Here is a 71,890-nt window from a genome sequence, read left to right on the forward strand (position 1 = left end):
TTTTCAGGAAGAAAAATGTAAAAGATAATGTGAATAAAGCAGCTGTTTTTCATCAGTTATTTATGTAGCCAAAGCAATCTGAGTGCCAATGACGCTGTGGGGCAGGATTTTCTGCTTCCTGTTAGTGCTTTTCTCCCCTGCCCTGTGAAGTCTGGAGGTTGGAAGGGGAGGTGGTTCTTAGGTGGACTTCTAGCTGCAGTGGAAAGCAGCATCTGGAGCCAGTCCATTCCAGAGAGCAACGAAGAAAACGAAACATCTGTCTTGGTATTATAGCAGGCTCCTCTGTAAGCCCTAAAGTTTAATCTAGTGGTCAAAAGATGAAATAGCCTTTTCTTTATTGTCTGATAACTCAATAGCATTTACATTTGGGATGCCTCACTGCTTTTTAAATGTGGTTTTTTTCTTGGAAGATGAAAGTTCAAGGCTGGTGATTCAGAATGGAGTGAATGATGTGGGCAAAGAAGTTCAAAGATCATTTTGTTGTCAATCAAACAGACCGACCCCATTTGTATGAATGATCCATCTATTGATAATGTTGCCTCTAAGGACAGAAGTATGTTTTGAAGCTACTGTGGGAGGCATTAAAGCAACCACCTTGATACTTTGTTTTCTATTTAACCTTAAAGGTATAACACATTTGGACAGCCAACACTCCTGGGCAGAGACTTTTTTATTTCTCTTTGTATGTGCAACTGCGATAGAGTGTTTACTATTTCTCTATTAATAGACAAAAACACGCTAACATTTTCTTTGCTGTGTCTTTCAGAACTGGGCCATCTTCCACATTTCTAATCTTGCTAACCTACTCAAAATTGAAAGTACGGAAACAAGAGAGAATACACATGAAAAACTATGCTGCTTGCTTATTTTAACATATACGGGAGGACTTTTTTTACTAGAGGTTGGTAGAAAGTCAGAAATAATTAGGGTTGGGAGCAAGCCAGTCATTTCAGAAAGAGTTACACTTTCCTTAGACCTCCTCTTCCCTGGACAGTTCAAACAGTTGCAGTTCTGCTTTTCCATAAAAGAAGCTAGAGGAGGATCTATGGAGTAATAGAAAAGAGGATCTGGTAGGAAATTAATTGGCATCCCTTTCTTGAGACACATCACTTAATTGTAGCCAGCGGTATTGAATAGAAAGAAGTGCTAGCAAGCAAAGTTTAGGTTACAATAGTTTGTTTGACATGTATATGTTGAACTTCGGGTTTGGTGGCAAAGAAGCTCCACTCAGAAATACTGTAGTGACTCTCTTATAAAGGGAGTCAGAGATATGCTGTATCTGCTAAACCAGGCAATAGTGATCTTTTGCTTAAAAGGAAATAACGTGAAATTCCAACAAGAGTAACCGGGTTAATATGACAGCAGAAGTTGATATAAAATCAGAGCAGTTAGTAAGGAATATACTTACCAGTGTGGTTAGGTGATAGTTTAGAAAAATAGCATGTGAAACATGAGAAGAAAAAAGTAAAGGATATGTTTATTGGGGTGCATACAACATGATGTTTCTTGCTATTGCTGCTGCCAGGGTAACAATCTACTGCGATGCTAACAATGGAGAATGTTACCATTTCCCCTTAATTTCTGTTCGCACAAATGTATTAGTTTTTTGGTACTCAATTGTGTATGGCAGTTCAGAATCGGGCCTGGAGGAAATAGCAGGCGGTGTTCCTTGATCCCTGTGTAAGCCCAGCCGATTTGATTGATAATCAACAGAATGAGTATTCGGAGGCTGTTGGCCCCCCGCTAAAATGTGCTTACAGCATTACATATTCTCAAGCAACATCGCAGAGAACAGATCTCATTTGAAGACACAACTGGAATTCTAAGGGCTGAGCATTAAGGAGATCTGATCTGCGTATCTCTGTTTCTACAGGTTTACGGTGAAAACTTGAAACTGCAATACATGTTGAGCTGTTTTCACAAAAGACTGTCATGAAAATATATTCTGGAGCAGTATTCACAGGGTATGTCATTATTAGATTAGGTTTCAAGGAAAAATAAAGGTATGAGAACAGTGCATCACAGAGTTAATTTTTTAACAGGACAAAATTTTCCTTATAGTCCATACAAAATCAAATATTTTCATCCCAGGAGGTTGCTTTTATAATACAGAGTTTTAGGACACGGTACACCTTTTGTTGATGTGCTATTAGATACATGTTATACTTAAGAAACTGTCAGTCACCTTCTTTAGAAGGAAAGCATGCATTTATGTAAGTCCATTTATATTTCCGTCTATACAAAATTTCCATTTATATAATAGAAGCATATTTCATTGGATTATTCAAATGCTGCTTTTCTTTGCAAAGAATAAAACTCTTTCCTTTTTATTATCTGCCTTGCAAAATAATATTAGTTGCATAGTGTCTTATGAAGAGCAGCAGTTGTATATTTAGCTGGTTTTCAGTAATTATTTGTGAATATGTTAGCTAGTAATGAAATTAATATATCACAGGCTTGGCTTGCTTTAAACAGCTGCTTGGCCTCAGAGACCAAAAGACAGAAAATTAACCAAGGGGAAATGAGCAAAGTAATGTAACATGAGGGAACTAGAACAATTGCTGCCAGTAACTGGGGGTACACAGAAAAGGTTTCTGTTCCCCAAGATTTTGGACAGCTGGTCTGTGAATTTATTCTGAACAAAAATTAGGTTTGTAGCTATACATCATCAAATGCTTCAGAGTATAAAGGGCTCAGTCAACTAGCCAGGCAGGAATCTTCTTTTCTTGTGAGTAGTGTGAAAGGCTGTGTGCACTGTTAATAGGAAGAGGTCAGCACTCAGCAGCTTAAGGAACTGATCTGTGATACTGTCTGTATCCTTGGGGAAGTCGATTGAAGGTGTATTGTGTCTCCTCCCAGTTAAAGGCGAACTGGGGTTTATCCTCTTCCATTAGGGGAATCATAAAAACATACCCTTGTCATCTGTCACAGTTTAAGCCCAAAGCACCACAAGACTGCTCGCAGTGGGATGAGGAGAAAAAATATAAAGAAAAGCTCATGGGTTGACACAAGGACAGGGAGGGATCACTCACCACTTATGGTCATGGGCAAAAAACAGACTCGACTTGGGGGGGAAAAAAAAAATCAATTTAATTTGTTAACATTCAAATCAGAGCAGGATAATGAGAAGTAAAAAAAAAAATATCTTAAAACACCTTCCCCCCACCCCTCCCTCCTTGCTGGCTCAACTCCACTCCTGGGTTTTCTCTACCTCCTCCTCCCCAGCGGTGCAGGGGGATGGGAATGGGGGTTGTGCTCCGTTCATCACACATTGTCTCTGCTGCTCCTTTCTTCTCAGCAGGAGTGTTGTTCCAAAAGTGGGGTCGTTTACCTGGTGTGTGAAACGCCAATATACACACAGAGCAGAGATATTTTATTCCAGTTCATGTTTGCACAAAGATGGGGGCTAGGTGGTAAACCACAAAGCTACCACACCTCATACCTAAATGGGCAAGCAATTTATACAGTTTAGTTTTACATATTTAGTTTCCAAAGTTCTTCCCCAAAACTGTTACTGGTAGTTGCTTATCTACCACAGTTTCTATTGAACTAAAGTTTTCCCCGGCTTTGAACTAAAGGTACAGTGTTCTTTTATTCTGCAGCGCATGCTCAAGGTGAGTGGGGGGAGTAAGTCTTTTGGTCTTGAATTGAGTCGGTGGTTGTGATTTCCCCCTGCCACCTTTACCTTTCCCCCAGTTACTGAAGATCTTTCCTGACTTCATGGCTGTTAGCAATTTTTCAACTTTCAGCGCCTCCTGGGGTAGGATGTTCCCTTCTTATCAATCTTTTAGTTCTTTTTCAGGGGCACAGTTGTTAGCAAGGCATGCCTTGTTTATACAAGGGGTATCTTGTTTCACGAGACCTTTGTGGCCTTTTTAAGGTGGCTTAAGTACATCAGGAGGACTCCTCACACTCTTCCCCTGCTCCAGCTTGGGGTCCCTCCCACAGGAGACAGTCCTCCACGACCTTCTCCAACATGAGTCCTTCCAAGAGGCTGCAGTTCCTCAAAAACTGCTCCAGCATGGGTCCTTTCCGTGGGCTGCAGTCCTTCAGGAACAGAGTGCTTCAGCACGGGCTTTCCCACAGAGTCACAGCCATCTTCGGGGGCATCTGACGGCTCCAGCATGGGGTCCTCCACGGGCTGCAGGTGGGCAACTGCTCCACTTTTCACCTCCATGGGCTGGGGGGGACAGCCTGACATCTCACCACGGGCTGCAGGGGCATCAACCTCCTCTGGTGCACCTCCTCCCCCTCCTTCTTCGCTGACCTTGGTGTCTGCATGGGTCTTTCTCTCACATTCCAATCCCCTTTCTGCTGTAGGTTTCCCCTCTTAAATATGTTATCGCAGAGGCGCTACCACCATCACTGATGGGCTCTGCCTGGGCCAGAGGCAGGTCTGACTTGTAGCCGGGGAAGCTTCCAGAAGCTTCTCACAGGAGCCACCCCTGCAGCCCCTCCCCTGCTACCAAAACTCCATCACACAAATCCAATACAACATCTAAAGCAGCCATCCATGGGTGGGCAGCTGCCTGCATTGACGTTACTACTGAGGTTATGCTCAGGACAGCAGCAGTAGTAGAGTATTACTGTTTAATCTCCTACAATTGATTGTTACATCCCACCTCCTGACTGGTTTACTGACTAGCCAAACTGGGGAGTTATATGGGGAATGTGTGTGACTTGTGATCTGTCTTTTTTCAAGGTCATTAATTACTTCTGAAATACCCCATTTGGCAGCGGATATTGAGAAACATGGGTTACTCTAGATTGCGGTACTGCAGGAGCAACCCGCAAGGTTTTCACATGGGTAGCGTCTGTCCCTCTGCCTCCGAAACTCCACACCCTGCCATTGGGCAGATAGCATTGCTTGCCCACCAGCACATCAAATCCTAATACGTTTCCCTTATAAGGGCTCAAAGCTGCTTCCACAGCCGTCATTCTCTTTTCCCCAGGTAGCTAAAGTTGAGTTCGAGCTGCCTCCATCACTCCTATTGTGTTTACAGTCTTTCTTGATGGTTTGATTCCTAAGCCTTCAGCTTGCTGCTTATTTAGAACACTAATTTGGGCCTCTGTAACAATTAAGAATTCTAAACTTACCTGTCTTGGACCCACAGGGATATGTGTATAAGGTTCCTTATCAGCAGACCATTGATTGGCAAGAATTCAGCACGCGGAGTGGGCGGCCTGAACCCCGAACTGCAACTTCTAGTTAACTCTTCCAGTTCCCCTTGCAATGCCGCAAAACGGTTAAGCTTCCCTTCCTGGGGTGGGGGCTGCAGTTGCCGGCATTTCCCTCTGGTCCCTAGTTTTCCCCTCCAGCAATTCCACCAGCCTCCAGATGCAGTCGTGGGCGCGTTCCAAGGGCTTTGTTGCTTTCGCTCAGCGGCCCCCTGAATCCTGTCTCTGAGGGACTGGACATCTATTTTTAAAGCATCCAGTAGCCCGCTAACAAGGGGTCTAAGGTGGCAGGGGTCCACTGGTGCAGCCATCGATATCCCTTGCTGCCCCCTTTCATACATTGCCTGGACACACATGGCTTTTTGCACTCCCTCCGCTAACTCCGACAATCCGTCTCTCCTTGGGGTCCGCACACCCAGCCCGATAGGCTACTCAGGACATTATCGACTAGTCACCTGCTGGTCCATCACTCAGAAATGCTCCTGCTCCCCAGAAACCCCTCGCTTCATCATCACTTAACAGTATCTGATCTCCCTCTGTTAAAGAAACTCTCCACAAATACTCAGTTTTCAGTTCAGCCAGGTGGGCCCACAAAACTGCTGGGCGTGCTGCAAGGGATTGGATTTCTTACTGGGGCGGAGAACAGATTAGGCTTGTCTTCAGAAGCCATAAGGCAAGTAGTTAGGCAGCGTGAGATCTGTGGAATAATACAACATGCTCACAAAGCGCGAGTGATGAAACAGCGCAGGTGATGGGAGAAATGCATGTTTGGAGAAGCCTGGCCAGCAGGTTACGTAGCCTCCTGTGGTTCCAGCAAGACCGGCAGGCACTGCAGTCTCACAGTGGTACAGCTATCACCATGGTGACTAGAAGTTTTCTGCTGGGAAAACAAATAGGAGTAGCATCCTAGGAGAAAAAAAAAAGTGTACCTGTCACCATGGAGTGCCACTTGAGCTAGAGTCAGATAATGAAAGTCTTTTTGAAAAAAAAAAAAAACAACATCCAAGAATGGGCTGCAGGTCACAGAGTAGACTGGGTACTTCATACTCCCTATCACCTCTGGCCAGCTGGAAAGATAGAATGGTACAATGGCTTACTTAAAGCCATGCCCAAGTGCCCTGGAGAAAGAATGTGTCCCAGAGGGATTTGGTCAACTTGATTACGCTTTGGAGAAAACAAGGGAAAGGGAGCTAAACAGAGTGTGGCTGTAAAACAAAGCAAAACCAAGAAAAGCAGAAGGTTCATGCCATCTCTGGTAAAAATCTGTTTCTGCATTTTTTTCAGACTACAATTTGTTGTCTTATGCATCCATATGAGTGAGACAATTTGCCATTGGTTCTAAGCCAGTTATGCCATTGCAAATTTACCGTTTGCCCATTGCTCGAGGGTTTTGCTGCACAGCTACACTATTAAGTGCTGTGTGACATGGGGATGGTGGAGTAAGCAAGTAAGGAAAGCTGATTTGTCCCTCAGGTGTGGGGAGCATCTCACCTCATCTCAGGTAGATCTGCATGGTGCTGTCACTGTTGTGCTGTTTCTAAAGATAAGGAAAGTTTTTTCTTCTAGAGTTTTCCAGATATCCCCTTCTGTCAATGTTATAGGAAGCAAAATAAGTTAATAGCTCCCAGCAGCAAGAACATGATTCCAGCTTGCCTCTCTTGAGAATTTCCACAAGAGACTGTTTTGATTACAAAGGTTGGAACTGAAATTAGCAGCAAACGGGGTAGTTTTGCTGAGATGGTTTCATATGCAGTCATGCAGGGCATTTTCTATGGCACTTTCTATGGGCTCCTCAGACTCCTTCTTTAAGTAAGATACTGGACAATGATACCCCCTGCAGATGAGATGTGCCCTGATTTGTTGTCACAGTGCTAAGGCAGTTGTCCTCTGATAAAGTAGCTCTAAAAATATTTCTTAAGGAGGTCAGTCACTTAAGCATCACAGAAAAAGCTTGCTTGGGAGTGGCCCTCCTGCAGAAGCACTGAGTAATTGACATCTTGATTGGTGATTTAATGGGTTTTGCTTGGAGCACTCAAGAACTGCTCTCTGTTGAGACAGTCTTCCTGAGTGTTTTCCTAGGATTAGGAATATTATAATAATCTGTCTTTGGGTTTTCTTTCTGACTGTGTTATCTGGGTTCCCCCACCCACCTTCTTTTTAACGGTCAAAATATATGTCCGTGTTTTCCCTGTAGAACAGAGCTGTTCTTCCTCCTTGTCAGGTCATTCACTGGATGTGCCTCAGTTTGCCTGGAGCGATGGGATTTCCCAAGCAACAGACTGTTGCAGAGCTTAGAGGTGCCAGCAGCCACCAAGGATGTAGTAGACACGGTAACACTGCAGGAAGGGCAAATATCCCCTCCCTCCTTTCTTACTTAGGAAGAAATGATGCCTGTACTGGAGAAAACAAAATGTATCCAAGAAGAAGAGGAGGTAGGGACTGCAGGCAGATGGAGGTGGTCCAGGAAGGTTACACACACTGTCTGGAAACGTTGCCTGCTGCCAACTCATCCTGGCTGTCAGAAGGAGGAGTAAAAAGCAGTTACCTGTACCAGGCAGGGCTCACTGAAGCTGCTCTTTGCAATATGGAGCATCTGTGTAACTGACATTGCTTGGGGATGTGTTGCTTGCTCTGCAGATGGAGTCCCAAGCTGAAACAGCCTCCTCTCCGGCTCTGGGCACATTTGCATTTTGCACATTTGCAGAAGCAACCTGCAGTCTTGGGTGCGCAGCCTGCCCTTTCCTTTAAACACCCAGGAGCAGCAGGTCCCTGAGGCTTGAGGAGGAGAGAAAATGAGTGGCAAGGTAGAGGGGGAACAGAAATTAAAACAGATCCTTTCTGCATAGCAGAGTTTGTTTTTCCTACCACTAGGCCAAGGTGTAAGAAAAAAGACCCTGCATCCCTTGCTCAGCTTCCCTTGTTCAGCTGACCGCCAGATGTCCGCACTGAACAGAAAACTGAACGGTAGCAGTTGGGAAAAGGAAAGGAGACCAAAGTGGCAGGGAGGGGAAGTGCAAAGGGACCTGGAAGGGCTTATTGCCAGGCCTGGACACCCTTGAGGCAGGGATGATCCTCGGGCCTCTTTTGGCAAGCTTTCATGTCACAGTCCAGGAATATATTCCCACCACCGGGGATGTTGAACTGAGATTGATCTCTGTGGAGAAAAAGGAGGAAAAAGGGAGGTTCCTCCAGTTCCAGTTGGTATAGTGTAAAAGGAACTAGGCCTTAAGCCTTATTGTTTTAAGACTATTCATATTAGACAAGTAACTAATTATTAGAAATTGGTTTAAATATGATTAATAGAATGCAGGTGCTTATAAAACAATATCTATGAGCTGCTTAATTGTTCTATGAGACTCCCTCTTCACGGCTGGCTTAAAATCCAGTCAAGCTGAATCAACAGAGGAAGGATGATACATCTTAGACCTAAGACATGGGAGTAAGTGATTAACTTTAGAACAAGATAAATTAATGAAATAACCTGAGTAGTTTCTTTAGAAATTCATAGGTACCTTTGAAGTGTAAGAAGATAAGTGATGAGGGTGACCAGAGACCTTCTGCCTATGACCACCAATCTCAGAAGAACCGAGACATGAGAATGGAGAATGGATGAGATAAGATGACGAATGATAATGATATGAGAACAGAAAATCGGCTGGAAAATTACAGAGACTTTGGATTGGGACAATGGGTGGCAAAAGGGTATATAAGGTTTGGAAACTTTTGGAAGTGTGCCATTCACTGCAGTGGTGGCCCAACTCTGAGTTGTGAATAAAGCAAACCTAGAGAAACCCACATTTGAAAATTCTTTAATATGTAGGATGTGGTGGTGGTACGCTTTTGGTATCAGTGTTAGGGAGCACGGCTATGGTTATTTAACCTGGCTGCTCAAAGGTGGGTGCCTGTCTTGTCTGGTTAGGATGGCAGAGTGCAGAGGGGAGTAGTGCCCTGGAGGTGCTCGGGCTCTTTGGTGGAATAGGAAGCCACTAAGGACCTGGACTGACACAGCCCTGTCAAGTCCACACAGCAAATGTGGCCAGTGCAGTTCCAGCAGTGTGGTGCCCCAGCTGGGGTGTAGCTGGTGCCGGTGTCTTGGCACTGTGCTCGCCGGTCTTCTAGTTTTGGAGTTAACCTCCACCTCAGAGCTTTTGTGCGTGCGCGTGCACACACACACACCTTTAACAAATCTTCTAAATAAACTGCCTGAAGAGAGAGATAAAAAGTAATTTAATTATTACAATCTTAAATAATCTTCCATCTATAGTGTTGTAAGAAAAGCTGTCAAGTCTGATGAATTAAAGAAGCAGACAACTCCTTCACACTTTGTCACTTAGAAATTTCCAGTTAAAATGTGGTTTTTTTCTGTTTATGCTGTTTCTGCTTAGGTGACCTCCTGTAGGATACAGAAAGCTGGCTGTGTATCCCCATAGGTCAAACAAGACACTTTTAGCTTATATTCCTCTCACTTTTTACTGTTCTTTTTTTCTTTTAGGCTAACAGAGGGCTGTCACACCACAGAGGAAGGAAAACCATGCACGGTCATAAGCAAGAGTCAGTTTTCCTAGATCGAAGGAAATGAGCTGGACAGCAGTGAAGAAAACTGACGTGATGAGTATGCAATCATATAAAGAAGCCATAGAAGGAACTATACATGTAATTAAAGACAGAAAAATGTGTGCCTGCACAACACGCTTAGATTTGTGATCTTACCATCTGAGGAAACTGTGCAATCTCCCTAAATTCTGCTGGCCTTTTCTTCAGATGTAGTACAGTAATATTTCTTATGAGCCAGAATTTCTGGCTTCTCTATACTTCTGTCTCACTCACAGACACTTCAAATGCTCCTTTGTCATGTGCAAGACCTACCTCCAATTCTTGCTCCCTTTTCTTTTGGTCCCTATAATTAAATTTTATCTTTCCATGCTGTCTTATTAGGCTTGGGATTTTCTTCTTTTCTTTAAGGTGCAATCCTGCAGTGCCCTGGTCACATTAACCACATAAGGGCACCAAGCTACATGTGTGACATTGTACACCGAGTTCAGAGCACCATGTGCTCAAATACCTTGCTGGATCAAGTTAGGGCAGATCCATTTACAGAGCTCAGCTGCCTCCCACCTTTTTTTCATTTTAGTTTATCCTTCAGCTTCCTCTATGAATCTCAGGGATGCTCTTCTCACAACATGGAAATAAAACTAGCATTCTTGAGGCACTGTGTATTTTTAACTGTTGCTTATAAATGCTTCAGGGCAGGCAATGTATGGTGTATTGTCTCTGCTCTGTACTGAGCCACCTGATTACATACAGTTTGTCTCCATTTATTTTCTTAGAAACATGAACACAAAAGAGACTGTGCCACTCAAGGGAGCGTGGAAAAGCTGAAGGAAGAATTTGAACAGCAAAGAGTGTACTGTAGAATATTTTCTGAGATAGAGAAGTGATAGTCATGGTGTACTTACTGAAGAGAAGAAAGAAGTCGTTGTTCCCAAGGTCTTTATAAGGTATTAATGTGAAAGTAATGTGGAGCAAACAGCTTCTATGGTAGTGTGTATGGTAGTGTGGTTCCTGGCTCTGTTCCTATTTGGAGCCTCAGTGAGCCAGTTCTTTTGCTTAAAATAATGTACAGCCTGAAGTATCTCTCTGATTCAGACCCTAGGAAACCTCATAACCATGGTCACAGGATTCAGAAATCAAGTAGCCAGTTGTCTCTACATCCACCTCTGTGTGACTTTGCTGTATGATGTCAATCTCATTTTGCTTAGAGGGTATAGTAGAATCAAGATATGTTCTCTGCCACAGCAAGTGGTCATGAGTAGTGATGTCCCATGTTAGAAAACTAATAGCTAGTTGCCTTGAACATGTTCTTGTAGCATTTTTATTAGATTGCTGTTGTTAAGGTCAGACAGTGGATTTAGACAGACTACAGTTGTGTTGTTATAAAGTTGTATCTTCCAGGTTGCTATAGGAGAAATGGCACAGGCCCACGTTAAAGAGTTTCTGGTGTAGTGGTTTGATTAAAATTTACAATATGTCTATAACTGAAAAACATTAGCAAGATACAACCTCCCTGGGAAGCTTTGACTTAGACTGGGTGCTGGGTCAGATCTTGACCTCGTAGAAGTCATCAAGACAATATTTATTCCATAATGCTAATCATCCATTTATCATTTTGTTTTTACTTCCAGTGCCAAATACAATACAGTTTTGAAGTATCATAAAACTGGTATTACAATATTTTCAATATTGAAATTTCAATTTTGAAAGGCTGGCCAGGGATAGAAATTAGTAATTTTGGCCTCTTGAAGGACATTCAGGACGTAGAAAATGCCATCTGTCCATAACACCACAGGAGAACTTTTAGTTCAGGGTCCCTGTTGATGATAGATGTTTTATAGGAACCTGAAACTTTCCCAGTGAGCTAAAGAGCACAGGGCAGTAGCACCAACCCTCCTGATCTCAGCTAGATGATCAGCTTGCCTATGCAGCTACGAGAACTTGGAGCCTTTCTTCAACTTGCCTTAACACTACACAGGCAGTTGAGGTCCATGGCTCTTTTGTGGGTTTTGTTACTTTTAAACTTAGCCATTTGTCTCAAATGCATGACTTGACAGAGTATCCCAGGTGAGAACTTGATGTGATGTAAAAATGAGATCCAGGTCAAAACTAGGAAAGGTATGCATGCAAAAAGTAACAACAAAAGCAGGACGCTTTGGAATGTGATAGTTGAACTAGAAAAAAGGCGTGCCTTTTTATGTGTGCTAAATCTTGATTGCATCCTAATACCAGAGTAGAATAGCTACTGTATCTCTTTCCATTAAAAGCCTTTTGAGTTTGCCTGAGTCTTGCTGCCATGAATATACACAACTTGTATTCAGTTTTGCTTTTGAGATCTTCTCATCTGTGGTGAGGGAGGACAGCAAGTGGGAACTGATCTAGATCTAGACTCAGTGTGTAGAAGGCCGGCTCAAAGGGCTCTACACATATTTTATATATATATATATATATACACACACGCACACATATAAGTGGTTCAGATCAAAGCGGCTGGCACTATTCCTGACAACTAAGCACTATTTTCAGCCTGAATGATTGCATATGGCCCAGGCAGAAGCTCTTTAACATACCAGCACAGCCCCTTTAGGTGCCCTCTATTGCTTTGTTCAGGCTGCCTCCATTCACAGTCCATACCTGAGGAGAGAGCAGCTGACTTTGGGCTGATGCTCAATGTCCCACAAAGATGGGCAAGGAGCATTTCAGGAGTTTGGTGCTGGCTCTCAATGCAATGAAAAAAGCAGAAGAGCCAGCAAAGGTGACAAAATGATCTGTGTCAGGTGGAGCTCTGTTGCAGTTCACTTCTTTCCTGGATCTTGCACTGCCCCAGCTTACACTAGTCATCCTACATTGGTCAAACTGAGTGAGAGTGGTGGAACCTGAGGATTTGGGGCAAGAATTTTCCCATGCAGAAATCCTGCCAGACTGCTGCCAGATGTACCTTTGCTGTGCTTTCATTTCCAAGGGCTAGAGTATTCTTGGCTAGAGGAAGTTATGGCCAAGTAAAAGCTGGCCTGGTGAGTGAACTGACACTGAATAAGGTGGTGTTCAAATGCTTATTTATTATTTGGGGAAAAGATGGCAAATACATATCCATTATTTTGTGTAATTGAATGACTGGTTTCTGTTTGGGAATTAAGCAGCAATGCCATTTCCTGTGTACAGTCCCTCTTTTGTATGCCATAAACTTTATTATCATATCCATAGAAGGAGACTGCTCAAGATGCACTAGCATCATTCAGTCTGTTGATTAATTATAAAGAGAGGCAGTAAAATGTGGTAAACTTTGCCTGGTGATCTTTTTAGGGGCATGAGAAGCTGCCATTGCTACAAGGCAAGAGAGGAGGACTTTTCTGGCAAAGAGTGATGGAAAGAAAAGCAGGATCTCTCTCGGTACTTGCTGTGCGCTGAACAACTGCTGCCACGAGCCTGGCCTCAAGCCAGGACTGCAGCACCATCTTTTGCTGAGGAGAGGGGTGAGACATGGCGTGTGCGGTACTGGGACTGTGAGGGGGGCCTGGCAGTCAAGCTGTGGGGGCTACACCTGGACTGTCGCTAATCTGCTGGATGGCCATGGCCAAAGGACTCTAATTTTCCGCCCTTCCCTTTGTCCCCACCAGCGCTGGTGTGTCCTGACTGCATAGACTTCAGGGTCCTTGGGGAAAAGGTGTCTCTCTTGAATTTTTGTACACAGATAAACCTTGGGGCATATTTACAAAGGTCTGAGCAGAAGTGAGGCTGTAAATACTCTAGGGCTTGTGGGAGACTATTATAAGACAGATTAATAATTGGTGTAAATTGCCTTTTCAGGACTCCAACCCTGCCTATGTCTTCCAGCTTAGAGTGATCCCTGTAACAGAATCAATGTAATTTTTTTGCCCCACTTGGCTGAATTTGAGTGAAGGATGTTTGCTTAACATGGCTGAAGTGGAGAAAGCACCCATGCATTAGGTTGTCTCCCTCCCACTTGCTTTCTTGCCGCTCTTGATGCATCTCCCTCTTTCAGCCCATGGATTTTGGTGAAGTAGCTGCAGTATGGCCAGCCCCTCTGGGCACAGCACACACCCTCGGGAGCCTGGCAGCTTGAGGGCTCCCAGGTGTGTGTGGGACAGTGTCTGGGAGTGTAAATCACTGGTGCTGAGTGGTGTCTGCTTGTAGGAACCTTGCTCAAAGTCAGCACTGGGGCTTCTAAATAAAAACTTAGAATTTTTATTACTACGAATCCTGTCATTGCTCATTTGAGCTATTTGCTGTTTTCAAAAGCATAGAGATGAATAAGAGAGGTTAAAGTATATCCTGAAGCTGCTGATAATTAATGTGGCTGCAGTCCCTATTCATGTCAGGTACCAGACCTTTTATTATTTCAAAGGTGGGGGACATGATTTTTGTTTGCCTTTATTTTTAGCTGAGAGAGAACAGCTGTGCTGCCTGTGATTCTGATCTCAGGTCTCTGACAAGTAGTTCTGTTTCAAAAGCAAACTTTGACAGAGGAGGAAAATGGACTTTTGAGTGTGGTATGACCTCAGGAAAGCTTACGCTTCATTTGACTGTTTCACTTGACAAAGTTTTTATGCCTAAGGAAACAAGACAGACCATTAAAGCCAGACAGCCCCTGTCTGGTTGATGAAATGATGCAGTACATATAAGTTTAACCCTTACAATCATACTTTTTTTTTTCTTCCTTGATAGCAGTAGGGCTTAAGATGATTTATGTGCTTTAGATTTCAAACAATGTTTTGTTTTTGTTTTTTTAATTATGGATCTGCTCCAAAGATGGTTAGTGCCCTGAAGTGCTAGATGAGCCAAAACCACAAAAACATCACCACCCCTACAAAAAACCTTTTGTAGGGGTGGGAGAAGGGACAAACCCTAAACAAAACACTCCTTCTGGGATTACAGTGGGCAAGTGTGTCGTGTTTCAGGTAGAAGTACATCTTCTAGATTACTGATTCAACAGGCTAGCCACAAAATTAAGAGCAAAATTCTTAGAATACAGAAATATTTCCCAAAGCATGAAAGAAACAGAAGTATTGTTATTTTGTAATCCCTACCTGTTTGATTCCTATCTACAACAAACAAAAAAAAAACCAAAAAACAAACAAAACATTTAATACCATCAGTTTTGTTCCACTTCAAAACATGAACTCTGCAGCAGCTGATGCCTTGCATAGAGGCTGGAGTTGAAAGACTCCATCGTATTTTGTAGCACTTAATTTGTGCTTGCTTGAGTGACTTTGAAACTTTTGGTATGTGAGAAAACCTTGAGGTTTGTTAACAGTATCCACAAATACATAAGAAGCCTTAAGTTCTGCTGAGCTTTGTGATTAAAACTTGCCAGGACCAGCTAATTAGGAAGAAGCGATGAACCACCTGAGATGACCTGCACTGCACATGCCTTAAGGGAGAGTTCAATTAGTGGACACCAAGATAATGACCACCAGAGGGTTTCGAAGACCTCAAAAGACCACCGGTCCATTTAATAGTGCATGCCCAAAAGAGCAGACACTATGTAAATTATTTCTGAGAAATAACATGAATATGTACGACAGTTCTGAGAAATACAATGAATATGCATATAATGGAACAGTACAAGGTTTGCTTGCTGTAGGTAACAGTATGCACGTTAGAAGAAACTATCCCGCATGCATCCGGCGCTGCAATGAAGATTGCCTGCTTTCTAAAACTCCAAAATTGAGTCTTAGAGTTTCTTCAACCAGCTTTTTATGGTAACACAGCAAGGCGTGATCTAAAGCCCCATCTTTTCAAGTTCCTGCTCCTCAGTACTTCATGGCCATAAATATCTCATCCCTTTCTTGTTAAGAGACAACACCACAAATGGAAAGGATTAACAACAGGACACTCCTGTTGTGTTTTGTAGGTTTATTGCTGCCCCTGCAGTTTGCAGGTAGGACAGTGGGAGTTGGAGACTATAGGGCTTGTGTAATATGATTGCACAGCTTTTTCTTTCAGTACATGCTGTCCAGGAAAGAACAGAAAGTGAGAGCCGAGTTGCTTCAGAGTGGTTTCAGCTCCTTCTCCCTTCTATTGCAAGGGGGCACAGGAACACTTCTTGCCTCTGTCTGCTGGTGCATCCCTCCTGCACCTTCTGCTTCTCCAGGCTGTCTGCTGGCACATTCCTCTGCAGAAGCTTCGAGGCTGTTTAGGCAGCTTAAAGGAGCTCTGTGAATGCCCAGAGCAGCCAGGAACAGTGGAGGCCTTTGCTATGTACGTGCTCTCAGAGTCCTCTCTAGGTCCTCCATGAGGCTGCTAGACCACAACCTGCTTCATTACAAAGACCCACTGACACCTGTGGATCTGTTCATAAATCTTTCTTTTTTTCTGTTTCCCCCCATGCACACACACTTCCCATGGTAGCCATTCCCTTTGCCTTCTCAGCTTCTTTCACCAGGTCTCCCAGCTGATGCCTGTGCATCACTGCTGTCACAGTTAGCCAGGAGCCCCTTTCGGTGGGGTGCAGTTCTCTCCCTAACTTCTGCCTTGCCTTTTAAGAAATCACAGCCCCTTAAGTCAGACATAAGACATTTATTTGGACCCAGGATGAGCTCTCTTACTCACTGCAGGTTGCACAGCTAGTCAGCACATCAAAGTTGAAGACAATATATAATGCTCTAGCACATCTAAATTAGTGAGGTGGCTTGACATTCCTGTACAGAAGGGAAAGAAATCCCTGTTAGGCAAAATCTTTTTTCTTCATTCTCCATGAAAGCACCTTTGAGCCATGCAGTTACAGTTTTTCTAAAAGGACCCCCCTCCTGGTAAACCAGCTTCCAGTAACATTATCTGCAAAAGCCTCTGTTCAGTTTCTGTAGCTTCATGCTGGCCCAGAACCTTGTCACTGCTGAACCCAACAGCCTGGGGTGCCGATTTCTAGCTCTAGATTTTCATCAGTTTCCATCTGTTCTAGCATAGAAAGCCGCATATTTCTTGGTGAATTTCAGTGGAGGCGAGTCACCTATAAGCAGGTAATGTCACAATACAGTGTCTAACCACAAATCCTGGGCTGTAGTGCACTCATACTAACCTGCTCAAAGGGACAAAACACCCAAATACAAACCAACTCACAATAAAACCTAAACAAGCAGCAAGTTTTCTAAGCTAAGCTGGAGATGACTACTACTCTACCACCGTACATGAGATAAGAACTAAAACCTCCAGGCTGAGCTTAAAAAGAGCTCCTGGGCCCATGGGTGTAGGTGGAGGCCCCAGGAGGGGTTGATTGGGCCATTAAGCCTTATTAGTGCCCTCAGAGCCCCAACACCAAGTTCTGTTCAGATATCTGCAAGTCATTTCTGTGTGATCTTGGGCACCTTAGTTCTTTCTCTGTATGGGACTGTCCTTCCATCCTCCTTGGTCACCTTGTCTATTGTAATTGTAAACTCTTAAAATAGGAACTGCTGTTTATTCTATGCCTGTGCAGCAACAAGCATAGTAGGACCTTCATCTCGACTGAGCCTGGTGATAATGTAGCTGTGCACAAACGTGTTCCTGGTCAGATTCCTACAAAAGCTTATGTGCTGTGCAAACAGTCAACATTCCTACCTCCTTCCTGACACAGCCCCAAGACAGTTTCTTTCACAGTCCTGCCCTCAGTATGTTTTGCCTTGGGTAGGCTTTGCCGCGATGTTGGAACCATGCGACACTGTGAAATCAATGTGCCTGCGCCCAGCACCCCAGCTGCAGCATGTGCAGAATTGTGTTCGGGATTGCTCTGAGGCTGTCACTGCAGCTGATACATGACATAGGTCTCAATTTATTAAAAGCTCAATTTTTGCTGCTCACTTTTAAAAATCTTACTGCAGGGCTGTTTCTTTGTGCATTTGAGATGAAAGCAGAGGATAGAGTGCTGAGTATTACATCGTTGTTTGGTTGGTTGGTTTTTTCCACAAAATCTCAGTTTAATTCTTTCAGATGTGCTTTGTTACCCAGGTTTTCCTTGTTAGAAATCTTAGTTGGTAACATCCTTAATGTGTGAACCATTCATATCTTTTAGGTTCCAGACTGCTGTTAGAATCTGTAGTAGTATCTCCAGTGGGTTTTTGAAAATGGAACAGTTTTCTAACAATGTAACTTACATGCCATGAACAGTACCAAAAAATCTGTAACAAGTTAAATGAAAATTTACCCTTTGACTGCAGTGGAAATGGGCCTTGTCCTTAAACCTGCATCAACAATAGCTCAGCTGTAATGCTTATTATCCAGGAGTTTAAATGAGAGGATATATCCACTGTAGCTGTGTACTTTCTGATTATCAGGCTGCTGGTAAGAAAGCAATTTCTGAAGGCTCCTGGTAGGCAAATTGGGGGTACTTTTTACCTGGTTTCACTTTACCAACAAAAAGCAAGACCCGGTACAGCCCTGGTGTAGTGTAATTAGGGAGCAGCCTCCAGACTCCTGACTGCATTTCTTACGGAGCTTTGCAACAGGAAAAGAGGGTGCTGACAAACCGCCTCATGCTCCAGGGAATCTGACTGAATTGCTGCTTCCCAGAGCAGCTCACTTTCAGAGGCCTAAGCAGTTGCTGGGACATGTTTTCTCATCACGTGCTTCTCTGACCGCTGTAACATTTGTTTTTTGAGGTATTGAGAAGTCTTTGAAATGTATGTGGCCAACATTTATTTATAATTTTGTCTTTTGTAATTGAGAACTCCATGGTAAGTAAAAGAATGCACAGCCATTCTCAGTCTGGTCCTGTTAGAGTTTATGTGAGCTGCTTCATCCCAGCTGTGGGCAGCGACTGTGGAAGCCACGCTGAACACTGAGGTCTGTAGAAGCCAAAGGAGGATTTATAGGTAGGCAAACTGGCATCGGTGCACGTGATGGAGTTGCCTGGAGTATTTAATAGACATGCATTTGTAAACATTTTTCACTAGTGGGGCTGCCAGGAATTGCACATGGGAGGGATACCAGCAAAGACTTAGAGATCATGTTTGGTATTTCTCCTCCAGTGCTGGCACTTTTGATCAGTAATTTTAAGTTTGTGAATGGGACAAGAAAGAATTTGGGCTTAATGTGAAGACAGTCTCAAAAGGAGAGGGTAAGTGCAGAGGACAAAATCGGAGAGCTGGTGTCCTAGAGGCTACAGGTTGGGGCTAGACCAAGTCTGCTTGACAGCATGAGTAGGAGAGTTGTGCATGCAGCTTTTTGGCTGCTGTAAAATCCTTTCACTCATGGTCTGGCAGGCTGTTTGGGTCTAACAATCCTTGATTTGAAGACAGCTGTTTTGAATCCCCATAAAGATACGCGCCAGGAGAGAATGGCCCTTGTGAAACCCGTACTTTACCGAGAGTCGGTGTTGAACACAAAGGCAACGCTCTGTTCTGGGGCAAGCCACGGTGCCTGAGCCCGAGTGAGGACAGACCTTGGGACGCGAGAAGATGCCTTGCAGGAGTGCTGCGCAGTGGTGCCTGGGGGTCAGTTTGGGAGAACAAGAGCTGCAGGCTCTCTGCTGCAGCTCCGCTCGTGTGCCCGATAGTCACGCCAGGACCTCTCCGAAGGGCAGGGGAAAGCAAGCAGGACAAGCGCTTCTTAGCATGGCCCGAGCTGGGCCCTGCCTTTACCTCTCTGCCAAGCGGAATGGGCTGAGCAGCCCGGCTTGTCCCTGCGGCTCCGGACCCTGCCCGCCTGGGACGGGGCATCCGCCTCCCTGCCGAGCCTGCACATCGCACCGGAGGCTCCCTACGCCCTGCAAGCCCCTGCCTTTCCCCGGGCGGGGGACAGCCCAGCGCCCCCGCAGCCCCCGTACCGCCGAGGGAGGGACGGACGGGCGGGCGGGCGGGCGCGGCCGCCCCCGCCTCCCCTCCCCTCCTCTCCGCTCCGCTCCGCTCCCGGCTGCCCGTGACGGGCGGCGAGCAGCGGCGTTTCCGCCCGCCCCGGCTCCGCGCTGAGTGCGGGAGCGTCCGTCCGTCTCCGCCGCCGCCCGGCCCCGTCCTGTCTGGGGGCCCCGGGCCCAGCCGAGCGCGCAGGTGAGGGCAGCCCCCCGGGACCGGGACCGAGGTACCGGCCCCTGCCGGTGGGTGCGTGCGGGGACCTGGGGAGGCCGGGCCGGCGCCGCGGCGGCTGGGGTGCCTGGAGGAGCTGCGGCCTCCCCGGGGTGACGCCGGGCTCCGGCGGGGCTAGGCGCGGCGGCACCGGCACCCCGCGGCCCTGAGGTGGACCCGGTTTCTGGGGAGCGCGGCCCGGGCACTCGGCGCCCACTTGCGCTGAATCCCCTGAGCAGCCCGCGCCGGGTGGGGAGCCCGGGCATCCTCTTCTCTCCTGCGTGGGTTTCGGGTCCGCCCGGATCCCGGCCACGTCTCGGCTAGTGGCAGACCCCTCGAAAAAAAGCATGTGAGGTGCCCTGTAGTGAACGCAGAGCGTGCTCTGGTTTTGCTTTTTTGTCTTATTACTTATGGGTGAAGGTTGGCCAGACCTTGGAAGCATAAGGTTTTAAGTATTCTGTTAGAATTAACTGCTGTAATGCTGAATTACCTATCAGTCTTTTCTTGAGTCCTGCTACATACTGGGCTGCGAGTTTCCTATACTAGTTGCCGATAACACAGGGCTCTGTCAGATCTGACTGCGTGTTCCATTGCGCACTGACAATTAATTGTGCATATACAACAGGAAGACAGACGTTCCTAATGTTTTCACTCCAGTGCAGTTGTATTATGAACTTTGATCATCACCTCTTCATACAGTAAACCTGTTCCTTTTCTGGATGCCATCTAAATAGGTTCTTCTGTGCCTTGGGGCAGTCACCCTATCCTTTTGTAAAGGTCATTGTAAAATGTCTGTGATATACTTTTTTTTGAAATGTGCTGACTGCCACTGCATTTAATAGCAGAGGCTGCCCCCATATTGTGTGTGATGACATATTTCCTGTAACCTCCATTTTTACGCTAGATGTTGTAACATTTAGTTTAGGTTGGTTGTTGGTTTGTTGTTTGGGGTTGGTTGTTGGTTTGTTGTTTGGGGTTTTTTTTAAATATGGTTGCATGCTGAGCTACGATCTTTGGTTAAGCCATATGCAGTGACACGCAGGTCCTTCTTCAGAGTTATTTGATTTGGTACCTTGCTGTGCAATTTCTTTAAATACTCCTGTGCAGTACAGATTTACCTTTATTTCTGACATACTACCCTGTTATCGAGCTGAAGCACCAGCTGTCAAAATGCATCCAGGAAATTGGGGCAAAAGAAGAATATTGTGCGAAGTCACAATAAGCAAAACCGTTTTAAGGAAAACTAGATTTGCAATGTGAGCTACCTTGTCAAGTATTTCAATTCTAACCCACTGAAGGCTGCAAACCAGAACAGAATTGTGCGTCTGTTAAAAGTATGGTTATACTAGCCAGTAAAAGCAAATTGCTGAAGCTTCCCAATTTATTTATTGTTGTCTGATCAGTGTACCTTGTCAGGGGCATGTTCTTACCTGATTCCAATGAAATGGTAAGAGAGATTAGCTTAAGCTACATCACTTGGGATTCAACCTGAAAAAGTTGTACTTCATTCATGAGGCAGACCAACAGCTGCTTTGGGCCTACTGATGACTGATCACAATAGCAGCATGATTGCCTGGTTAGTGCGCCAGTACTTTTATATAACTTATTAAAATAGCTTATTGATGAGGCAAAAATCAGAGTCCAAGGAAACAATTTTCTGTTTCATCTGAGGCAGGTATTTCCTGTGCTGTGGTCTTCTGCAATAGCAGGTTACAATTGAACAAGATTCACAAAGAGCCTGAGCAAGGGTTTTGGGAAAAGCTCTATGTGGTGCTAAGGCCCAGACAACACAGCCCTAAGGTCATTCCTTCTCTTGTGGTGGAAGCCTCCTTAGGCTTGAACTAAACCAAACTGTAACCTGGCACTGTTGTGGCTCACAGATGGGATTTATAGGCAGGCATTGCTCCCCAAGACTAGTGCTGGGGTACAGTGGGTTAGTGATTGTTGAACGCTAGACTCCCAAAAGCAACATGTTAATTTTTCCCCCCTCAACTTGTGCATTTAATACAGTGTGACCTAAGCAGCAGGCACTTCCTCCTTGCTCCTCTTAAAATGATACAATACAATATGCCAAAGACAGTGTCCAGGGAAGAAGGTGGGTCACTGCAAATCTACTGAAGGCTGCTAGTTGCAGCAACTGCTTGGAGCATAGGTGTTCTGACAGGAGTCCAAGCTCTTTTTTTTTTTCCTGGTCACTTTTCATGATTAGACAATGGAAAGGGGTAATTCACCATAAGAGGTAATTGACAGCAGTAGCTGCTGTTACACTAACAAATAAACATGAGCCAGTTTTAAACGATTAAGAGAGCTGCAGAAACAGCGCCAGGTGCCTGCTCTTCGTAGGAATAAATCAGGTCTAAATCTGTGCTGCCCTGAATTTGTCATCAGCAAAAGATAGCAAGGTTGGTCAAACTTTTGGAGTGATGTCTGTATGAGAAAGGACTGAGTAAGCTGGTAGTTGTCATTCTGGGAGATAATTCAGGCTTATGTTCAAGCAGAGAGGTAGGACGGAAATTTAAAAAACAGCATAGAAAAGGTTAATAGAGATAAGTCTTTCTGAAACTGGCTTTTCCTAACTTTGATATCCCTGGTTTTGTACGGGAAGAAACAAACAAAGGAGGTAGTTCTTCATGCAAGAAGGAGACCTGTGCAACTCCTTGCTAGGGTCCTGTCAGGGTCTGCAGATATGAAGCTTACAGGGGTTAGAAGGGATGAGACAAGTACTAGGATTAGAGACCCACTGAGGATTAAATAAAGCATATCAGGCTCAGGAAATATGAAATTTCAGACAGTATTTCAGTCAAGCAGCCCATATGTTCATCCTGTTGATACCCTTTCCTGGGCATCTCCTTATGGCCATGGTTGGAGACAATTTACAAGCTAGCCAGACCCCTGTTCTGATCAGTATGACTGTTCTTTTACAGTCATAACCCTTAAAGTTGGGGGTTTTTAATTATTATTAACACATATGCTTAATAATCACATACCCTTTATGCCAGGCAGATATGCACCCACTGGTTAAATTAGTCTATGTACTCAATAATTATTCCTCAACAGGGAAGTGACCCAACTTTTTTTTTGCTTCTAACAATCTTCTTGTTTCAGCAGTAGAGCGCCAAGCTTTTCTCCTTCCTGCTGTTTGTTTTGTCTTTGTTAGGCTGATAGGAGCTTACACATCTCTTCTTCAACTCGCAAAAAAGAAGTGGTAGGCATCAGACCTTTTGCTTTGTATCCACCAAGCTACCTACCTCTTCTACCTACCTACCCCTTTACTATCCCCTTTCTATCCACCAACCTACCTACCCCTTTACTACTCTGACTTTCAGGACTGGAAAGGATGAAAGCAATTGACTATGTTTACTATAGTTGTATATCTGAAATTCAGCTGCCCATTAATTACTAAATTCATTACTTTCCATTCCATGAATTTTTTTTTTCTTCCTGTTGGGGAATGAAATAAAACTGCAAATTTATTTTCTCACCTAGGTATCTGGACAAAATGGGGAATGGATCAGTGAAACCCAAGCGTCTGAGGCGGCCAGATAGACACGTAGCAAACCTCTCTATTGGCTGTGCTAGCAACCATAAGTTTTTGAAGGACCCAGGTCCAGGCATCAATGTAATCAATGGGCAAGCTGATGTTCTTTGCAGCAGGGTGCTTGAACTGGAAAAGGAGCTGACGAGAAAAAATCAAAAGTTGCAAGAGGGTCAAAGTCGTGTTGTTGAGCTTCAGGAACAGCTGGCTGTGCAGACTAAGGTCATAGAAGAACTCACCAAGGAACTTCAGAGCAAGTGTATACAGTTGAACAAGCTGCAGGATGTTGTTAGCACTCAAGGAGAGCACTCTCTTCAGCCTTCTCCATTTAAAGTGACTTCAAGGATTCAAGTCTCTGCCGATAGGAGGAGAGGAGCAAAGGAAGGTGTATCTGCAGAGCCGACAACATGGCTGTATGGTTTGGACAGGCAAGCTATGTTTTCCTTTGAAAAAGCAAGAGTACGAAAGGATTCCAGGTGAGCTCATTTCAGGGGGTTTATATGCTTGTGTGTTATGGGTTTGTGTGGTGGGTTTTTTTGGTAGCAGGGGAGGGGCCGCAGGGGTGGCTCCTGTGAGAAGCTGCTGGAAGCTTCCCCGGCTCCAAGTTGGACCCGTCTCTGGCCCAGGCTGAGCCCATCAGTGACAGTGGTAGCACCTCTGGGAGAGCAGATTTAAGAAGGGGAACCTGCAGTGAGTAGTGGGATTGGAATGTGAGAGGAACCGCTCTGCAGACACCGAGGTCAGTTCAGAAGGAGGGGAGGAGGTGCGCCCGGAGGAGGGGATGCCCCTGCAGCCCCTGGTGAGACGGCAGGCTGTGTCCCCCCAGCCCATGGAGGGGAGCGGGGGAGCAGATGCCCCGAGGATGGCCACAACTCCATGGGAAAGCTTGTGTTGGAGCAGTGTGTGACTGAAGATCAGCCCACGGAAAGGACCTACGCCAGGGAAGTTTGTGAGGAACTGCAGCCCACAGAAAGGACTCACGTTGGAGATGTTCGTGAGGGACTGTCTCCCATGGGAGGGACCCCACGGTGGAGCAGGGGAGGAGTGAGGAGTCCTCCCCCTGAGGAGGAAGGAGCAGCAGAGACAAGGTGTGGGGAGCTGACCACAACCCCCATCCCCTGTTCCCCTGCGCTGCTGGAGGGAGTAGTTGGAGAGAACTGGGAGTGGAGCTGAGCCGGGAAGGAGGGAGGGGTGGGGGAAGGTGTTTTAAGGTTTGGTTTTACTTCCTGATATCCTTGTTTTGATTTGATTGGTAGTAAATTAAATTGATTTTGTTTCTTCCCCAAGTTGAGCCTGTCTTTTGCCCGTGACCGTAAGTGGTGAGTGGGTGATCCCTCCCAGCCCTTATCTCGACCCACGAGCTTTTCTTTATATTTTCACCTCATCCCACCGTGGCTGGGGAGCAGGGAGGGAAGTGAGCGAGCAGCTGCGTGGTGCTTTGATACTGGCTGGGCTGAAACCACAACACTTGTGTTACAAGGATATTATTTTTATGACAATGATATCCTCTCCTCATGATAAATCAAGATTAAAGTATCCATCTCTTTTATATAGGCTTTGTCACTGTGGTAGTTAGATGCTGGTTGAGTTTGTGTGTAACTTTAACCAAGAATCATGTGTGTCCCACAGACTTCAGATGAAGAGTGGTGGGTAGCCTCTGTAATTTAGTTGAGGAGACTCTTACAGTCTCTTTGGGATTTATCTTTACTGCCAGCTAAGCAGAACCTAAGCCTCTTCTCAGGTCTAGGTTTGCCTAGTGCTTGCAGCAGAAGCTATACTCTGGAGCACTGACAAGCAGAAGGCTGGATGCCTTCACGTGTGTTCAGATTCTTATTCCTATAGCATGGATGGCTTGGGAAGGAGCAGGTGGCCCCAGCTCAGCTCTCCCAAATGCAGTACAGACATGGATTCTGAGCTGTGTACAAAGTTTGTCAGCCCAGTTTCAACTCAGTCTGGTGCGAAATATAATGAAATGTTTTGTACGGTGCGATTATCCTCTTAGGAGCTTCCTCCTGCCCTCCAGATTCTGACAGTCATGGTGTAGGATCCTAATTTTACTTGTTCCTCTTTGAATCCAATTATACTTCTAGCCTCTGCAAGAGCCAGAAATATCTGTGGTCACAGCTGGTCATGTGGACAGAGGTATCAGACTGGTATCCTTAAACATACCTTAGACCCTCTTTTACTTTGCAGTGTAGACACAATCTGAGTGTCTGTTTTAACATAGTGGTAGCCAGAATCTATGTGGACTTCAGCCAGCAGCTTAAGTGCCTCAGATTTGTGGGGAGCTTTATTGTTTTGTTAAGAATTCATGGAGCATTTGAGTAGGCCTGAGAGTCATCAGACTTGGTTTCTCATCCATCATGTCCAGCATTGCACGTTAGAGTCTGTCTTGTGAACCAGAAGGGCTGCCTGAGTCACCATAAGGAGCTGAAATCTTCAGCTAGCAGTGTTTTTCCAGAGTAAGGGAACTCTATTAACATTTTATCACAAGTACCTGGGCAGTTTAAATAATTGTTTGGTTTAGGAGTGTTCTATTTGTAATTACCTGTTTTCTCCTTGGTACTATCCTTGTACTGCAGTCCGCCACGTGGCTTTCAGAGACAGAATTGTGACAGCACTGAGGATTGAAGCAAGAAGAGCCAGTTGATTAGCTAAGTGCAGCACAGACTTTGCCTTTCAGAACTAAAACAAATATTGCAGCTTAAGTAATCCAAGTGTAATGCTGATCATGCGATAGAAACAGAGCTAGAAATTTGCCTTCTTGATTCAGTGGCTTAGCACTTCTAAAAACATTTTCTTTTTAGCTGTTTTCTTATCTTTCTAAAAGATTTAGTGTAACATAACAGGATAAAGGATCAGTTCTCTTCCCTCCTTTCATCTCTTACAATCTGGTTCAGAGATTGTCATTGTTACTGCTAAGGCTCCCATAGATTCATAACAATTTAGAACACAACATTCTTAAATTTATTCTGATATTTACTCCTCTGGAAACAACTAACTGCTTAAGTATGCACTGCATTGGCAGTAAGAGCACACCATCCTCCCCTCCCCACCATTTCCAGCTTTTCTGAATCTGTTTGTACTTTCGTTTTCTTCTCTTTAGTACTTGCACATTCTTGAATTTTCATTTAAATTCTTGTCTTCCGTGATGGTCATTAAGCTTGGATTTGCCTGTTTATTATTGTCCTTAGAGTAAGTAATTTGAGAAGGAACTAGAACTCATCATTTGTTTGATTGTCTAGTGCTAGCAAGCATACCAACTTGGCCAGAGCAATTAGCATTAGAGAGTTTGCCTTGTGTTCTACATAAAAAAAGAAGTTGCTCCTCAGGCTCCAGTGCGAAACTAAGTAAAACCAATTTTGGACGTGCAACCAAATCTTCAATTTTTAATACTAGAATATTAATTTGACATAAATGTATGATTTCAATTGACTAAAGAGTTTACATAAACTTCTTTCATGGGAGGCAGGATTATGACTGAAGAAAAACATATCTTGCAGCAGCCCTGCAGTAAAGGACTTGGGGATACTGGTGAATGTTAAATTTAATGTGAGGCAGCAACGTGTGCTTGCAGCCCAGAAAGCCAACCATATCTTGGACTGCATAAAAAGAATAATGGCCAGCAGCTTGAGGGAGGTGATCCTCTCCCCCTGTACTCCACTCTTGAGACCCCACTTGCAGTACTGTGTCCAGCTCTGGTGCCTGCAGCACAAGAAAGACATGGACCTGTTAGAGGGGGTCCAGAGGAGGGCCACAAAAATCATTGGGGGGCTGGAATACCTCTCCTATGAAGAAAGGCTGAGAGAGTTGGGGTTGGTCAGCCTAGAGAAGAGAAGCCTCTGAGGAGACCTTATGTCAGTCTATCAGTATATAAAGAGGACTTTCAAGAAAGACAGAGAAAGACTTTTTACCAAGGCCTGTAGTTAGAGGACCGGTGGCAACAGTTTTAAACTGAAAGAGGGTAGGTTAGATTGGATATAAGGAAGAAGCCTTTTTACTATGAGGGTGGTGAGGCACTGGAACAGGTTGCCCAGAGAATTTGTGGATGCCCCATCCCTGGAAGTGTTAACGGTCAGGTTGGATGGGGCTTTGAGCAACCTGATCTAGTAGTGAAAGATGTCCCTGCCCATGGCTGGGGCATTGCATTAGATGATCTTTTAAGGTCCCTTCCAACTCAAATCATTCCATTCCCCCATCCTTTCCTCCATCATCCTACAGTTGATCTCTTGAATCCTAAATCATCAGAGGGGCTAGAATTAAGAAAAAGTGACTTCTAGGGTATCCTAAGTATTCAGTAGATCATTCCAGACATTAAAAATTTAATTGCTTCGAATATTAAACTTGTCTTCAACTTCATATTTTACCCAGTGTTACTAAACTTAATTTTCTGCAATTAACCATTTTCCAGCTTTAGCTCTTGGTAGGAAATAAAGTGCCAGTCTTGCTGTGTTTTACATGTAGGTCCAAGAGCATGGTCCAGTTGTCAGAAAGACAGTTAAGTAGTGGAATAAGATCTTGTATTATTGGCATTACAGCAGGTGGTCTTTGTTGTTGTTGGAGTTTTTTAGTGATGCTTTGTGTTAATGTTCTTTTTAGCCTAAGTAGTCATGTAAAAGACAGGTCAGACTAGTTTTGGTTTTGTATACAGTTTAGACCATCTCCAAGAGTTCATGTCTTTGAACCTTTGGCTAAGGTTCTGAAACTTAAATCTGTCTTATTAAAGGGTACTTGTCATGTGCTTTGCAGTGATCAAAGTGACTTTGTTCAAATATCTTAGGCTTTGAAAGACTAGACATCTTGGACTACAGTACAGCAAGTATAGGTGACTTGAGTTAATGCATATGCAAGGTACTAACGAAACCTCAATTCCTGTGGCATAATCAATTTTTAAAAATCTTGAAAATCATACCTAAAGTATTTCTCATTTGCAAGATAACATTTTTTTCCTGCTACAGCCAGCTTAACATTAGATGCTGCTCTGTGACAACTCTTAGACCTGGACAGAATGCTTTTTTAAACTACCCTTATAGAAAATGTGTTTTATAAAGCAACATACATTATAGTCACAGAAGGAAGAATTTATGCTTTCTCCAACAAATCAAGTTATAGTGAAAAGTCTTGCTCAGACTTCTGGGGTAGGGGCAGATACATCTTTCGATGCAATAGTGGCCAAAGTATTATTTGATCTTCCAAATACTTTGGAAGCAAACAGATGTGAAAAAACGACTACAAAACTGTTTTAGGCATAGCACTACTATGCCTCTCAGTTAGATAAGCCTGCAATACACATGCACTTGTTTAAACCAGCATCACCTTGGTATCGAGACAACCAAATTCTGGAAGGTACAAACATTTTGTTTCCTTACCTGAGCTGTAAATACTGTAGTAGGTCAAATTCAGACAGTTGGCATACATGTAAGGACAAAGTCTAACCTTCACTGTCTACAGAATTCTGTCCACTGTAATTAAAAAATACTGATCCTTTAGCCTAACAGTGTCTATAGAAGTGTTTAGAGTCATTGATATAGGTAGCTGCCTCCCCTTTACAGAGAGAGGACTTAGTGCTGCCCCACTTCTGCATAAGACAATTGCAGTGTTGCTACACAGTTGTGAAAGGAGCTGTTTCAGAAGGAAGGGAAGCTCCATGCTCTATTTGCATTGAGTCCAGAGTGTTAGCAGTCCCTTTTGGAAACATTTGTAAAACAAATGTCACAATTTTATGCTATTCATTTAGTAGGGTTTTAAGTGCCATACTTTTGTTTGGAGTATCTCAGCATGAAAGTTTCAGAAGCTTTCAACGGTTCTTGATCTATCCTGTATGAGTGGATGTTTTCTCATGGATATATTTCATCTCTGGAGCTAGTTGGATAGATCCATCTCAGTTTCCAAAAATATGAGTTTTTTCTTAATAGGAGTTTGAGCATTGAAAACTTAACTAAAACCTGAAGATTTTAGAGTTGGAACATGGTATTTGACAGCAGATCTCTCCAGTCTTTCAAATGGAATTTTTTTTAATCTCTTATCCTTTGCAGTGTTAAGAATCTAGGTGTCTCAGTATCTGTAGGAATTGGTTCTCCATTTTTCTGTGTCCTTCGGAGCATGCTATCACCATTAGCAGCATTTAAGCTGCCTATATCAAGTCCCTTCCCATTATGGGCTCGGGATCATGACCCAGTTCTGTTTTTGGTTGGGGAAGAACTATCTTGACACTTGACATTGATGTCTTTTACCAGTCAAGGCCAGCAGGTAACCAAAAATCTCTCTTTAGTAGCAGGAAGGTATATTAAGGGAAAGCATTGCTCTGCAAAGTATATGTTGTACCCTTGTACCTGGGATGACATCTATCTTATGATGGGAATAAATTCCCAATCCTGTTCACAAAAAGCCCTTCTTAGAGTGTCAAGTGCTATTTCTAGGGGTTGACTGGGAATGTATTGAAAGGGGCAGGGGAAACATTTCAACAAGAGCTAACAACAGGGAGGGGAACAAAGACTAGAGAAGGACAGTATGGCAAAGCTGGCCCTAGGCAGCGAAGAAGAGTCCTACTAGCAGTGGGACCAAGAAATACCTCAACACCAGAACAGTTGTGTGGAACTGTGCACTCCCTTTTTAGCCTTTTAGTAGTATTTATCAGGACAGTGACAGGCAAGAGTATGGGATCAAATGTCTTCTGTCCTTTCAGGACATCTAGTTATTTCCAGCAGCAGTTCTCAAGAGTGGAGCGGGTATAGGAGAAGCTGAGGAAAACAACGGAGAGAAAAATGTTATATACTGTGCTGGATGCCCATGAAATGAGCGAGCAACTGCTTCAAGAGCCTGAGCCATGGTTATGATACTCATGTGTCCTTCACTCTGTGGCCAACTGCACTTTCTGAAAACAGCATAGTCTTCTGTTCTGTAGTTCTGGAAGCTTTAGTGCTCATTTTAAGTATCAGTTTATGAGCCATTACTGTATTTTATTGCAGTATTGTATGCATGATGCAGGCCAGGGTGAATTAAATAAGCAAGGTTGTTTTTAGCAGAAAACAAAGTTAGAGTTTATATTCTAATAACACTGTTGCTTTCGGCAGAAGCTAAGTTATGATCTCTGTTTCTAAACACAGTCCTCACCATAGCTATTTGATTTTACTTTTCTTGTCTTATCTCATTAAGTTTACTTATTTTCAGTCATTATATGGCTGGTAATATTGTAAGTCTACTAACTTGCCTTAACTGACTGTTCATTTTTGGATTTTCCTCAGGAGATTTTCCCACATAACCTAGTTTTGATGATAATCTTGCATTGTTTTATGAATACAAGCAAGCGTGGGCCTCAAATGCCTCTTGTTATGCAGGTTCCTTACACATGCACATTAGGAACATGGGGACTTAAAGGCAGAATTTATCTTTCACTTCAGCAGTAAAGGAAAACTACTCAGTGGGTCTGTAAAAGCTCCATCCATGCAGCAGTTGTTTAATTGCATTCATTTCTGGCATGGATTCAAGGCACTGCTTTATAGGAAGCCCTTGACCCAGGACATATGCAAGTCAATCAGAACTCATAGATTGCCTAGTACATATGTATAGCCAGCTTTGTCTCGGTTGGTTAGTCATTATTAGTGATTCATCCACCGTTGATTTTTCCACATTTTCTTCTTAAAATCCAACCACTGGGCTCTTCTACCAGCAGCTCAAATAGACTGTTCTTGTCTTTACAATTCACCCATTTATATGTGTTTACTACTTCAGGAAATGATGCAGAGGCTCTGTCTCTGTGAGCAGCAAGAACAGGGCTGTTCCACAAGAGTAAGCGAACTGGGGGTGACTACAGCACAGACAATGTGCTCACTAACCAGGGCACCATCCCACAAGGTCTGGACAGGGTAGGCAGAGCAGCGTGGTGATAACAGGGTCCACCAGGAGTCCCACAGAAGAAGAGATCAATCAGATACAAGCTCTAACCAAGAGACAGAAATAAAGTACTTAAAATATTGGGCCAATACCCATCCAGAAGACAAAACCAAAATCCATTATTTCCATAACATAGCTTAAGGCAAGAATTGAATGCCCAGACCTGAGCTTAAATAGAGTATGGAGGCCAATGAGCAGAGGATGCATCCATGGGTTGTGGTCCCAAGTGAGGCTGATAGGGGTAGGTAAGGCCTATTACTGCCCTTAGGGCCCTGACAGGCTAGTCCTTGATCACTGATGTGCCTACTTTACATGCCTTTTGTCTGACTTTTACGGATACACTGAAGCTTTTCTTTTACGATACACGGAAGCTTTTCCGAAGACTTTTTTAACAAAACAACTCGGGATAGGTGCAGTTTGCTGTAGCATCACTGAAGTGTGATACAATATAAGTTTATGTCCCTGAATGCTGAATTTCAGAATGCAAAGAGGTCAGCGTTAATGGCTGCATACCTATATCCACAAGCCCTTGTGTTATATTTTTACTTCCGATTATACCCTAAAAATTCCTAAAAGCAGTAGAGGAAAGGGCCTGCTTTGGAAGGATTGTCTCACGTCCAGTCATTCTTAAAGAGACAGAGTGTATTTGGCATCCCACATGAGCAGACTACGACAGATTTTTACTCAGGTAGGAGCATTTATGCTGTTTGTTGTTTGTGCAAAGGAAGCGGGCACAGCAGAAGTAGGAAGAGTTTTGCAGGGGGGTGGATGGAGGGCAAAGAGCAGTGTGGGAGGGATCAGTACTAACCCTCCACCTCCACACACACCTCTCCTGGATCCTGGTCTTATTTTGTGAATTATGGGATTCACATAATTCAACGGGTACTTTGCAAGCTGACCTTGCGATCGTGTCCTGATCATAAGTTTGTTTAGTAGCTATGATGTCTCAAAAGTGAGGTCATTTACCCAGCGTGTGAAACGCCAATATTTTATTCCAGGTCATGTTTGCACAAAGATGGGGGCTAGGTGGTAAACCACAAAGCTACCACACCTCATACCTAAACAGGCAAGCAATTTATACAGTTTAGTTTTACATATTTAGTTTCCAAAGTTCTTCCCCAAAACTGTTACTGGTAGTTGCTTATCTACCACAGTTTCTATTGAACTAAAGTTTTCCCCGGCTTCGAACTAAAGGTACAGTGTTCTTTTATTCTGCAGCGCATGCTCAAGGTGAGTGGGGGGAGTAAGTCTTTTGGTCTTGAATTGAGTCGGTGGTCGTGATCTCCCCCTGCCACCTTTACCTTTCCCCCAGTTACTGAAGATCTTTCCTGACTTCATGGCTGTTAGCAATTATTCAACTCTTAGTGCCTCCTGGGGTAGGATGTTCCCTTCTTATCAATCTTTTAGTTCTTCTTCTGGGGCACAGTTGTTACCAAGGCATGCCTAGTGTATACAAAGGGTATCTTATTTCACAAGACCTTTGCGGTCTTCTTGAGTACATCGCTCCTTAAGTACATCATTAGTACCATCAGTGTTGACTTTAACCTTACTACTATCATCAGTTAGAAAAAATGTATGAGAATGTTAGAAAAGTGGACCTGATTTTTTAACAAGTTGCCATTCCTGTGCAGGCATAACTTGAAGACATAACCTGCGCATTTCTTTCCTTCAGATAAGCAAGGCTATATACCTTAGTCGTGCAATGGGAAAAGAATATGGTGAGAAACAGTGCAAAACTTTCTGGGGAGCATGTCTTCTACTGGGAGCCTTTTTACGTCTAACTTGATGCTTTCTGCAGGCAGGGTCACACAGGAGGAGAGAGTCCATAGTGTGGCACAGCTAATGGAATGCATATTAATTGCAAGGATTGTAACATTTGTCAGTGGTACTGGTCATGTTGTTACTGAAATCCGGAATAAAACTCCTTAACACCAATGTGATGTTAAGAAGCAGGCACTTCATTTATTGCAGCACTGGATGCACAGGGGATAATTCCACCTCATGTGCATGCCACAGCTTCAGCACAAACAGGTTATATGGAGTAATAATTACATATTAATTAGATTAATATATATATGCATAAAAATTATTAGTGATTATCATAGTACTGCCTACATCCGATCATGCGCAATAATGAATTCATTTGAGTCAAAGGGCTGCTTTTATGACCACTGACCAATTTGAGAGTCTGTTGGCTGTCCTTGAAGTCTTTGTTCTTGTCCTTGTTCTTTGAACTTGAAGCTTAATGCAATTTCAGTCAGATGTGGTCCATTTCAACATTGTTCTCATCTAGCGTACAGGAACATCTAGTCATAAGAGCAAAGAACTGCAAAACTTATGAACTAGTTAATCACTTAACTACACTTTTGTAATTACCTATATTAACTAGTCCCCTGGCTACACTTTTGTCTATTGTTTCAATCATAATGTTAGTTCTTAAACACAAAATTCGATAGAAAATATATGAGGTTTCCATGGTTATAGCTATCATGATTCATTGTACCCAACGCAATTCCCTATAGTTACAATTTTAACTTGTAAGTAAAAAACTGATTTTTGTATTGTAACAATGTGAGTGTTATAAATGAGAGGAAACACCTTGAGAGGAATGAATGCCTGGTGAATAATATGCCCCAACCATTCTGGATCTTTTAAACTTTGGTTTTTTTGTTTGAAACCAGTGAGAAGAAGCTTATCACGGATGCCCTGAACAAAAATCAGTTCTTGAAGAGACTGGAGCCTCACCAGCTCCGAGATATGGTGGAATGTATGTATGAAAGGACTTTCCAGCAAGGGAGCTACGTCATCAGACAGGGAGAGCTGGGCAATCACATTTTTGTGCTCAAAGGTGAATACTGCTTACTCATACAAAGCACAAGTGCAAGAAACAGGAAAGTAATTCAGAAGTCTTTGCAGGAAACCACAACGATGATGTTTGTGCTCTTAAATCATTTATGCTAGCCTGCTGACGGCAATGCAAGTTTTACCTGTGAGTTTTGTGGAACAGAGTGAGAGTAACAAAAAGCACCTTAGAAACTTGAACCTTGATTTAATGCTATTTCATGACCTCTTTCATTTCTGAAAGCCTAGAGGCCAGCAAATCCTTTCTGTTGTAGGTACAGCCAAACTGCTCAATGGTGAGGCAACTTCTGAAATAAACTTACTTTTCAACATTCATGAGAGCTTATACCAGTTTTCTGTGTATGGGAAATTGAGAGATGAGGTCTGAGTTTACTGTTCTCAAAGCTTGAATTTTTTTTTTAAAAAACAGCTGCTTGTTTTTTCTGGGAAAAAAACCCAAACCACAGAACAAAAACCAAACTTTAGGATAAGAAGACTTTATCCTGAAGTAATGCCAACAGATCTGAAGTAATCTCACTGCAGTCGTCTGTGCTGACTGCTACTGTGTGCATACTCAAATCTCAAATTACAGATCAGCCATGGTGGAGCTCAAGCTTAACGCCTGAAAGTTCCTCCTAGTGTCAATACTCTCATCATCTCACCATAAAAAAAAAATAATCAGTATTTGTGATTAATTTGCATACTGTATCAATTCTGAACCTCTAGAAGGCCCAGAGGCTCATATGAATTAGAGTTCATGCTGTAAGGAGTATGTTCTGTTGAGGCAGGAATATTCAAGCCAGGAACATACTCGTATATGTTGGCAAACATATATTCTGTCTTCTGGCTTCATATGGATGGGTTAGCTTGAAAAATTGATGGTAGCTGTGTTAGGATAACACAGATGGTGCAGGGAGAAAGAGGAGGTAGGATTTGTAATGGGGTAGTCATATTTTTGCTAGATAAAATGATAACATTTTGAAAAACAGATGAAATATGAGGAAGAAATTGTGCAACTGGAAATTTTTCTGACACATTAGACCTTTTTTGAGGAGTCAGTGGGTGTCTTGGAGAGAAGAGGACCGAACTGTAAGAAGTTTAAGGGAAGGTTTTTTTGAGACGTAACCTATGAAGAAATTCAGACTGTCTTTGACTTTTGCTAGGTTTGTAGTAAGGCTCAATGATAATTTCTTAAAGGAAGATTTAATGTGCTTTTCATTTTTCTGCCCTTTCCTTTGCATTCTGCACATATATACACATACACGTGTATGAACAGAAAAACCTCATGAGTAATTTATCCTGTGATCACTATTTTAAGACTTGTTTGGCTACACCACACTAGGCTATCTGAACTGGTACTGATTGGTTTGTTGTGGCAAAGGTTTATCCCATGAGGATTTAGAAAGACCCTTTTCCATGGCCTTTTTAGTGTTCAAAAGTTTATTTCAGCTTTCCCTCCCTTCCAGAGCAGATTTGTAAATTAGCAATACACTTAAAAAAATTAAAAAAAATCTCTACTGGTTTGTACATGTGTTTCAAAGCACTGTTTGCATTGTTGCTCCCATTCCTATGTTCCAGGGAGTGGCAAAGCCAGAAACAGATTGATTTGTTTTCCCTTCACTCTGTGCAGTCAGTTTTAATACCTATTATCCTGATGATTTTTGACAGAGGGCAGTCTGGAAGTATTTCAGCAGAATAAACTACTCTCCTCAATACCTGTGTGGACAACATTTGGTGAACTAGCCATTTTATACAACTGCACACGGACAGCCTCTGTGAAAGGTACCTGGGGTTTATTATAACAATGTTGCTCAAAATGAAAACTATGTACTTTTGTGAGGTCCCTGTTATATCCAGATTTCTTTTGACGTTTTCATTTAATAGATGTTTGCATGTCCTGATTATCTACAGTAAGCTCATGTTTCTTTCCTTGACTTCTTTCTGCTTGGGAACTCTAATAATACTATGCTATGAATATAATTCCATCTCTAGCATGACCTTTGATAAATAGGCATCTCTAAAGTACGCTGGTTAGCCAGATCTGTACCAAACTAACTGCTACGGAAGGATTATGTTTGAATGTTGAACGATTTAGTAGCAGCAATGGTCTTTGGCTCTTATGTTCTTGTGTCAAATGCAACCCTGAGGCTGAAATTACACTGAGTTTGAAAAGATATTAGAACCATGGCATTTTTAATACAGCAGATAAAGTGTAATTCAAAAGGAAATAAAATAATATGTAGGAAGTAGTTGCTTTTGTACTTCTTTTAATTCGGTATCATTAAGTTACTGAGTCTTGCCAAGATCCATTTGCACCTGGCATTTGTGACTGGCACTTGGGAGAAGATTTGAGTTTGATCTCAAATGTGGTAGTCAGAGAGATGAAACTTCTAGGTGACATGTGCTGCTTCTCTGAGGCAAATACTGGCTCTTGCTTTGTGTTTACTGGCTGAGCAGGATGGAGTTGTTAAGTGTTGCTCTGATACAAATATCCCTCTTCCTACGTAAGACTGGATATTCATCCGTTAAGTACCCCTTGATTCCTTTTCTAACCTGCCATAACCATTCTCTGACAGACCAGTAAGTGACCAAATATGATTAAATTCATCACTTTTCCACTCTCCACCATTCCATAAATATTACTTGTGTTTGAAGGCTAATTTCTGTTCTTGTCTAAATCTGCAGGAACTTTGGACCACCAGTAAGTATGAAGAGTTCATGTTGACTTAAAAAGGAGCACATGGAATAAAACAAGAAGTTGTTTGCTTTAAAAGCTTCTGGTCTTTCTTCCTGCACCCAGTTTAAGAACTTAATCATTGCTGGCTGTGCAGATGGAAGTTATTACTTGTAATCTGTTTTTGTTGCTGCCTGATAAACAGAACAGCATCAATAATGTGATTATTTTTCTTACTAGCACACTGTTCTACTTTAATATGTTCCCTATTTTTCTTTTTTGCCTGCTGTGTAGTATTAGCATTATAAAGTAGTGTTTCTGCATAGTAAGATGTCATGCTGGTTTAGAATTTAACATTAATTGGTTTTGAGGTAGGACAAGAGTTGTCTAATTACGGACAAGAAAGGGTGTTTGAGTACTTAAAATCACTGCAGAAACCCGCCCCTCCCCAATAGCTTTCTTGTTGTGGAGGAAGAGTGGTACAATGCCATAACTGAGCATGACTAGTAAATACATATGTGAAAACACTTTTTTGATGCTGGATCTAGTGACACCCTTTACCTGCAGTCTTTGAAAACTGACAAGTGAAGGACTTTAGCCAGACAGCATTTCAATGGCTGCTGCTACTCAGCAACATCTTTACATACAGTAGCTGTATTTGAAACTGAGAACATGATTTACTCATGTTTCTGAATTTCTCTATCTCATTTTTGAGATTACAGGCTTTTTTCCTAGCTATATAATTGCTTTATTTGCTTAAGGTGCAAGATACAGGAAATGCATTTGTGATAGCTTGGATACTTGCCATAATTTCTTCATGCAAAGTAAACTGAAAGATGTTATTCAAGAGAAAAACAAAACCAAAGCAATAACTTTGCTCTCCTTTCCAGTATCCAAAATATTTTCAAGCTGTTTTGATAAATGGCAGTTAAGAGCATATGTGTATATCAGGGTTAAGTACAAAGAACAATGACTGGGTATCATTTTAAACCTGGCATTTTTCTTTCCTGTAAAAATGATTCTGTTTATGATAAATTGAGGAAATCAATTGCTCTAATTTTTTCTGTAGCTTTCCTTTATCCCAGAGAAAACAGTTTTGTTCCTTCTTATGACAGAAGGAAAACTGCTGAATATGGTGTAGCATTTTTTAAAAGAAGAGATTAAATTAAATAGAATCACCTTATTTTGCTTAAAAACCCAAAAAATTCAGTGTGTTCTGTTGTGTCAATGATTACACACAGAGGCCACTTAGTGGTTTGCATCTTTGATGCTGGATCTTATGCATGCTTACTATATTAATATTTTGATTACCTTTCGAAAGATAATAATTAATGTTTTGATTACCCTTTATTCCCTTATAAAATGGCTACATTGGAAGAAAACTGTGTGAGGATCACAGGATTAATTGAAATAAAGTATATTTCTTGACCTCTGTTATTTCTATCTTATTGCATATCTCACAAACCTTTGCATGTAATCTGAATTAGAGATGGATCCAAGCCATAGTATTCAACATACCTCATAAATTTTGAAAAACTTCAGCCAAGTTTTTGTTTCTTTCAAATCAGCTCCTTTGCAGATTACGTTGCAGCTTTTGAGTGCAATGACTGTCCATGATTAGGAGTAGATCTTCGTAAGCATTCAGCCCTGTTTGTACTCATAGTAAATAGCTAGGTTTTCAAGGTTACTCAGCCTGTGGAGTTGCATGGAAAGTGCTCTGTGGAGGAACCATTTGGAAATCTATGCCTTACTTTAGTGAGCATTGTTTAAGTGGGAGCTGAATTGTTTTAAAAGCCTGATAGCAGTAGGTGCTGAATATTTTAAAATTTGGCCTTTGGCATTTTGAAAGAGCTAGTCTGTCTTCTACTATGACCTGATACTGTAATGTCTTCCATCAAATCATTCGGAAACATTGATTTTGTTGTTGGGTTTTGTTCTCTTAAAGCAATCACCAATGTTAAAACATGGGCATTGGACAGAGAAGTGTTTCAAAATATCATGAGAGTGACAGCACAAACAAGACAAGAGCAATACAGAAACTTCCTTAGAAGGTAAATATAATGCATTTCTATTTCTAATACTGGTTTGGGTTACTTCCTAAGGTGCACAACAACACTGCGCCTGTCTTAGAGAGAGAAAGAGGCGCTCTTAATGCAAAGGGCCTCAAAAATCTGAATATTTACCTCTCTTGATTTTTTTAGGATTCACAAAATCATTTTTCTCATTTTGATTGTTTTTCTCTTGCATTACATTAGGAAACAGCAATAGGTGCTTGCATGATTTTAAGTAATGGAACAAATGTATAGGAAGGTTGCACGGCTAGAAGTTAAAACAATATATTAAATAAATGGAGTTAAATAAGTCCTCCAACTTGGAGACTTGAATATAAGGACTGCATATCTCTCAATTTATGAACTGATTCCAACATAATTTACTAGGAAATCTGCAGAGAGTAGAATAATTCTCTCTCCTGCAGGAACACTGAGAGTTGTACAGTGCTTTTCATTAGGAAGAAGGTCAAATTAGAGGTGCCAAACCATAATTAGATGGTTTCATAATTTCTTTATTTAACAAAGAATGACTATTCTGTTATGGCTTCAAATCAAGCCTGGCCATGCATAAAACGTCTTGTGTATTTTTTGCATCAATCTCAATCTTTGATTTCTATAAATACTTCTTTGCTGAGCCTGAGTAGCTAGAGAGCGCTATGATTTCCTAACTTTTACAAGTTCGAGTGCTGAGGGTAGGAAGTTTTTTCATTCTTACCAGCAAGTTCACTAAGTCATCACTGTAGCTCAATTCTCTTTTAATAGTTGTCCAAGTAGTACCGAAGTTGTTACCTTTGTCTGATTTTGCAGTCTCTGCAGTACATCTGAAAATATATTATTAGATTACTATAATGTCTTGGTTTTGCAATTAATGGGTTTTGTATGACTGAATTTTGAAATTAGTTCATGTGCCCACTGGAGTTTTTTCCCCTACTGAAATACAAAGTTGATTTACAAACTGACCAACATTTGCCATGTTTCTAAGTTGTAAGTTGTGTGAGTTCTGTTTATCTAAAAAACAAGATGAGAATGCTTGAACCTTCCAAATTAGGATTTAGTTGTATACGATGCACCACCAGTTTAGCTAGTTATAAAATGTGGTTGTACAAATTGTATAGGTGAGAAGAGATCATGAAAAAAGTGTTAATAATGACTTTTGGGTTTTTTTTTTGTTTTGCATTTCTGTTTTCTGGAAGTGTGTCCCTGTTGAAAAACTTACCTGAAGATAAATTAACCAAGATCACGGACTGCCTGGAGGTGGTAAGATACTGTTAAGTTTTTCTAAATAGTATTCTGTAAGCTTTCAAAATACAAAGAAGAATAAATAAGTAAAAACAAAACCAAAAAACAATGAAGCTTTTTTTTAATATGACAGTCGTTTTGGAGTGGTCAGAGTGGAATTCCAGGTTGGCAGCAAATAATAACATTTAGTGGCCTAAGAGTAAGTTATATCTTTGGCATTGAAGGAGTCAAGCAAGTAGGTAAGAGGATCTATAATCTAGCCTTTATTAAGATTAAGCACAAAGTTGCTGACTGGGTCTCTAACTCTTTTTTGGTAATCACGCTTTACCTGTTTGCAACGTGGATATGTAATACTTTCATATGCCTTGGATCACATACACTGCAAAGTATAAGGGGAAAAAGGCATTAGGACTGCAACACACGAAACCAGCCAGATATCTGTGTGTCTTAGGGCTGCATATGCCAGCAGCCTTTGGAGCTTAAAGGCTTGATAGATGATCATAGCTGTGGTGTCTTCCAAGAGCAGTGGTAACTATCAATGCTTGTTGTATAGGCAAAGTGTGTAGGAACCCCAGTCTTGGAACGGTTCTGCAGGTGGACAGCAAAAGTTCCTCAGAAAACTAAGAGCCTCAGACCCAACAAGCCGATGGAGGCAGATAGTGATGCATGGCCATAGCACAAGAAGATGAGGAGATCATGGTGTTAATTATGTGAAATGGCAAATGGCCTTAGCACAGCACTTTCCTAAGCAGTGACTTTTTTTTTTTTTTTTTTTTTTTTGTGGGATTCCTGGTAAGGGAGAACTTTTAGTAAACAATCAGAGGAGAAAGAAATGAGGTGGTTGTTTTTGAGGAACAGATCACAAAGCTGAAAGTTAACATGGAAAAAATGCTTGATTGAAAGTTAAACAATTACTTAATGAAGGCAGGTTTCCCTAGTAGAGACAGAAAAGTTGGTGCTTTGGTAGCTTGCAATAGATGATTTAGGCATTCCCACTGAGGTGTCAAGCCCAAAATTACTTTTGGAAATGCGATTTTAATTTAGAACTCTTCTAAGAGCTCTTGATACCTTTTTTCCCTTGTTTTCCCCTGCTTCATAAGGATGATACCAGTTAATATTTTTTTAAACAAATAACGTGCTGCTGCATTAAGATAAGTTACAGATTGGCCACCATACATTACATAGTGGAATGCTTGCATATTATTATGGGATGCAACATATGCAGGAGTTAGGAAGTTAAACATCAATGGAACATCCAGATGTATTAAGAACACTGCATAATAATCAGAATTTTCAAAGAGGCTAATGATATATTGGACAGTATTGTCTCTCTCTCCCCCCCCTCCCCCCCCAACAGGAGTACTATGACAAGGGAGATTATATTATTCGGGAAGGAGAAGAAGGAAATACCTTCTTTATAATAGCAAAAGGAAAGGTAAGGTGTAATAAACCTAACTTATAAAGTAACATACACAAATACCTGTATTTCAAAAGCTACCTTGAGGGGTATGGTCTTCAGTAAAATCTGTGCGGAGTTTTTTAGGATGCTGTTAAGTTCACAGTACTGTGATAAAAGCCTGGAGCAGCATTTCAGAGATTCAGGGAGCCTAATTTTCATTCGCAATGAACCCATGTTATACTGTTCTAATTATAATGTAATTAAAGTATGTCCTGAAGTCTCTTGACACTGTAGCAGAGATGTAAAGTCAATTTTTTGTAAATGAGATTTGTTCCTATGTCTTCTCCTGGATGTTTCAATATCTGATGGGCAAAACATAGACTTGTGAAATATCTAAGAAATAATGGAGTCCTGGGTTTAATGGAGAATGGCCTTCTAGGTGACACAGGCTCTATTCCTCTCATTTGTTAGTCCCAGAGGAGTAAGGCAGCAGCACTTATCTATCAGCTGTTACATTGGAGACTGACACAGGACTTTAAAGAATCAAATCAGGAGAATTTTAATCAATAAACTTCCAGTAGGGGTTTCAAGTTTCCAAAACATGTCTGTGTCTGGAGATATTCTGGTTTGTTTTTTGCTAATGAGCGTGGGCATCAGCAGAATGCGTGCTACTGTGGAAGCAGAGTATCATGAGCGGGGAAATGTTAGTTAATGTTTCTGGAGGCTATCTGTTTAGCTGAGAAGACAAAAAGCTCATATGATGGCTGCCCACTGTGGGAACGGAAGTATTTTTCAGTTTTTCATTAAAATGCCATTTATTTTGCTTTGTTTTAAAAGGTACGAGGAGAAAATTGGGGGGTGGGCAGTAATGAATATATTCATTTTTCCATCTCTCAGAAAAAAACAGAGAGGTGTCAGGGAATGATGATGGTTTAATTTTTGAGAAGAGGGAGTAATTATATGAATTTGTAACTCTTTATGGAGCATTACTGAGTTTAAGACATTTATGAAATACACAGAAAAGAAGGGAAAACCACACAATACTTTGAAACTTACTTTGCTAAATTTTTGTTCCTGTACTTTCTAGGTGATAGTTACCCAGAGTTCTGCAGAGCACTTGCAGCCTCAGCTAATTAAAAATCTACATAAAGGAGATTACTTTGGAGAAAAGGCTCTCATTAGGTTAGTTCACGTTGTCTGATTCACAATGTATAGTATTTCAATGGACCTATCGCTATATGTCAGATTATACAACTCATGGCTGTTTTGAATATAATCTTTGTTTTGATTGTAAAGTGAACAGATGAAGGCAGCAGCTGAATTTGTCGTAATGTTTTGGGTTTTGCAGAGAGGACTTGAAAGTATACACTGTCATCTACCATTGGTTTTCCCTGAAAAAGTCAAATGTTGGCCCTCTCTGCATTGTTGCTTATTGTTTATATTTCAGTAAAAGCTGTGATGAAAACTTGTGCCAGGCTCTTTATGACTCCTAGCATGGAAAAATTCCATCATTACTGGACCGAGCTGTTGTTTCTGTGCTGGTGCCCATGATAGTAAGAAACAGAGAAAAGGAGTGCAGAGAAGATATGACCTATGAGCTAAATAGCTCATGTAGCACATATTTATGTGGGCAATTGAGTAGGGATCATTTGGTCTCTGGAATGATTTATATCTGAGGACTATTTCAGAAATGAGTAGTAAATCCTGATGTAACGCTAATGACATTGCATCCTAATTTCTTGGAAGGTTGCTAAAGGATGTCATGATCCAAACCCTACTGAAACTGGAAAAAATACTGTGCTAGACGATAATAATGACTAGTAAAATGTTATAATTGTGTGTTTGGTTCAGCAATATTAATCCAGATACACACTACAGAGGTCTTCAAGGAGTTTCTCCTATAACAGCTGTAACCCTCCATAAGTACAGTGTGAGGTACTTTGAGGATTTTTATATGCTTCTGAATTCTTCTAATCTGTTTCAATTCTTAGGGATGATGTCAGATCAGCAAACGTTATTGCAGATGAACACAATGTGGAGTGCCTCGTTATAGATAGAGAGTAAGTATCATGCTACAGTTTAATGAAAGAGTTGCATCCTTCTTCAGTAGGTTAACAATAAGACGTGACTTCACTGTAGGCACTATCACAATGTTTTTTAAAGTGAATACTGAACAAGTGGTTACACTTTTGGAATACTGAGCTGTGGCTATGCTTTAGACAAAGACTTAATGAAGAGAGGCTGACAGAAGGTGCAGGAGCAGAGAAGCTTAAGAGTAGTTCAGAATTATTCTTCTCTTTCTCTCCTTGTGGTGATGATGTTTCACATTTGTTAAGTGCTCTTCGTTGTCTCAGGGAACAACAAAAGCCCCTGCGTGTCCCTGGTTTCAGGATGTCTTTTTCTCAAGGGGGACATGCACCCAAATTCATGGCTTTGTCGAGTAGTGGCCAATTTTGCACTTCCTAAAGTGGAAAAGAATGGAACAGATGGAAGGTAAAAGAAAGGAAGCTCCCAGTGGAAAGTGAAACAGCAAACCCGCATTTCTCAGGGCTAGTTGTAAGGATGCTTACTTGGAATGCAGACAGCCACCATCCTTTTCCTTGTTGAATCCCAAAAGGGCTCCCACTGAGAGCTAAGATTCTACCCCAACCCAGGAAATGGCATCTTGGGCTGTGAATGCATTTTCTTCTTCTTTTCTTTAGCTTGTGCAAATAGATTGCAGAGAAGCATGCCAAAGCTGGTGTGTTCTAGGGGAAGGGGATACCAACAGTATTGCAGTAGGTAAACCAAGGGTTGGCATGGCACCACCAGAGGGTGACAATGCTAGTGGGAACATTTACACTGGTCCTGGGAGCACAGAGGGCTCAGGAGCATATCTGAAATGCTTGTACACCGATGCATGCAGTATGAGAAACAAACAGGATGAACTGAAAGTGTTGATCAGCTCCCAGAGCTATGATATCATAGGTATTAGTGAGACTTGGTGGAATGATTCCCACAGTTGGAGTGCTGGGATGGAGGGCTACAGGCTGTTCAGGAGGGATAGGCAGAGCAGGCAAGGTGGAGGTGTCGCACTGTATGTAAGGGAGAAGTTTGATTGTACAGCCCTTACAGTTAGTGATGATGTGGTTGAGAGCCTCTGGGTGAGGATTAGGGGGACGGAAAACAAAGGAGATGTTGTAGTGGGTGTCTACTTCCAATCACCCAGCCAGGATGTAAGCACTGATGAATTACTCTATAGGCAATTAGAAGAAATTTCTGGATCAGTAGCCCTTGTCCGTATGGGAGATTTCAACTTCCCAGACATCAGCTGTAAATATCACACTGCTGTGACAAGCAGGTCTTGGAAATTCTTGAAGTTTGTAGGAGATAACTTCTTGTCACAGGTACTCAGTGAGGCAACTAGGAAAGATGCCCTCCTAGACTTGCTATTTGTGAATAGAAGGACTTGTGGGGGATGCGATGGTAGGTGGCTGTCTTGGCCACAGTGCTCATGAAACGGTTGAGTTTAAAATTTTTGGTGCAATGAGAAAAAAGGACAGCAGAGTAGCTATGCTGGATTTCAAGAAAGCAAACTTTAAGCTATTCAGGGAGCTGTTTAGCACAGTACCCTGGGAATCTGCTTTTGAGGGCTTAGGACTCCATGAGTGCTGGTCAGTCTTTAAGAATGACCTTTTAGAAGCACAGGAGCAGGCGATCCCACTGTGTCATAAGTGAAGCAAGCCGGCCAGAAGACCAGCTTGGCTGAACAGGGAACTCCTCGTGGTGTTCAAGAGGAAAAAGAAATTGTATGATCTCTGGACGCAAGGTCAGGCTTCTCAGGAAGATGACAGAGCTGGGGTTGTTATATGCAGGGAGAAGATACTAAAGGCCAAAGCTCAATTAGAGTTGAAACTGGCCAGTGCTGTGTCAGACAACAAGAAAGGCTTTTTAAAGTATGTTAATAGCAAGAGGTCTAAAGAAAACATTGGACCGCTACTTGTTAAAGCCTGTCACCTGACGAATAGGGATGAAGAAAAAGCGGAGGCATTCAATGCTTTTTTTGCCTCCGTCTTCAGTAATACAGATAGACCCTGGGCTGCCCAGTCCCCTGAGTTGAAGGACCACGAGTGTGGGAAGAGTGACTTTCCATTTGTGGGCACTGAAATTGTAAGGGACCAGCTGTACCAGCTGAATGTTCCCAAGTCCCTGGGGCCCGGTGGGATTCCTCCCAGAGTACTGAAGGAGCTAGTGGATGTTACGGCAGGACCCCTCTCGATCATCTACGGAAGGTCTTGGGAGTCTGGGGAGGTCCCTGCTGACTGGAAGCTAGCCCAAGTTATTCCAATTTACAGGAAGGGCGTGAGGGAAGACCCAGGGGACTACAGACCTGTTAGTCTAACCTCAGTTCCTGCAACAATTATGGAGATGATCATACTGGGTACAGCTGAAAGGCATTTAAAGAACAATGCAATCGTCAGGCACAGTCAACATGCATTCACAAAGGGAAAGTCCTGTTTAACCAGTCTGATATCCTTCTGTCATAAGGTCACTTGCCTAGTGGATGAAGGGAAGGTGGTGGATGTAGTTTTTCTGGATTTTAGTAAGGCTTTTGATACTGTCCCTCACAGCATCCTTCTGGACAAGTTGTCCAGCTGTGGGATGAGCAGGTACGCCGTGCGCTGGATGAAGAACTGGCTGAAGGGCAGAGCTCAAAGGGTTGTAGTGAATGGAGCTACACCTGGCTGGCAACTGGTCACCAGTGGTGTTTTTCAGGGTTCAGTTCTAGGGCCAGTTCTGGTCCATATTTTTGTCCGTGATCTGGATGCAGGAGTTGAATGCACCATTAGCAAGTTTGCTGATGATCCCAAACTGGGAGGTGCTTTGACTCTCTTGAGGGACAAGAAGCCTTGCAGAGGGATCTAGATTGACTGGAGCATTGGGCAATGATTAATGGGATGACATTTAACAAGTCCAAGTGCCGGATTCTGCACCTAGGACAGGGTATAAATTGGGAGAGAATTGGCTGGAGAGCAGCCCTGCAGAAAGGCATCTGGGGGTGCTGGCTGACAGCAGGCTCGATATGAGTCAGCAGTGTGCCCTGTCAGCCAAGAGGGCAAACCACATCCTGGGGTGCATCGAACACCGGTCAGTCAAAAGAGGTGATTATCCCGCTGTATTCAACATTGGTGCGGTGTCACCTTGAGTACTGTGTGCAGTTCTGGGCCCCACAATTTAAGAAGGATGTTAAGGTACTTGAATGCATCTAGAGGAGGGCAACAAAGCTGGTGAAAGGGCTGGAAAGAACGTCCTATGAGAAGTGGCTAAGAACTCTCGTCTTGTATAGTTTGGAGAAAAGGAGGCTGAGGGGCAACTTCATTGCTCTCTACAGCTTCCTTGGGAGGGGAAGTGGAGAGGGAGGTATAGATATCTATCTCCCTGATATCCAGTGACAGGATGCATGGGAGTGGTTCAAAGCTGCACTTGGGAGGTTTAGACTGGACTTTAGGAAGCATTTCTTTACTGAGAGGGTGGTCAAACACTGGAGCAGGCTTCCTAGAGAGGTGGTCAACACCTCAAGCCTGTGAATGTTTAAGAGGCATTTGCACAATTCCCTTAATGACATACTTCAACTTGGTCAGCCCTCAACTGGTCAGGCAGTTGGCCTAAATGATTGTTGTAGGTCCCTTCCAACTGAAATAGTCTATTCTAAGTCTATTCTTCCCACAGTGCTGTTACTCACCTCTGAAGTAGGAGAGGTGATCTCAAGCACTTTGGCACTGTGCACCAAGAGCTCTCTCCATTGGGACAGAAGGACTGATAGCCTGGACTCATGCCAGCCTGGTTCCTGTGGTAGGGATGGTGGAACCACACTTAATAACCATAGTGTATGTAGGCGGCAAAGTACAGCCAGCCTGCTCCAAATTACTTAAACATAACATGAAATGACCTGAGGAGATCAGGCACTCTGTCCCCCTACCCTCTGGCAAAACCAGTTTGGTACTTCAGCTGGTTACCGCCTCTTCAAAGCTCTTAAAATTTATACTGTCAAAGTGATAGTGTAAAGCTCAGTCTGGGTCATGACTTAGAGGCAATGTAAAGCCTTGGCGCAGCAGCACAGATACTGTTTTCTTTCTCTTTCCACTCTATGTTTATACTGTTTCATTCATGGTTTTAGGACATTTAATCAAATTGTTGGAACTTACGAGGAGCTCCAAACTTACCTTGAAGGTTATGTGGCTAAGCTGGCCCGGGCTGATGAAAAACGACATGCAAAGTAAGTCAGATCATTTCTTAGGCACACCTTTAGTAGGTAATCATAAAAAAGGGTGATAGATATGCAAGTAAAATCATGGATGGTAGTTGATGGAGGTGGGGCCCTAGAAATGATAGCATTCACTGTAATAAAACTGGCCGGATATGTTTATGGAGTCCAGGAATTTTTTTCTGAAACAGAAATTACATAGAACCTCAGTATATTGACTTCCAACCAAGAATTCAATCTATCCCAAGAACACTGAGTACAGAAAAGAAGTGAAAGTGTGCTCAAATAATTTTTTGCATTCTGATGGTAAATTATTTGACTCCAGATTGAGTTAATGTAACTGTGTTACTGTACAAAAGACAAATTGCCATTTCAAAGAGAAATAAGTGGACATAAAAGAAACAGTTTATTTCTAATGTTTCAGTGTAGCACTGATGCTATTAAAGAGTTTGCTTTTAGCTTTTAGACCATACTTTTAGTTTATCTGCCTCTGATTTCAATCTGAGCACTATTAGAAGATTAGCAGAGTACGTCTTTCTTCTGTTTAGAAATATAGCTGCGTTTTTATTTCTGATCATTCTACTAGAACTGGTACACAGTCCTTCAGGAATTGGTTCTCCAACTTGGAGTCCCCAAAGTTTTGCAGCTGACTGCATAATTAGGAACCTCACCATGGATCAGCTCTTGATAAAATACTGTTTGATTGTACTCAGTGAACTTCAGTAGCATTTTGCTTCTAATTTACTTCCATAGGATGTCCAGAAAGAAAGTGCTTCTGCATAAAATAAAATTAAGATTCTGTTAGGAAATAAGATGGCTTTTCTTTTATTTTTTTATAGGAGTATTAGAGTACTGTGATACAGGTTGCTGGCAAGGAAAGCACTAACCTGTGTTAATTTTCTTAATGCAGAGGAAGATCCTTCTGTGGACAGTTAACCAAAGAGGTGTCTTTGGAGATGATAGAGCTGAAGGAAAAAGTAGCCCAGTTCCCTCCTTCCCCATTCCAGAATTTAGAAGTTGTCACAACTCTGGGTGTTGGTGGGTTCGGAAGGGTTGAGCTTGTAAGAGTTTGTTTTAAACATATTCAAGTAGTTCTCTGTCTTAGATGATTGATTTAACCACTGAAAAATGTGAAGGATTTTAATATTCTGCATGCTTGTGCCGCTCAAGCAGAGATAATTCTATATAAAGCAATGCATAGTTAAAAAATATTTTCAGGACTTTGGTGTTCAAAGAAAAAAATCCATTCCTGTGTGCCTCCATCTCCTGCTGTTAAAAGCATCTTCCTGGTCACTAGACATGTATTCATCAGTTTGTGCATGTGGAGTTTACAGATGTGCCTACCTGCATTGTGTTCCCTGAATTGCAGGCCTTTTCCCAAGATTCTGCCTGGACCTGAAGTAATCTCCAGCGTCACATAGTCTGTGTTGTTAGAATTGCTTCAGCATGCCCCACAGCAACTGTAACCGGTGTGATCTAGCTCTGACTTCGAAATTTCCAACAATTTGTAATGGCTCTTTTGAGTCATATCCAGTAGCATGAACAGCTGTGTTTCTGGGATGTGAAGAGCCTCATTAGACTAAAGTCTTAAATTCCACTCTCCTCTGGCTGGGTAGCAAACATCTGGAAAAAAATGCTTCTTGTGCAGGTTTCTGAAGATAATGGTAAATTAAAGGAGACGATGTGATTTTAGTGAAGTCAGTAATCCTTTACAGTAGTTAGACCATCAATTGTTTTATTCCAATTCATGCTTCACAAAACAAATTTCCATACTGGTTGACTGCCAGCTTGGAAATTCTAGAGCATCACCTGAATAATAACCTAAAAACTGAATTCTCAGCCAGCTGTAGAACACTGATAGCTGCTTCCTTAGTTTCCTGGAAGTCGTGTTTTAACTTCCATCTTTTATTGCATATTGGATAATATTTCAGTGTAATGCAAAATCATTTGTAAACATTCTTCATAAACTGCCTCTGCTTTTTCTTATTTTGTATAATGCTAGTGTTTAGAAATCTTAAATTGAAATTAGGACCTGTTGTGGTATGAATTCATTGTAAAATATAGTACCTATTCAAACTGCTGCTATTTTGTATACATAAAATTGACACAGGGAACATTTCTTTTCATTTTACAAGTGGGGACTGGGACACTAAGGAGATCTGAGGCTTGACTTAAAATCATACAGAACAGTTCTGCAGAAAATCTGGAATTTGTCCCTCATTACAGTCATCAATTTCAGTCCTGTGCTGTGTTGAAAAAGATGGATATCAGTGTACCTATTGAGAATAGATTGGTAAAACATTCTTTCTTTGCCTCACATGGACTCATGATTTTTATTCACAGGTTAAAGTGAAAAATGAGAACATGGCTTTTGCTATGAAGTGTATAAAGAAGAAACACGTAGTGGACACCAAACAACAAGAACATATCTATTCTGAGAAGAAAATCCTCGAGCAGATATGTTCTCCATTCATTGTAAAGTAAGTTGACCACAAGGTTTCCTTGAAAGCTGACCCCCAGTTGACCCACTGGACAGCATTATTAAGAATGAGGTTTGGCATACATGAGTTCTGGAGAAAAAACATTGCAAGTCTTGCATTTTATTTTGCTTTTCCTAAATTGCTGCCATTTGTCTCCACAGACTATATCGCACATTCAAAGATAATAAGTATGTATACATGCTACTGGAAGCTTGCCTTGGAGGGGAATTGTGGAGCTTGCTGAGAGACAGGTAACAGCAAACAAAGTGGAACCTTGTCCTTTAAAATCACCAGTCAGCTCCATATGTCTGCTGAGGAGGATCTCTATTCAAGGGCTGTCAGATGAAAAGATGTTTGGTTCAATTTTCAACCACATGAGTGACATACTGAGTGTCAGTGCAAAAAAGTTGTTAACTGGTTAATGAGCAAGGCATTTTTAGAAGTTAATTGTCTGCAAAGATAGTGATTATTTTTGTTCCAGAGGCAGCTTTGATGAAGCTACTACCAAGTTCTGTGTTGGGTGTGTGACAGAGGCTTTTGACTATCTACATCACACAGGAATTATCTACAGAGACCTGAAGCCAGAAAATTTAATTTTGGATGCTGAAGGATATATAAAACTGGTAAGATGTAATCCTTTTGTAATGTTATCCTTTTGTGCCTGTATACCGTTTCCTTCCGGGGGGATCAAAATAGACAGCATGTAATTATAGTACCAGGGTCCTGGAGTTAATTAACCTTACGCTTCAGTAGAAAGGAGGGCAGGTTACTCATTGCACAGTGAGAAACAAAGGCATTGCAAGCCACAGACAAACTGGGGATTTGCAGCCTCTGAGAGCTCTTGCCACAGCATAAACAGCAAAAATAATTTCTCACAGCCCCCAGTCTTAACATAAAGGCAGGAACCACTTTCCCAGGTGCCTGTCCAGCCCCAAGCAATCATAGGTTCTACATTATCTCTGTAGAGAGGGAACACAGTGAACAGCTCCTGCCATACTTGACTATGACCATGAAAAGGGCAAAGAGCACTTCAAAGAGCTTGAAATATCCACTCTGAGGACAATGAGCAACCCACCATTTTCCATGGGCTGTAAATCTTGTGTCCTCAAGGAAAGCATGGGTTGTTCTATCGAAAAGGAAAATAATTTGGGAAATTACTCATGAGAATAAATGAATCTGTTCTATAACAGTCAGTAATCCAGCGGAATTACTTCTTTCTCCTTCACGACAACACTGTGTAATTGTTTTAGCTGTAAACTGGCAACTCTTAGATCTTTGCACAAGTGAGGAAGCAATTAAGACCTTAAGACTTCCCAGTGCAAAATACCTCTGCATTATGCAGCATATGTTGATTTTGATCAGGTTGATTTTGGATTTGCAAAGAAGATTGGATCAGGGCAGAAAACCTGGACGTTTTGTGGAACCCCTGAGTATGTTGCCCCTGAAGTCATTCTGAGTAAAGGCCATGACTTCAGTGTGGATTTTTGGTCCCTTGGGATCCTTGTGTATGAACTCCTTACTGGCAGGTAAGTGCCTCCTACTCCAAGTTCTTACCTTGTTTGTTTGTTTTTAGAAATATTTTCAAGGTTATTTTTAAAATAAACAGTTTGGGGTATTTTTCCCATCAGTAAACAGGAATTACTTGCAAAATGATACTTCTTTTTGTCCCTACTGCATGTCTTATCTTCCATGATTTCAGAAACACCATGGGCAAAGTGTGGAACATATTCTCAATTCTCATTTATCCATCCAAGGAAAGGGCCAGACACTGGCTATAAGTGGCTGATGTCAAGCTCCTTTAACTGATGATGATGTTTCCTGTGAGGAACAGCCGACAACAGACCATTCTTTTCCCCTTTAGTGGGTGACAGGGTACAGTGGGGTGGGTGAACCGTAAGCAGGGTTCATTCTTTGCCTCCATGCACACTTCCGTGGCAACTCTTTGTGAATGCTCAATGGTAGTACAACATGGAAGCTTCTCTGAGCTAGGCTAGAGGCAGAGCTAGTGTAGAGGGACACATACGATCATGTGTTTTCCCTGGTACCTACAGGCAGCTTCTCAGCTTCAAACCCTTCTAATACCTTAAACAGACTGAAAGGCTGAATGTTGTAAAACTAGGAAGGTGAGGTTTTTTTCTGTATTCTCAAATATTTGCTTTGTTGAGAAGTGACCACATCTGCTCTTGCCAGCCATTCCATTTATCAGTGTTGCTTTCTTTTTCTAGTCCACCATTCTCTGGGGCTGATCAAATGATAACATATAATTTGATTCTCAAAGGCATTGAAAAGTTGGATTTTCCCAAAATAATAACAAGACGGCCTGAGGATTTGATCCGCAGACTCTGCAGGTAGGAGGGGAGATTTGTGGCAGAGCCTGGGTGTAGATAGATTGAGCTATTTAAGATCCAGACTAGAGTGTTGAATTCCTGACAGCTTCATTTAAAATTGTTATGCCTAGCATGGTCTATTCTGATTATATTCAGTACACATGCATGCCTCTGAGTGTGCGTCACACCTCTTAGTCTGCAGGGGTGTCATCTACAAATGCAGGCTCTGGGCTTTCTCTGTAGCTGTGAATTTTTTGTGAAACACATCTTAAGAAAAAATTAAGTGTGAGCTGAGGAAAGAGCTAAAGAATTTGATGTTATTATCAAGCTCAGTGTTTTTAAAAAATGCTTCCAAAATCACTTAGGCATATAGCTCCTACAGAAAGTGTAGGGCACTTAAGGACTGACTTAAGCCCACTTGAAAATGTGCAAAAACATTATATTTCAAAAGGGCCAGCATAACTCAGAAGCATTAGTGCATAGTGGTATGCGCAACCTGTGGCTCATGACACTGCTGACTTTGAACTCCCAGCTCCAGTGGGATTTCATCCATGGCACTTAGGGACAGTATACACTGTGTTTGTGCAACAGGATTGAAAGTATCTTTGTAGCTGCAAATTTTGGTCTGCTTCCTTTTGTAACTTATGACCAGACCTGCTGGTCAAGAAAAAAAGAGGTGTGCAACTAAAATTCAGCCAGTTGATTTCTGTCTGCTGCTTCTCACAGCAGAGTGACACTGGTTTGGTTTCCTGGAAGGCTTCTCCATCCTCAAAGGAAAGGAGCAGTGAGCAACACTTCCTTATGTCTCCTTATGAGAGCACATGTTGTGTGCAAGCTCCATCCCTGTGAAATGGTTAAATGCAAGCAGTTAGGACCCCTAAATGCTCTTTTAAAAAAATAAGAATTTTTTTTAAAAAATCTTATCCTTATTCTTTTTCTCTCTTTTTTTAAGGCAAAATCCTACAGAAAGATTAGGCAATCTGAGGAATGGAATTAATGACATCAAGAAGCACAGGTAAGTGAAAGAGACTGCCAAGAAGAAAATTTGGGTTTTAATTTGAAAATATTTTTAATATTTTGGGTTTTAATTTGAAAATATTTTTCATATTTTAGAACCAGTCCTGTAAACCTATAAAGCTCCAGGTACTTCCAGGCAGGTTGTGCAAGAGAGATCTCTGTTGCTGTCGAGTATATTTGTGAATACAGCAAGCAATGATATAAACATAAATCCTCAGCATGATTATCTAGAAACGTCTTGTTGTTCACTGGTTTTGTCACAGGTTGCTGATGCAGGAGTTTCATTCAATTCTCAGAGAAATCGATGCCAGTTTAGCATCTGCCTTTCAGACCTCCCGACCTTTAAACAGCTGCTTTTTAAGAATCGTAGTTATGAACTCCGGAGCAATACTAGGTTTTTGTCCTCTTTCTTCTAATGCAGAAAGTCCTCTGTGGATTAAACATTTCCTGCTTTTTTGTTTTATCTGAGTTTTTTCTAAGCCCTTCAGTTTGTGCTTGGTAAAAGAAGTGCTTTGACTTTCCTGCTTGTCTCCCTGTCCTGGTTTTGGCTGGGATACAGTTAATTTTCTTCCCAGTAGCTGGTACAGTGTTGTGTTTTGGACTTAGGATGAGAACAATGTTGATAACACACTGATGTGGGAGTTGTTGCTGAGCAGTGTTTACACAAAGTCAAGGACTTTTCAGTTTCTCATGCTGCCCTGGTCAGCAAGGAGGCTGGGGGTGCACAAGAAGTTGGCACAGGACACAGCCAGGACAGCTGACCCAAACTGGCCAAAGGGGTATTCCATACCATGGGACATCACGCTCAGCATATAAACTAGGGGGAAAGCTGGCTGGGGGGGGCTGCTGCTGGGGAATAGGCTGGGCTTCAGTCAGTTGGTGGTGAGCAATTGTTTTTCATTTGCATCACTTGTTTTTCTTGGGTTTTATTTCTCTCTCTTTTTGTCATTTTCCTTTTCATTACAATTTTGTAGTAGTATATTTCAATGGTTAAACTGTTCTCATCTCAACCCATGAGTTTTCTTACTTTTACCCTTCCAATTCTCTCCCCTGTTCCACCAGGGGAGGGGACTGAGCAAGCGGCTCTGTGGTGCTTAGTTGCTGGCTGGGGTTAAACCATGACACTCCTTCTCATGCTGTTAAGAGAGTGGAATTCCAAGGGGATGCATACATCTCTGCATGTGCTTATGCATATATTAACCTGTCTGTCACTTTGACACTTCTATACAGAGGAGATGCAATGTATCTGGTGGTCCTGAAGCTCCCCCTGCTACCAGTCCCTTGTATGTCAATGACAGTGCTCAAGTTTCCTCCTTGTAACAACTGTGTTGTCACATGGACAGAGGATGTCATGAGAAAATGTGTTATAGCCCTTGTTCACATGTTTTTCAGCTGTTAATAGTATAATGACAGAATAGTATAATGACAGAAAACAATCTGGTTTTCTCTCTTGGTCTCTCCCTGTCTGTCTGTCTGTCATTTCTTTTTATTCAGGTGGTTGAGTGGTTTTAACTGGGATGGTCTGAAAGTGAGGAAATTAACATCACCTTTAAAAAGAGAGGTATTGGCTTTGGCTTTCAATATTGTAATGCTTTACTAATATAAAGGTGCATGGCTCTCTCTGATGGCAAGAGCAAAATTTCCCAAAGATGCATTTGAATTATTATAGCTCACCATTTTTAATGAAAATTGAATAAAAAAAGAGAGAGAAAGCAAGCAACACATAAATTCAGTTAAATAATGGAAATATTATTCTGCCTGTGTACTTTGTATTAGATTTTCACCATTACTAGAATAAATAATATTTGGTCAGAAACAAATACTGAAAAAATGTATTTTCCTTGGTAATGGCCACATTATTAAGATGCACTGTTCACATTACTGTGCGGAGTACAAATCCCTGTATTCTCTTGAGTTACAGCACATCCTTGAATGAGCTTCCTGTTTTAAATGGCCCATTTCTCTTTGCCCTAAAATGAAAAAAGATTGAGGGTTAAGAATTTGAAACTCACTTTGAACTCAGTTTGAAACAAAAATTAATTCTGAGATCTGCTTTGAGTAGCTACCCCATGAGTGTAGATATGGTCTTAAACAAATTTGAATCAAAATTGTACACAGTGTGGCCCAGTTTTCTTCCTGACTTTATAGGGCTTTGGGTGAAATTTGATAGTATTTGGGGAACATTTTTGTATAAGGAGGCTAATGCCATTGTTCTGCTGTACAATTTAATTACTGGAGGTTTATCTTTTAAAGAGCGAGGAACTGCATCCATTGAAATAAGTCATCCATGTCATGCTAGCCTTTCATTCCTTCACTGGTAGCAAAACAATTACGCATAATGAATGGAGAGTATTTTCAAAAGTTACCTTCTGAAACAACCATTTTTTTGTGTTTTTAATGTCCTAGTTGTCTGGACCGACTGATTACAGCTACTTTGACAGCTATCCACCTGAAGAGGGAAGCCCTCCAGATGAACTTTCAGGCTGGGACAAGGATTTCTGATACTTTTTTCTTCCAGGACATTTATAGAGACTCATAGACATCAGTTCTAAACCTGCTCTCTTGTTTAAAATCAAATTACACAAGGTTTGTGACAAACAACATTCCTTGAAGGATTGAAGACAGTACAGCAGCCAGAACTTGTTTGTGTAATGGTCTAAAATCTGTGTGCATCTCTTTATAACAAGGGCATGCATTCAGTCAGCAGATGTAACCTGAAGGTTTTTTGATAAACAGTGTGAACAGTATGAACAATTTCAGACACTATGGATCAGATGTATGGCACTGTCTCTACGAACATTTTCAGACACTATGGATCAGATGTATGGCTTTGTCACCGGAAATATCACTAGCTAATATTTTGATATTAACAAGGTTACCATATGTCTTTATTTTGAATGGAGAGGATGAGTATTGGAAGCCAGTAACTCTGTGGCATTTGCCAACAGCTGACACTATGTGCGTTTATTTTTCATTTTATCTTAAGTCTGCTGTATGTTTCACTTTTTCCCATAATGCCCAGTATTGCATTAATCCAGAAGCATGGAGAAAAGAGACTTAGTGAAAGGTTGATTTGAGTTTATGCTGCAGCTAAAAGGGTATCACCATGGATGCTGCCTCTCTGTCAGTCTAGTTTTGCACTAGGTTGAATATGTGAGACAGGGTGTAACAGTGAAAATGAAAATCCAGTAGGAAACAAGGTGTATACATAATAGAAGCTGCCTGGAGAAGCAGACTGTGGTATGTATTTCCCATACTGCTTCAAAGAGCCATGTCCATTTTTAAAAATGTTTTGGTTTTGTGTAGCGTGAAGATAAAACAGATGGACAAAAAGCATTTACCTTGCAGGAAAAAAATATGTAAGTATAGAATCATATTTTTTTCCTTCAAATACATTTTCAGATTGTTTTCATTGATATTTTGCTGAAATGCTACATCTGTTCACATCAGTGCTAAAACTCCCACCCATTTCAATGTTCCAGTTGGTAGCACTAGATATGAACTATCATTTCAAATCTTATTTCATCAGACCTCTTATTAACATATGTTTATTCTGAGTTCTACTCATATAGGAGGGGAGAATAGGAAAGCAAAAACTTGTTTTTTTTAGTCTTGTAAGGAATTCTATTCACAAATCAGTTTAAATATTCTGTTTTCTTTTGACTGCCTTCCCTTCTTTCTAATGGCTACTAGTGAGATTTAGAAAGGCAAGAAATTCCAAGCTCCTCTCAAAAACAATACAAAAACATAATTGTGATTCGCAGCCCAATTTTTCAAGCTCTGTCTTCACCTACTTTGGTACAAGTGAACAAATTGCTAACCAGAACTGTCAAACAACCTGAGCGACGGAGTCCAGCAAACAGCTAAGATAGTCAGGAGGCTGGAGCACATGCACTGTAAGGAAAGGCTGAGGGACTTGGGCTTGTTCAGCCTAGAGGAGAGAAGGTTTGTGGGAACCTACAGCAGCCTGCCAGTACCTACAAGGAGGTTATTGAGAAGACAGAGCCAGGCCCTTGTCGTGGTTTCAGCCCAGCTGGCATCAAAGCACCATGAAGGAGTTTCAGCTCCCACTGAGACGAAGTCCAGTCTAAAATTTCAATACTGAAGCTGCCACAGCACACCACATTTCACGTGCTGGATGGAAAACCTCCCTGGAAACTTGTAATTTATGCTCAGGGTTTAGTTACCCATGACTGCTGGCTAGACTTCCATGGTGCTGGTCGTGACTTATCCCAACTAGGTGAGGGAGGGACTGCCATAGGGGACAGTTCCATGGTTTGTTCCATGGTTACAATTATTTTTTACTGCTGGGTGGCTATCACTTTGACAGCAAATCAATGTAAATATGCTGTGTAACATTGAGTCCAAATAAAGGCAGTAGAATATTTTTCCATTGGATTTAATGAAGGTTAGATTGAGCCCTTGGAGGAAGACACTACATGTTTAGCTGGTTTTGTTTCCCTGCCTGGTTGTAAACTATTGTGGAACTTGCAGCCAGCAAAGCCTGTGGAAAACGGTAGTAAGCATGTACAGTCAGAGAGAGTGGAGCAGAGGCCGTAAGCTGGGACTGTAGATGCTTTAGACACTTGCAACTAACTCTGTTTAGCAATACCAAAGACCAGATTTTCTTTTCAGGATTTACACAAGCACTAGACATGAGGTATGTGTGTTTCTCTCTGTGTCTTTCTCTCATAAATACTATTATTACCGTCAAAATAATATTGCGCCAAGTTTTATAAAAGCTTTTGAATGTATTTTTCCACTGTATTTATAGTTTTCTTCTATATATATATATAAAAAAAAATAAGTGTGTATATATATGGTTTTTAAGTGAAGAAATAGCCATGTGATAAGTTCAGTGCAGTTAGCATTAAGTCTGTGCAGCTGTAGGATATGTTTTCTTTATAAAGCTTGTTCAACTTGCAGTGTGTGCAAATAAAGTAAGCTTACAGTGCGATGGGCAGGACATTCATTTTTTACAACTGCATTCCATACAGCAGTCTGGATTCTTAGCCCTGAATTATACTTCTTGTCTACATGATTCAGAAAAGGCAGAAAAGGCAGAAAAGACTACCCTGGAGAGAGAGTCACTGATGTAATTTCTTGCAGCGTGTCCCCCACTCAGACTATGTTTTCACTAGTGGATGTTGAGAAGATGAATGCATAAGAAGATACAATAAATGAGGTCACAGAGCATTTTGTATTTACGTAGAGTTCCCATGTACATTTGATTCATTTTATTTCTGGCATGTATGCAGTTGACTGAGCCGAAGTTTTCCAGAAACAGAAGCAGAAGCTGATACAGTACAGGCTAAACATTACTTGACCTAACCCAAACCATCTTTAACAGGCAGATGTACTTCAGACTTCAACTCAGCACCAGTGGAGTTATGCTGTTGTAAAACAAGAGGATAAATAAGCAATTCAGGCTCAAGTAGTTTCACAGTGCAGGATATGATGGAAGAATTGAATGGACAGTTATGATGATAATCAGATTATGCTTCTTGGTGCCTTTTCTAATTTAAGGTCAGTGAAAAACAGATCTTGACATTCAGGTTTTGGGCATGCTGTGGATATGTTAGTAATTGTCTGAGTTCTGTCCTTGGTGTTCTTATCTGTGTTTTGCCTTTCTGCCTTAACAACTTTGCTTTTATTGTGTGGCTCCCTGAGAAACCCAGCTATAGCTATGCTTTTTTTCCCTATATTTCTGCCACAAGATAACATGCCTTGGGAGGCAGGCGGGATGACAGTTCTTCCTGACAGAGAACACACATAAGAAGCGGTTAGCCTGGGCTGGATAGATGGAAGCACCTTTCCCTAACTACCACATCAGAGCAGAAATGCAGGTGAGCACTTCAGAGACATGTAGCCAGGAGCAGCAGCACAGTAAAAGAGAAGATTCCCAGTTGTATGATAATTCCATCCAGTTTTTAGTGCAAGTGGTGAATTTTCACCACGTCCTCACAGCAGCCAGTTCCAGCTTTGAGAAGGGTGAGGTTGGCCACTCCAATGCCTGAATGCATCATCTGTTAATAGAAAGGGGAAGAAGTAACCTCAGTACCCCAGACGTTTGAATTCATACATAAAGGGGTGTGAGGTGGATGTTAGAGAGTATAAGTCTGTAAGATTTTTGTGTTGAATGAGAGGTAACAGCTGTCCTGACATTTAGAGAATCTCTGTGATTTCAGGCAGGATTTAACAGGTCTCACTTGGAATGAAAAGCATCTGAGATCCATTTCTCCTCCCACTACTCAACAAGCCATCTCTGAACAGACACAGCTTTCCCCTGCTGTGGTCCCCAAGGACCTTGCAGTGTAGTGGCAAGATGAATTTCATCTTTATTTGACAAAGTGGGACCTGAAGTCCCAAGAGCTTTAAGCCCCTTGTGATTTTTGAAGTCACTCTAGAGAGCTGTGTGTAGCTTTGTGTTTAGACACCTTTGACAGTTTGACAATTTGGCTTCCTCAAGATTTTGTAGAAAGTATGGGAAAGAAGAGACAATTAAAACCAGCCTTCTCAACTGTAGCATAGCATGCTGCCCTAAATTCATCCTCCTTTCCCATTTTTTGTAAGGAAGTACAAGACTGGTGCTCTGTAACTCTTGACTTCCTTGTGCTTGAATGTTGTAGCACAGCTATTTTGCTTCCTGGCATGGGTTTGAGCATTTCTGATGGACTTCTTTACTTCTTGATCTAGGGCTGAACAAGCAGGAGTAAATCAAGACATACAGGCAGGCATGCACAGCTGAATAGGCCTGTTACAGAACATTGTTTCTCAGTTTCATTTCTCACCACTGAAGTGGCTGCATGTCCACGCTCAGATAAATGGTTCCTATGGATGTGGTGCTCTTCAGGTGTGTTGAGGTGAAAGGCCAAGGAAAATGAATTTGCACCATATTATGATTAACATAATTTGTGTGTGGCGCAGTTTTAGGGAGAGAGGGGAGCCAGTGCTAAAGAGGCAGAATGCAGCATCAGTAAAACCAGATAATTCCTCCCAAAGGTGGAAAGTAAGGAGGAAGTCGTGCAGAGAGCAGACATGAAGATGTGAAATTAAACGCATCTGTAATCATGCACAGCCATGACATGTCTTCCTTGAACCGTTATGTCCCTGTGGCTTGGGAACCTCGGTCACCACCAGACGAGAGGGCAGAGTGTTACTCTGAGACCCAACACAAATTTACTTGGAAGGTTGGACCAGCAGGGAACAATCCAGCAGTCAGAAGCATCTTTTCCCATCGGGAGTCAGTGTCTCCGCTCTTGTTGCCCTCTTGTAATCAGAAGCAAGAAATGAGGGCCTGGTTCTTCTGTGCATTGTATGCAAGATGATGCTAGACAGGGAGTTAGAGGTTCAAAGCAAATTGGCTTGCACACCGGCTGCAGAAAAGGTGGGTAATTTTTTTCCTGCAAATCCATGATCCGTTGTTTGCCACACAAACATTGCCCAGTGGTCTGTTTTGGGGATAGCAGCAAGACAGCAGCAAGATTTACATCAGTGTTCAGGTGCATCCTTTGGCAGAACTCCCAAATGTGAGCTTGTGACTCGTGATATGCTGTGGCTCATTGATGGTTGGTGGGAGTTGGGACAAAGCTACTGAAATAAGGTGAACTCCTGATCCACAGAAGTCAGGGGTGTACTGTGGCTGACCTCCACTAGCCAACATTTCATCGATGTGTGGCAGCTGAGAAGTGGCAAATGTAATTTTAAAGCTCATTTGATATGCTTGCAGAGCCAAAAGCCATTACCTGTACTGAGCAGCAGGCCAGCAACGTTGAAAGACAGAATGAATATCCTAGTTAAATTGTGGGACCAATAGCAGGAGGCATGGCTGCTGAATAGTCTAGGTAGTCACTAGGGAAGCAAACTCCATCCCCAGGCAGATTGTTTTGCATGCTGTCTTGCTAAGCAAAAAGAATGCCAGAAAAAGAAAGCTGAAACCCACCCTAATGGGACTCAAAAAGGCACCCAGCAACGTTGTACAGTCACACTGCTGTAGTGCCTGGCTGCCGAGAGCTTACATTAGAGATCTTTCTGATCAGCTTCCCTGACTGAGAGGAAGAGCAACAGAAACATGCCAGACGGTATCTTGAACTGTGTCCTCTGTAGCGCATCACCCTGCTGGGGACAAAGCGAGAGGGGCTCATGTCCTAGTTCCTTCAGCTTGTGCATCGCCCGTCACTCGGGGGGCATTGTACTTGGGCACCAGAAGCAGGTATTTTCCTGGGGGACTGACTGCCCTTCTCCAAGGCAGCAGTCTCATTTGCAGTGTGATGACCACCCAGCCCTCCCGTGGGGAGTTAGAAAGCTGCAAGGTACTTTCTCCTCTGCGCTGTATTCAGGAAGATGTAGTCTGGTGCTATTCTAAGAAAGGAACATGCTGTAATTCTAACAGAAGGCAACATGGGGAGAAATCCAGCCCTCAGGCTACTGAGCAGCTCTCGCCTTTCTACTGAGGCTAAGAGGTGTGCACCTCAAGAGCATCAGAAATACCGTAAAGGAAATTATTCTGGTGTTAGTGTGTTACTCATCACCAGACAGCTCACCTTGAACAAAGAAATGGGATGGATTGGCACAAAGGTGAGGTTGCCTTGTCAAGCTCTATGAAATCTATTTTGCAACAAGCTGTCTACAAATTGAAGATTAGATTTAGTTAGGTTTATTGTTTGAGCTTGCGTGTTTTTTAACAGTAGCCATTGTCAATTTTATAAACTATGGATTTATTTGTGCAGCTGTTACAAAAGACAACTATTGGAAACTACTGCATCTGGTTTTGCTTGCAGGGCCTGATGTCTACTGAAAATCTGAGCCTGCTTCCAGCTTAGCAGGTGGCATCCCCCACATGTCCTAATGATACCAGGCCCAGGAGTGGACCAATAGATTAAAAGGTCAATGCTACAGTACAGTCATCCTGTGCACATCCCTACTTCTGAGTGTCCTTAAAGACAAGACAGGAGCCCACACAGCTCCACACCAGAGAGACAGGCTCTTTTTCATTACCAAGACACCAGAGAAAAGCTCTTTTTTGTCTGCAACTGTCTTTTTCAGCCAGGAGAAAAGCACAGCTTTTGTCTTCCAGTTTTTAAGTCCATCTGATTTGCACACAGAGTGTTTGACTTTTTTCCTGCCCATTTGCCTTAGAGAAGGCTTGCAGATTTGGGCCCAGCCTGCCCAAATAATAGCTTAATAGTTTTCAAGTTCCTTCTGCCTAAAAACTACCAGGATGCTGCTGTTTGCATTTTATTTATAGAGGTACAGAAAAAAAAACCCAAAACCAAATAAACCCACATTCTCACCGTCTCCTGCCTGAATGTTTTTAAAACTCTTGTTACAAAAGACCCTTAATGTTACTAGAGCTCAAAGAGCCTAGAATTTGGCCTGTACTTGATTTCACAGGCTGATGGCAGCCAGTGACTAGCTGGTTTCCCTGTGCAGTACTTGGTTTCCCCTGTTTGCACAGGCATTTCATACCGCAACAAAGGAAAGAGAGGCATTTTGAAAAGGAAGAGAACATATAGTTCTTAAACCTCAAGAACTGGCCCAGTGGCAGGTGTAATACCTAAAATGACTTGAAATTCAGTCAATAAAAGAGAGTTTACAGTAATTTCTGACTGTATAGCTTTACCAGAACATCAAAAGAAGGACCCTGCAATTGAAGTAGAGTTTTTTAAATGACTTACTTGCAAGACATGTTCCTTAAGTGATGGTATGATTAAAAGTGCTTTCGAAAGCAAACTGAAAGTCTTGCATTCAAGGCTTTTGTCTTTCCAATCTCTTTTATTTATTCTGACTTATATATCCTCCAGATCCAGAGCCTCAGAAGCTGCAGATTAGCACACCTGTATGGGAAGCACTGAAGGTAAGTAAATTTATATCAGCTGGAGGTCTGGTCATTCAGTGGTTTCGCTAACTGGCAGTAGGAAAGAACAGTCATGTGCAGAAACTGATGCACGGACTCAGCCAGTTTAAGAGTACACTTGCCAGCATTGTTAGTGTTCAACTGTAACTCACCTATCATCTGACCTTCTTCCTAGCTTTCTTTTTAGAGTCACAAGGGATGGAAAACCACTCACTGTTGTGGTACCCACAGGCAAAGAACTGGAAAAGGCTCTGTCTTAGAATATTTATTGAGACAGAGCTCACTGTGAGGCCTGGCCTAAGCAAGACACGGGCTGCTAGTGTCATCCCAGAAATATCCCACAACACTGACACAGCTGTCACAGAAATCAGGGGATGGACGTTCTTTGACTGGAATGCATCAAAATAAATTAGAGTGGATAAGTCAATGAGGGGGAACAGTGCTGGAATGTAACTAGATATACCGTGAACGATGTACATCTTTACTTCACTTGTAACAGATTTGGGACCTGGGGTTTCTTTCAGCTTTGTCATGGGCATCAAAGGTTACTTTTTTGAGTGACTCAGACTGAACAATTATGTTTTGAGATAATTTAGCAAGATTAATTGAAAACAAATTTGCCTGAATAGAAGATCACATGAACATTCATCAAAATCAAAAGCCAAAACCCCCAGCCCAAAAAACAAACCGCTAATAATCCAGCCTAGTCCTGAAATCTGGTGCTTCTGGCTGAAGCTCTCATCCTATCTCCCCAGAGGATTGCACCATGGAAAGAGAAACTTGCATTTAACAGTTGTTAAGATGCTTCCTTTGATTAATCATGTCTTAGTTTTTTCTTGTTGGCTGTCCATTGCAAGACCACAGCTGTCATATGCCACACCACCTCTTTTCTTGGACTAGAAACAGGGATGAGTTTCAACATATCCTACCAGTCCTTGGTCTTATTACACAACGCAGAATCTCACAGGCTCCCAAAAGTTTGTCTGGTGGGTTACCTGGGAGATCTGGGAAAGGCCTTTCCCATGTGCTGCAGAAGAGCCAGAAGCCCTCCAGGGGAAAAGCAAGGACAGAAAGGTTTCATTGCCGCATTTTGAGAGTTGTGTTTCAGAAAAAAAAAGAGATTCTCTCCTGAAAATATGTGGTTAAATTGCAAAATATATGGTTAAACAGCAAATGAAATCACTAAAGATTTTGTTCAAAGCCTCTTGCTGTAGATGGAGGAGAAATGGGCAGATTCTTAGGGAAGTTCTGCCCATCGCAGACAAAACAGTCTCCTGAAAGGGCTGGCAGCAGGCATGGTATAATGTGCTAAAGGAGTAACGGCAACATAATCAATTAATTGAACTGATGCAGCCACATTAAGGACAAGGGGAAGCCTATGGGAGACTGAAATTTGCAGCCAAGCAGCGCAACAGTCAGAGCAGAGGATCTAGAAAAAAAGCACCTCAAAATGGAAATACTGTGGATGTGCCATTTCCAACACAAGGCTGGCTAGTCAGTCAGGGGCAAGGAAAACGTCAGAAACCAGAGGAAGCCTTTTCACTCCCCCTCCACTCTGAGGAACATTTGATGTAAGAGTTTTATGGAAATGCACGTTTCTGCCATCAAGAGGAGAGAAAGACAACAGCTAGCTGATTAAATATTTTGCATGAATACTTATAAAAGTGCTAAAAACTGATAACCACTTCCAATTTATTGCTTTGGCATTTGAACTTTGAAAATATTGGAGGAGGAGGAAGAAAGGGATTAGTGAATAGTGTGTTTATAGGACTGCTGCCACCCAATGTCAAGTGAGAGTATAAATATAATCAGAAAGACCACAGAGATGGGATTTCAACCAAAGGCTTAGAACGATAGGTTTAGAACAAGAAGTATCTTTAATCAGATATGCTTAAAGGAGCAAATAACACTCTTCTGGGACTGTACCTTCCCCTCTTTCAAGGAGGGCACTGCTTATTTCAGAACAGAGCAACATGTATTTGTCATCAGAGCTCATGATTCAAAGAACGATTAACAGCAGCAGGTCTCAGCCATGACCTGCTGACTTGTGTCCCCACATAGATGCCTGAAGTCCTGGGCTGGGGCTGCTCCCAGTTCCAGACACCCCCCCACCTTCCCTACTCCCTGGCTGGGGCAGTAGGATGTGGGGTGAGGCCCTGAGGTGATCCCTGCGCCCCTTTGGACGTGATGCAGGTGCTATAGGGCTCCACTTGTGCCATGTGGCTCTCACCTGGCACCTTCCTGTTCCCTGGTCTGGCGGGGGCCTGTGCCCAGCAGGACAGGAGGTCCTCCCCTCAGGGCCAGGGGAGCTCAGAAGCCTGCAGAGCAACTTGACTTCTTCTGTGGCAGTATCACTGGCACTGTTACAATGCACGTTACCAGACAAAGGAGGGATGTGTTTGTGGTGACAGACCACTACCCAGCATTTACTGGGATGGGCTGGTCTCAGTAGTGAACAGCTGGGTTTGATACAAGCTGTTTCAATACTAGGTGATATTTTTAAAAAAAATACATAAATGCTGGACCACAACTGGCCTGGCTGTCTACCTTAGCGATGTTAAAAGTCTCCTCTATGATGTGAAAAAGCTGTGTTTTAAATCATGTCAGAATTTATTTCCCCTTAAACTGTTTGGGTTATACCCACGCCCATCCCACTGTAGGGAGACAGGTCAGCTCAGGATTATTTCTCTCCCACACCAGGCAAGAGGCCATGAGATTGGAAACGTCCTTAGGGACACACCACTGACTGGCAACACAAATGTTCTTACTGAATTGTTGTGAAATTTGCCTATGATCCTCAGGGGAGAAGCAGATGCACTCATTATGTTCATAATCACACAGGCTAACTGGAGGCTTACTGTCCCTCATCAAGAGAAGTAAGTTTTCAGCTGTAATAGGATTCACTGGTTAATTTGCTTAACCTGTTATTTTCTCTTGGTTTTACCTTAACCCTTCAGCCATGGTAATTCACCTGTAAAACTTTTTTTTTTAACAAGAACAAGGAGTTCTGTCTTTCCTTTGCATGAAGTTAATGAAAACATATAGCTAAAAATACCCTTTGTACTGCAAGGGATCACTGAAACTTCTGTGCTGAAGTAAGGGTAACTTTAGGGTAACCCTGACGGAAACCAAAGCTGCCATCGCCCTGACACCGACAAAACGAGAAGTACAACCAAGCAGACAAACCTGAACCCAAATATACCAAGCCCGGGGAAAAAAAAAAACAAAAAAAAACAAAAAAAAACCCCAAACAATCTCCCCAAGCAGGCGCAGAGCAAACAAGTCAGTTTTGGCCCTGTGGAAATGCCCCCTTTTCCTTACTGACATAGAAGTGAAACCAAGGCAGAGGGAAAACAGCCGGGACCCTTCCCCACCGGGTGTCTAAGTGCCCCAGAGAAGGGTTGGCCGTTCGCGGCAACCCCAGACTCCTTGGCCATGTCCCAAGGCAAGGTGGGGGTGAGGAGCTCTCAGGGGGTTACTTTTCTAACCCTTCTGCCACCCCTCTCCCACTGCTCATTCAGGAGCTCCTGGGGCTCAGAGAAGGAGAAGCTGGAGGCAGAGCTGAGGTGCAGGACCTCACATCCACGTTCAGCCCCGGCCACACTCGCCCAGCACAAATCACCTGCCCCGGGCAGGGGTCTGCCATGGGGGCGAGGGTCATTTAGCAGGTCTCTCTCTGTACAGGGAGCCCTGAGGGACTAGCCCCATTTCACACAGGTGCCCTGGAGCCATTGCTTTGATTTTAGTGCATCCTATAGATGGGGCAAGAGACAGCCACGAAATCCCATCCTCTTTTCCCTTCCCTATTTCAAACAGAGGATTTTCTATTTATTCAGGGACCAGAGGGGTGTGGGAGATATTTCTTGGATGATTTCAAGGGAAGCCTGCCAGCCTTCACATGGCCATTTTCCAGTTATACTGGGTCATTACCCATGTTCCCACAGAGCAGGTCACAAAGTGCAAATGTGTTAACACAGCCAGGTCACCTCCTGCCATTTTCTCTCTTGGGAACAGGGGGACATAGGTCTGTCTCGGTCAGACCCCGAATAGCAGCTTTGCCACCGGCGGGCCAGGCTCTACCCTGAGAGAAAGATTTCTCCACCAGCCACTGCAGTGCCATCCCTTCACAAACCTTGCTCTGAGCACATCCAGGGTGCCCCGAGGGACCACAGAGCCGAGACCAGGATGGGTCCTTGGGCAGCAGCTAGTTGGCATGTCCCTGTTGGCAAACAGACTGGGCAGAGCGAGTCCACCAGGGCAGAGGCTGTGCAGGGGGCCAGAGGGGGTCCTTCCAGAGGATGGCATCAAACAGGGGTACTGCAGGGACAGGGAAGGAGGAAGGCATGAGAAAAAAATGATGGGCTGGAAGGAGTGGGTTTGGTTTCCAAAGTGGGATAGGTTGCAGCTGGAGCAGGGCCAGCCCCTGGTGGGAGGGAGGCACCTCAGAGAGGCAGAAGCATCTCTGCTGCGGTGATACAGGCTCCAGGGTGTGGGGCGCAGCTGGATCCCTGTGGGGTGATGGGCTGCCGATGGGCGCAGCAGCATCTTGCCTCTTTGAGAGGCTCCTGCTGAGGTCCCAAGCCCGGGCTGATCCTCTCCTTCGGGGCAGGGGGAAATCTTGCACGAGGTGGAATGTGCTGGGTCCTGCAGCCGGGTGCAGGGGCTGACTGCCCAGGCCTGCCTGTGGACCCCAGCTCCTGGGGCGCTGACCTTCACACGCATCCTGAGAACAGAAAATGTCTGGGGGCAGAGCGGGCTGCTGGCCCTGTGGGGAGCGCCAGCTGGGGGGTCAAGCACAGGGAAGTTGGAGGTTTTATTCATGCAAAAATAACGTAAACTACCTACAAATGTCCAAGGGTCCTGCAGGTCCTGGCTCTTTCCTGCAGTAATTTGGATAAAAAGGCTCTGCTTTACAAAGAGGAGTGCAGAAGTCTCTAAACGAGGCCCCAGCAATGGCACTGCACCAAAAGGCTTGGAGAAATCCAGACAAGTAGGGGGCTGCCTCTGGGGCAGGGGTCTGGGCCTGGGCTCACGGCCAGGGGCTGCCAGAAGCCCCCCACACACATACGCACACACCCCCTGGGGTGCATCCTGGCTCCTGGCAGAGCGCTGAGCCCAAGGGCTGCGAGACTTCCCAAACCAAAGCTGTCCCTGCTTTGGGCACCAGCAGAAAGGCGCTGGGGTTTGTCGCTGGGGGCTTTCGCCAGGCCGGCCGGGCACCATGCTCCCAGGGGGAAAGCAGGACATGCAGTCACGTTAGCTCAGTGCAGCCACAGCGGCAGCACTGGTAGGACGAGGGGGTTTGCTGGAGGGCAGAGGTACCATTGGGAAACCAGCGGCACTCAAATCCACATGCCTGCTGTCCGCCCAAAAGGAGACTGCTGCAGGCCTCCTGGGAATGAGGGTCTGGGGCTATGGCGACTTGTGCAAATGCTAGATTCATTTAACTGAGTATAAAAGCAGGCTGGCACACCATTGACCCCATGGATCTTGTCATGAGCTTTTCATTAACGCTGACTGCAAATGTGTGCTCCATTTCCACAGTGTCGTGGTTTAAGCCCAGCTGGCAACAAAGCACCTCGAGGCCGCTCGCTCACGCCTCCCCCCCCTCCACCATGGTGTGAGGAGGAGAAAATATAATGAAAAGCTCATGGATCGACACAAGGACAGGGAGGCATCACTCACCACTTATGGTCATGGGCAAAAACCACACTCAACTAGGGGAAAAAAGCAAAATCAATTTAACTTATTACCAATCAAATCAAAACAGGATAATGAGAAATAAAACCAAATCTTAAAACACACCCCACCCCCATCCTGCCTCCCTTCTTCCCAACTCAAGTCCACTCCTGTTTTTCTCTACCTTGGGATGGGGAATGGGGGTTGCAGTCAGTTCATCACACATTGTCTCTGATGCTCCTTCCTCCTCAGGGGGAGGATTCCTCACTCGTCCCCTGCTCCACCGTGGAGCAGGACACAGGACACAGTCCTTCATGAACTTCTCCAAGGTGAGTCCTTTCCACAGGCTGCAGTTCCTCACAAACTTCCTTGGCGTGGGTCCTTTCCGCGGGCCGATCTTCAGTCACACACTGCTCCAGCGCGGGCTTTCCCATGGATTCATGGCCATCTTCAGGGCCCTCCGCTCCACCATTTACCTCCACGGGCTGGGGGGGACAGCCTGCCATCTCACCACGGGCTGCAGGGACATCCAGCTCCCCAGCGCACCTCCTCCCCTCCTTCTGCACTGATCTCGGTATCTGCAGAGGTGTTCCTCACATTCCAATCCCACTACTCACTGCAGGTTCCCCTTCTTAAATCTGTTCTCGCAGAGACGCTACCACTGTCACTGTTTGGGTTGGCCTGGACCAGACGCAGGTCCAACTTGGAGCCGGGGAAGCTTCTAGCACTTTTTACCCAGCTACCAAAACCCCACCATGCAAATCTAATACACACTGGCATTCAACAATATCAACATCTTTTTTCCAATGTAGCATCATCGATTTATTTGCACATTGCAGGATAAAAGCTCGTGTTGGATGGTACATAACACAACTGTATCGTGTTTGCATGGCCAAAAGGCAGTGGGGGGTCCTACAGGGGTGGCTTCTGTGAGAAGCTGCTAGAAGCTTCCCCTGTGTCTGACAGAGCCAATGCCAGCTGGCTCCAAGATGGACCTGTGGCTGGCCAAGGCTCAGCCCATCAGCAACGGTGGTAGTGCCTCTTTAATAACATATTCAAGAAGGAGAAAAAAGTTGCTGAGGCTCAGAAACTGAAGCTGGAGAGAGGAGTGAGAACACGTAAGAGAAACAACCCTGCAGACCCCCAGGTCAGTGAAGAAGGAGGGGGAGGAGATGCTCCAGGCACTGGAGCAGAGATTCCCCTGCAGCCTGTGGTGAAGACCATGGTGAGGCAGGCTGTCCCCCTGCAGCCCAGGGAGGTCCACGGTGGAGCAGATATCCACCTGCAGTCCGGGGAGGACCCCACGCTGGAGCAGGTGGGTGCCTGATGGAGGCTGTGACTCTGTGGGATGCCTGTGCTGGAGCAGGCTCCTGGCAGGACCTGTGGACCCATGGAGAGAGGACCCCACGCTGGAGCAGGTTTTGTGGCAGGACTTGTGACCCCATGGGGCACCCACGCTGGAGCAGTCTGTTCCTGAAGGACTGCACCCCGTGGATTGGATCCACGCTGGAGCAGTTTGTGAGGAACTGCAGCCTGTGGGAAGGACTCACGTTGGAGAAGTTTGTGGAGGACTGTCTGCCATGGGAGGGACCCCACACTGGAGCAGGGGAAGAGTGAGGAGTCCTCCCCATGAGGAGGAAGGAGCAGCAGAGACAAGGTGTGATGAACTGACCACAACCCCCATTCCCCGTCCCCCTGCGCTGCTGGGGGGTGTAGGTAGAGAATTTGGGAGTGAAGCTGTGTCCTGGAAGGAGGGGAGAGTGGGGGAAAGGTGTTTTGAGAATTGGTTTTGTTTCTCATTACCCTACTGTGGTTGATTGGCAATAAATTAAGTTAATTTTCCCTAAGTTGAGTCTGTTTTGCCTGTGATGGTAATTGGTTGAGTGATCTCTCCCTGTCCTTATCTTGACCCATGAGCCTTTTGTTATGTTTTCTCTCCCCTGTCCAGATGAGGAGGGGGAGTGATACAGCGGCTGCATGGTGCTTTAGTTGCTGGCTGGGGTTAAACCATGACAACAATCATCATTTCCTGCCTGATGGTTGGTTTGGGGTTTGGATTTGTTATAGGCCAGTTCTTGCAGAAAATACTGCTCCATGCTTGCTAGCCAGCCAGGGCTGGAGGCAGAGGGAGATGTGTGAATGGATGCTGACATGTGCCCAGCTGGCAGCGAGCACAAAGCCATTATCTGCCTAAACAGCACGTGAGTATGACCTCCTCTGCTGGGCAGAAGTAGGATTAATGGCATGCATGCATGAGCACCTGATACTTTTATGCATGAATACCCTCTGAAATTATGCATGAGCATCCAATTATTTCACACATGAGTGCCCTGAAAGTTCATGCATTAGTGCCCAATTAGGATATACCTAAGCCTCCAATTACATCATGCACAAGCACCCAATTTATTTATGCATGAGCATCAAGATAGCTCACATGAGTATCCAATTAATTCATGCCCAAGCATTTAAATCATCTTACACATGAGCAGCCATTTCTCATGTGTGCCCCATCAGCTCGTGCATGAGCACCCATTTCGTACATGCACAAGTGCTCTGGTGGACAGAAATTGCAGGGTTCATGTTGCTGGGGGCACTGCCTGCCAAAATGCCAGCTGGCGAGAGAAGCCCGCAGACCACTGCTTGGACAGAGTTAAGGAAGAGGAGGAGCTATGAGATGAGGTGCCACATGAGGAGCCATGCAGTGAGATATCTGAGGAGGCATGGGGAAAGAAAGACCCCTGGGGAGGTGTGCAGCTGGAGACATGCTTCACATGCTGCAGGGCTCCACCTCTGGGGGGGGTCTGCAGCTGGTGGAGGACCCACACTGGAGCAGTGATGGCAGGGCACAACCCCAGCCTTCTGTGCTGCTGACATCCCCCTGAAGGAATGGGGATGTGCTGAGGGCAACCTACAGCAGTTTTGCGGTAGGAA

The 71,890-nt window shown here is 43.2% G+C and overlaps 1 protein-coding gene across 1 annotated transcript; it reads left to right on the top strand.

Annotated features, from left to right (window-relative positions):
- Positions 1 to 19,623: 19,623 nt before the first annotated feature.
- PRKG2 (protein kinase cGMP-dependent 2) lies at positions 19,624 to 58,370 on the top strand. Its single transcript, XM_075033593.1, has 19 exons — positions 19,624 to 19,709; positions 23,211 to 23,735; positions 33,834 to 34,000; positions 35,662 to 35,775; positions 38,613 to 38,718; positions 39,912 to 39,975; positions 41,315 to 41,392; positions 42,444 to 42,538; positions 43,348 to 43,416; positions 47,514 to 47,612; positions 48,511 to 48,661; positions 49,944 to 50,080; positions 50,242 to 50,331; positions 50,562 to 50,703; positions 51,443 to 51,606; positions 52,306 to 52,428; positions 53,360 to 53,422; positions 54,919 to 54,985; positions 55,831 to 58,370. Exons 2-19 carry the CDS (start codon positions 23,224 to 23,226, stop codon positions 55,924 to 55,926), a joined length of 2,337 nt encoding a protein of 778 aa, XP_074889694.1. The 5' UTR covers positions 19,624 to 19,709; positions 23,211 to 23,223; the 3' UTR covers positions 55,927 to 58,370.
- Positions 58,371 to 71,890: the final 13,520 nt, after the last annotated feature.

Source organism: Buteo buteo, chromosome 1 (genome assembly GCF_964188355.1).
Source record: "Buteo buteo chromosome 1, bButBut1.hap1.1, whole genome shotgun sequence".
NCBI lineage: Eukaryota > Metazoa > Chordata > Aves > Accipitriformes > Accipitridae > Buteo > Buteo buteo.

Bases quoted from the DNA above. Each gene is read 5' to 3' on its own strand.
- PRKG2 (XM_075033593.1), top strand. From the start codon at position 23,224: ATGGGGAATGGATCAGTGAAACCCAAGCGTCTGAGGCGGCCAGATAGA. The intron at 43,417-47,513 runs GTAAGTATCATG...TCATGGTTTTAG, and splicing joins TGCCTCGTTATAGATAGAGA to GACATTTAATCAAATTGTTG. The intron at 48,662-49,943 runs GTAAGAGTTTGT...TTTTATTCACAG, and splicing joins GGTTCGGAAGGGTTGAGCTT to GTTAAAGTGAAAAATGAGAA.